A 72,089-nucleotide genomic window follows, 5' to 3' on the forward strand; every position below is an offset into this window, starting at 1 on the left:
CGCAAACCTCACAGACGTGACACCGTATTATAAAATATTCTGGATTATTGATTGGTCATAGAAACAAGTGGAGCGGTGTGCACGGAGAGCGTGTAGAAGTGCACGGAGTCTGTATGGCACCTTAGTATGGAAACGTACAGGATCCGTCAGGTGCGTTACGTACGGAGATCTTCTCCCCTAGTAATAATGCTTCTAGGGAAAAAGAGCTCCGCACATAGAGAATCCAATGGAGCATTTCATAATAATTATTGTTTTGGATTTATATGTAGTACACAGTTATTGATATGAACTTATGTGGAACATCAAAACCCAGAAATCAGCTCCTCAGATCTCCTCTGCTCAGGCATATGATGATTTGGGGACACAGTAAATGCAGATATAACAAAGAACACGATTTCAGCTCCGGCTCCTCGTGTCACTTCTTACCTCTCCTGCTTGTGATTCAGACAATTCCAGGAGGAAGGGAACTTCAGTCTCAAAGTTTGACAGGAAACCGCTCCACTGATGCTGAAAAGTTACTAAGTCCTACAACAAGAGGCAAAAGGGTTAATGTCCAGGGAACGTCAACAAATCTCCCGCCACTTGTTAGTTCAGAGTCTGCACAGAGCTTTCTGTAACGATTTGCATTCTGGGAAGTGTCATCTTTACACCAATCACTGTACAGTCATCTGATGTAGGAAAATATAACTGCCCCCCCCCCCCCCCCACTCATTATAGTAGCTGAAATAAACGACAGAATAGCGAATACAGCTCTGGAGTATAATACAGGATATATGGCAGAATAAGTACAGAATAAGTAATGTAATGTATGTATACCGTGACTCCACCAGCAGAATAGTGAGTGCAGCTCTGGAGTATAATACAGGATGTAACTCAGGATCAGTACAGAATAAGTAATGTAATATATGTACACAGTGACTCCACCAGCAGAATAGTGAGTGCAGCTCTGGAGTATAATACAGGATGTAACTCAGGATCAGTACAGGATAAGTAATGTAACGTATGTACACAGTGACTCCACCAGCAGAATAGTGAGTGCAGCTCTGGAGTATAATACAGGATGTAACTCAGGATCAGTACAGGATAAGTAATGTAATGTATGTACACAGTGACTCCACCAGCAGAATAGTGAGTGCAGCTCTGGAGTATAATACAGGATGTAACTCAGGATCAGTACAGGATAAGTAATGTATGTACACAGTGACTCCACCAGCAGAATAGTGAGTGCAGCTCTGGAGTATAATACAGGATGTAACTCAGGATCAGTACAGGATAAGTAATGTATGTACACAGTGACACCACCAGCAGAATAGTGAGTGCAGCTCTGGAGTATAATACAGGATGTAACTCAGGATCAGTACAGGATAAGTAATGTAATGTATGTACACAGTGACTCCACCAGCAGAATAGTGAGTGCAGCTCTGGAGTATAATACAGGATATAACTCAGGATCAGTACAGGATAAGTAATGTAATGTATGTACACAGTGACTCCACCAGCAGAATAGTGAGTGCAGCTCTGGAGTATAATACAGGATGTAACTCAGGATCAGTACAGGATAAGTAATGTAATGTATGTACACAGTGACACCACCAGCAGAATAGTGAGTGCAGCTCTGGAGTATAATACAGGATGTAACTCAGGATAAGTACAAGAGAAGTAATGAATATACAAAGTCAGGCCTCATGCACACGACCGTAAAAACTCCCGTTATTACGGGTCGTAATCACGACCCGTAATAACGGGCTCATAGACTTCTATTGGCGACGGGTGCCTTCCCGTTTTCTCACGGGAAGGTGCCCGTGCCGTTGAAAAAGATAGAACATGTCCTATTTCAGGCCGTAATAACGGCACGGACAGTCCATAGAAGTCTATGGAGCTCTCGTAATAACGGGTGGCTACATGTGTGCACCCGTCATTACGGCAGCGTTGCTAAGCGACGTCAGTAAATAGTCACTGTCCAGGGAGCTGAAAGAGTTAACTGATCGGCAGTAACTCTTTCAGCACCCTGGACAGTGACTACCGATCAGTATAAACCTGTAAAAAATAAAAATAAAAGACGTTCATACTTACCGAGAACTTCCTGCTTCCTCCAGTCCGGTCTCCCGCCCGTTGCCTTGGTGACGCGTCCCTCTCGACATCCGGCCCGACGTCCTGGACGACGTTTCAGGCCACGTGACTGCTGCAGCCAATCACAGGCCAATCACAGGCTGCAGCGGTCACATGGACTGCCGCGTCATCCAGGGATGTCGGGCTGGATGTGAAGAGAGGGACGCGTCACCAAGACAACGGCCGGGTAAGTATGAATTTCTTTAACTTTTATTACAGAAAAGGCTGTCCCTTCTCTCTATCCTGCACTGATAGAGAGAAGGGGCTGCCGATTAGTGCAGTGCTATTTTGCCGCCAAAAACGTGCTCGTAAATACGGGTGGAATACATGTGACACCGGACCCGTATTTACGCCAGTATTTACGGGTGGGAAAAAATACGGTCGTGTGCATGAGGCCTAAGGCAACTTTTTATGCAGATTCTATCCTTATACAGTACATAAAGGTGATAATACAATTTAAAGGGTTTGCATGGTTTAGATAATCTGATCTCCCATTGCAGGTCTCTCTTTCCCACGATAAAAATTTGGGTCCCACTAAAGTTGAATATAGAAGAACTGCAATGTTGGCCCTGATTTTTGGAGCGCCACTGCAAGGAAATGAAAACCTATACAGAGACATAGACTATACACTTTAACCCCTTAAAACATCCCCTCCAATGTTACTCTCCCGCCTGATCTGACAAGAGTGGAGCGCCGCAACTGCACGCTGGGTGGTACCATTGTACGACGCCCGGCGAGGATCGTGCACAGGTCCAATTCTAATTAATATTCAATGGGCATCGTACGGTTGTCTCAGCAATTGTAACACCAAGCGAGCAGTTGGGGCTCTGTGCGGAGAGTAACACTGGAGGGACACAAGGGAAGCCGCCAAATTTAGCATGAAGGGCGCAGGAATGTTTTTGTTTTTTGTCATGAAAAGACTCACATGACATCTCTCATTCTCCTGCTGCCACGTGGCACATCCGGACCTGCCCAGAGGTCATAGTACATAGAACTGGTACTTATATACTTATTGTGTGTGCGGATATTTGGTTAATGTATAGTGTAGACCACAAGCGTGCCTGGGACGGACGGTAATGGCGCATCACATAAATACAGCGGACATGAGGATTTATAAGACAGCCATAAATTGCTATGCTAATACCTCCCATTACTGTCACCGTCCGCACTGCGCCCTGTAATAAGCACGGACTGAATGGCAGGAACGTATCCCGACACTTTCAGAAGATCCGTGGGGCAATATTTTATGGGTTTTGGGGTCATGTCAGGTGACTAGGAGCTCCCGTATGAGCAATGTTGGAGAACAGGCAATGGTTTGGGTAGTAACTGCGATGTTTTGTTTTATTTTATTACCAGAATTTCTCCCTATAGGTGTGGCAGTAACCTGATAATAACAGGAAGGCTCGCTTAAAGGGATTCACATTTCATGTAGTTGCCTGGACAATCCAAACGGACCTCAGAAAGACGTTTATATTCTCGAAACGGGATGCAGAAAACAGGCTGACATAAAACAGCAGCAAAACCACAGGGCATTTGAATGGATGTCCGGATTAACACTTAAAGAGGCTCTGTCACCAGATTCTGAAACCCCTATCTCCTATTGCATGTGATCGGCGCTGCAATGTAGAGAACGGTAACGTGTTTTTTGTTTTTTTTTTAAAACGTTCATTTTTGCCAAGTTATGAGCAATTTTATATTTATGCAAATGAGCTTTGAAATGGACAATTGGGCGTGTTTTATTTTCGTTATGTCCAACTGGGCGTGTATTGTGTTTTTAACTGGGCGTGTTTATGTGTATGACGCTGACCAATCAGTGTCATACACTCCTCAACATCTACACGCTCCTCTCCTGAAATATTCTGTGCTGCTGTGAACTCTGCTCTTACCATTACGTAGCTCTCAGTCTGTTACCTCTCCTCCACTCCTGTCCTCAATAACACCTTCACATGATTGGCAAGTCACCACCCCGCACAAGATCCTACTGCACGGCTGGCAGCCGTCAGCTGTATAGCGAACAGCACGGTTGTGTTGGAAGCGCGCCCTGCTGTGTCTCACTTAGCAGCTGGGTGTGTTCCCCTCATCTAGCTGCTACGTTCTATCCTGACCGCCGGTGAATTTTCCGTGCGGTCTTCGCAGTGCTGCTACCCCGTTTACCTACGGGAGCAGAACGCGGCTCCTGAAATACTCTGTGCTGCCTTAAACTCTGTGGACAGGTCAGGATCCTGTTTTTTTTAAATGCTGCTGGGGAACCACTATATAAGGCTGCGCCTCCATCCTCTTCTGCCCCAGTCACTTATTCCCAAGCACTGTAAACTTTCAGATTGGTTGCGCTGTGAATATTCGGAGAACGTGATTGGTTTATGTGCAGGGTAATGAACATACAGACAAGCAGTAGAAGACTGACTAAGGGCTGAGCATTTCATTGAATTCAGTCTTCTACTGCTTGTCTGTATGTTCATTACCCTGCACATAAACCAATCACGTTCTCCGAAATATTCACAGCGCAACCAATCTGAAAGTTTACAGTGCTTGGGAATAAGTGACTGGGGCAGAAGAGGATGGAGGCACAGCCTTATATAGTGGATCGAGCGGGTTCCCCAGCAGCATATTAAAGAAACAGGATCCTGACCTGTCCACAGAGTTTAAGGCAGCACAGAGTATTTCAGGAGCCGCGTTCTGCTCCCGTAGGTAAACGGGGTAGCAGCACTGCGAAGACCGCACGGAGAATTCACCGGCGGTCAGGATAGAACGTAGCAGCTAGATGAGGGGAACACACCCAGCTGCTAAGTGAGACACAGCAGGGCGCGCTTCCAACACAACCGTGCTGTTAGCTATACAGCTGACGGCTGCCAGCCGTGCAGTAGGATCTTGTGCGGGGTGGTGACTTGCCAATCATGTGAAGGGGTTATTGAGGACAGGAGTGGAGGAGAGGTAACAGACTGAGAGCTACGTAATGGTAAGAGCAGAGTTCACAGCAGCACAGAATATTTCAGGAGGGGAGCGTGCAGATGTTGAGGAGTGTATGACGCTGACTGGTCACTGATTGGTCAGCGTCATACACATAAACACGCCCAGTTAAAAACACAACACACGCCCAGTTGTCCATTTCAAAGCTCATTTGCATAAATATAAAACAGCTCATAACTTGGCCAAAAATGAACGTTTTTTAAAAAAACAACCCGTGACTGTTCTCTACATTGCAGCGCCGATCACATACAATAGGAGATAGGGGTTTGAGAATCTGGTGACAGAGCCTCTTTAAAGGGTTTGTCCGGGACTTTTAATTGAGGGGATGCTCTATAAACGCAGAACACACGTACCTCCACCAGCAGCACCTCTAGAGACACGGGGTCCATGACGCTGTACACCTTCCACAGGGACTCGCTCACGTCCATCAGCTGTAAGACACATAATGATGGGGGGATGTGACATGAACGCTAGGACAAGGACACAGAATACAGTCTGGCTCATTCACAGCCTCCTCTCGGCATGTGTTGCATGCAATATTCCAGGTGGTGAACAGGCCACAACTTCTTACCCCCAACGGAGCAGGAGGCTGGGGACAGTAGTCTTCTGTCTCCTCCTGACATTGGTTCTAAAGCACCAAGTGTCCATGTTGCCCCCCCCACCCCCTGCCACACAAAGTAAACAGAGCAGGGTGGGAGAAGAGAGAAAGGAATAATGTATGAGGAAGAAAGACAGCGGCCGGTAATAGTAGATACACAAAGCACAGGACGAGCTGAACGAAGCCGCAACACCGCACAAAAGGGAACGGACGGCGCATTATATCACAAACCTCGTATTTCATGGTGAAGAAACCGCCGCCTCCAATGCCCTCTAATGCAAACGCCTGCACGATCGGCCACTTCTCCACTATGAACATGTCAAATGTCTGCAGGTGACCTGAGGAGGAGGAGAAGCAGGTAAATGGTTACTCCATGAATCACATGACGTATGCTATATAGGATATAGAAGATATATAGGACAGATGATAAATGGCTCAATCCAGGGGCAAGTCAACATCAACTATCATTTTTTTTTTGTCTATAGGACGTACTTATTAGCAATGCCCCCTGACTATGTTACCAATGATCGGGTTATGCCCCGTCATAGAGAGCGGTTCAGTCAGGGCCGCACAGTCGGCTGGGCCAGACACGGATCTGTGCAGGGCAAGAATGTCATGAGCACATTGGGTTTATCTTCCTGTGGGAGAATAAAAAAAAACACAGAAGACACCACTGGAGCCACGGAACGTGAAGAAAACCACTGGAGCCACGGAACGTGAAGAAAACCACTGGAGCCACGGAACGTGAAGAAAACCACTGGAGCCACGGAACGTGAAGAAAACCACTGGAGCCACGGAACGTGAAGAAAACCAGTGGAAGCGAAGTAGTAACCCTTCCACTACCAGAGATGACAAGGGAGAGGCAATAACCCCTCTACTACCCTAGACCATGAGGGAGGCAATAACCCTTCTACTACCATAGACCATGGGGGAGGCAATAACCCCTCTACTACACTAGACCATGAGGGAGGCAATAACCCCTCCACTACCCTAGACCATGAGGGAGGCAATAACCCCTCTACTACCCAAGACCATGAAGGAGGCAATAACCCCTCTACTACCCTAGACCATGAGGGAGGCAATAACCCCTCTACTACCCTAGACCATGAGGGAGGCAATAACCCCTCTACTACCCTAGACCATGAGGGAGGCAATAACCCCTCCACTACCCTAGACCATGGGGGAGGCAATAACCCCTCCACTACCCTAGACCATGAGGGAGGCAATAACCCCTCTACTACCCTAGACCATGAGGGAGGCATTAACCCCTCTACTACCCTAGACCATGAAGGAAGCAATAACCCCTCTACTACCCTAGACCATGAGGGAGGCAATAACCCCTCCACTACCCTAGACCATGAGGGAGGCAATAACCCCTCCACTACCCTAGACCATGAGGGAGGCAATAACCCCTCTACTACCCTAGACCATGGGGGAGGCAATAACCCCTCCACTACCCTAGACCATGAGGGAGGCAATAACCCCTCCACTACCCTAGACCATGAGGGAGGCAATAACCCCTCTACTACCCTAGACCATGAAGGAAGCAATAACCCCTCTACTACCCTAGACCATGAGGGAGGCAATAACCCCTCTACTACCCTAGACCATGAGGGAGGCAATAACCCCTCTACTAACCTAGACCACGGGGGAGGCAATAACCCCTCTACTACCCTAGACCATGAGGGAGGCAATAACCCCTCTACTACCCTAGACCATGAGGGAGGCAATAACCCCTCCACTACCCTAGACCATGAGGGAGGCAATAACCCCTCTACTACCCTAGACCATGGGGGAGGCAATAACCCCTCCACTACCCTAGACCATGGGGGAGGCAATAACCCCTCTACTACCAAAGACCATGAGGGAGGCAATAACCCCTCCACTACCCTAGACCATGAGGGAGGCAATAACCCCTCTACTGCCCTAGACCATGAGGGAGGCAACAACCCCTCCACTACCCTAGACCATGAGGGAGGCAATAACCCCTCCACTACCCTAGACCATGGGGGAGGGAATAACCCCTCTACTACCCTAGACCATGAGGGAGGCAATAACCCCTCTACTACCCTAGACCATGAGGGAGGCAATAACCCCTCCACTACCCTAGACCATGAGGGAGGCAATAACCCCTCCACTACCCTAGACCATGAGGGAGGCAATAACCCCTCTACTACCCTAGACCATGAGGGAGGCAATAACCCCTCCACTACCCTAGACCATGAGGGAGGCAATAACCCCTCCACTACCCTAGACCATGAGGGAGGCAATAACCCCTCTACTACCCTAGACCATGAGGGAGGCAATAACCCCTCTACTACCCTAGACCATGGGGGAGGCAATAACCCCTCTACTACCCTAGACCATGAGGGAGGCAATAACCCCTCTACTACCCTAGACCATGAGGGAGGCAATAACCCCTCCACTACCCTAGACCATGAGGGAGGCAATAACCCCTCTACTACCCTAGACCATGGGGGAGGCAATAACCCCTCCACTACCCTAGACCATGGGGGAGGCAATAACCCCTCCACTACCCTAGACCATGGGGGAGGCAATAACCCCTCCACTACCCTAGACCATGAGGGAGGCAATAACCCCTCTACTGCCCTAGACCATGAGGGAGGCAACAACCCCTCCACTACCCTAGACCATGAGGGAGGCAATAACCCCTCCACTACCCTAGACCATGGGGGAGGGAATAACCCCTCTACTACCCTAGACCATGAGGGAGGCAATAACCCCTCTACTACCCTAGACCATGAGGGAGGCAATAACCCCTCCACTACCCTAGACCATGAGGGAGGCAATAACCCCTCCACTACCCTAGACCATGAGGGAGGCAATAACCCCTCTACTACCCTAGACCATGAGGGAGGCAATAACCCCTCCACTACCCTAGACCATGAGGGAGGCAATAACCCCTCCACTACCCTAGACCATGAGGGAGGCAATAACCCCTCTACTACCCTAGACCATGAGGGAGGCAATAACCCCTCTACTACCCTAGACCATGGGGGAGGCAATAACCCCTCTACTACCCTAGACCATGAGGGAGGCAATAACCCCTCTACTACCCTAGACCATGAGGGAGGCAATAACCCCTCCACTACCCTAGACCATGAGGGAGGCATTAACGGCTATGGACATCTTTGCAGATTTCTTTCACTGCATTGTATGTATATTAAAAAATAAAACTTATTTACAATTGGTTTTAATAATAAATGTTGCACTGTTTGACTTCTGTTGCTGTTCTGTCAGACTGAGGAGTGAACGGTATCCGGGAACTTGTATTGTATTGTAAGGCGGGATTCACACGACCGGGTCGCGTCCGAGCCCGAGTGCCGGCCGGTAAAATCGGCCATTCTGCCCGGCCGGTTTGCATAAAGTTATGCATCCGTGCCGGGCCGGGCAGATCCGGACAGTGACATCAGCGGCAACTCCTGAAGGGGAATCCCCATGTGTTCGGGGATTCCGCTTCAGGAGTTTCCCCTGATGTCACTGCCCAGATATGGACAGAGACATCAAGCGCTCTGTCCAGGAGCGGAATCCCCGAACACACGGGGATTCCGCTCCTTCAAGGAGCTAAAGTGCGGCTAGCACATAGCAGAGCGGGGAGATAACTCCCCGCTCTGCTATAGTGGCGTCGCTACAGTAGTAGCAGCCGCAGCAGCTGCTGCTGCAGCTGCTAGCGGCGCCATCAAAGGTGTCGCCGAGACAGGGTGCTTTTAAAACAAGCAGGAGAAGGGAGCCAGCGCAGCGCTCCCTCCACCTGCTGTACACCCCGGCCCTGCCACACAGTGTACAGCGATGCCATTCGTCAGAATGGCATCAACTCCTCCTCCTCACATGCACTCTGCGCTGTGAGGAGGAGGAGATAGAGCGCAAGAGCCGGAAAACCCGGCCGTCACTCGGGACACATCCCGGTGATGGCCGGGTATTACCCGGCCCCATAGACTTCTATGGGAGCCGGGCGGCCGGGTACCCGGGCAAAAATAGAGCATGTCCTATTTTTTGACGGGCGGTTTTCCCGGCCGTTAAAAAAATCGGTCGTGTGAATAGCCCCATTAGGGGTCTATTATTCCTAATGCAGCCGGGTGCCGGCCGATTTATGAACGGCCGGCACCCGGCCGGGAAACCCTGTAGTGGGAATGAGGCCTTAGACATATAAGCTGCAGAAGACAATACAGTACAACATTTGTAATTAACACCAATTCTAAAACCAATTCTCAATAATATAAATTAAAAAAAAGTGAGCAAAAGGCGTCCACTACCCTACACCACCGAAGTAGAAAATATTTACCCCTCCACCACCCTAGATAAATGCTAATCCATGGGCCATGGGGGGCAGTATTATAGCAGTTATATTCTTGTATATAGGGGGCAGTATTATAGTAGTTATATTCTTGTATATAGGGGCAGTATTATAGTAGTTATATTCTTGTATATAGGAGCAGTATTATAGTAGTTATATTCTTGTATATAGGAGCAGTATTATAGTAGTTATATTCTTGTATATAGAGGCAGTATTATAGTAGTTATATTCTTGTATATAGGAGCAGTATTATAGTAGTTATATTCTTGTATATAGGGGGCAGTATTATAGTAGTTATATTCTTGTATATAGGGAGCAGTATTATAGTAGTTATATTCTTGTATATAGGGGCAGTATTATAGTAGTTATATTCTTGTATATAGGGGCAGTATTATAGTAGTTATATTCTTGTATATAGAGGCAGTATTATAGTAGTTATATTCTTGTATATAGGAGCAGTATTATAGTAGGTATATTCTTGTATATAGGGGGCAGTATTATAGTAGTTATATTCTTGTATATAGGGGCAGTATTATAGTAGTTATATTCTTGTATATAGGAGCAGTATTATAGCAGTTATATTCTTGTATATAGGGGCAGTATTATAGTAGTTATATTCTTGTATATAGGGGGCAGTATTATAGTAGTTATATTCTTGTATATAGGGGGCAGTATTATAGCAGTTATATTCTTGTATATAGGAGCATTATTATAGCAGTTATATTCTTGTATATAGGGAGCAGTATTATAGCAGTTATATTCTTGTATATAGGAAGCAGTATTATAGTAGTTATATTCTTGTATATAGGAGGCAGTATTGTAGTAGTTATATTCTTGTATATAGGAGCAGTATTATAGTAGTTATATTCTTGTATATAGGGGCAGTATTATAGTAGTTATATTCTTGTATATAGGGGGCAGTATTATAGCAGTTATATTCTTGTATATAGGAGCAGTATTATAGTAGTTATATTCTTGCATATAGGAGCAGTAGTATAATAGTTATATTCTTGTATATAGGAGCAGTAGTATAGTAGTTATATTGTTGTATATAGCGGGCAGTATTATAGTAGTTATATTGTTGTATATAGCGGGCAGTATTATAGTAGTGATATTCTTGTATATAGCGGGCAGTATTATAGTAGTGATATTCTTGTATATAGCGGGCAGTATTATAGTAGTTATATTCTTGTATATAGGGGCAGTATTATAGTAGTTATATTCTTGTATATAGAGGCAGTATTATAGTAGTTATATTCTTGTATCTAGAGGCAGTATTATAGTAGTTATATTCTTGTATATAGGTGCAGTATTATAGTAGTTATATTCTTGTATATAGGAGCAGTAGTATAGTAGTTATATTGTTGTATATAGCGGGCAGTATTATAGTAGTGATATTCTTGTATATAGCGGGCAGTATTATAGTAGTTATATTCTTGTATATAGGGGCAGTATTATAGTAGTTATATTCTTGTATATAGAGGCAGTATTATAGTAGTTATATTCTTGTATCTAGAGGCAGTATTATAGTAGTTATATTCTTGTATATAGGGGGCAGTATTATAGTAGTTATATTCTTGTATATAGGGGACAGTATTATAGTAGTCATATTCTTGTATATATGGAGCAGTATTATAGTAGTTATATTCTTGTATATAGGGGCAGTATTATAGTAGTTATATTCTTATATATAGGAGGCAGTATTATAGTAGATATATTCTTGTATATAGCGGGCAGTATTATAGTAGTTATATTCTTGTATATAGGGGCAGTATTATAGTAGTTATATTCTTGTATATAGGAGCAGTATTATAGTAGTTATATTCTTGTATATAGGGGCAGTATTATAGTAGTTATATTCTTGTATATAGGAGCAGTATTATAGTAGTTATATTCTTGTATATAGGAGCAGTATTGTAGTAGTTATATTCTTGTATATAGGAGCAGTAATATAGTAGTTATATTCTTGTATATAGGAGCAGTAATATAGTAGTTATATTCTTGTATATAGGGGCAGTATTATAGTAGCTATATTCTTTTATGTAGGGGGCAGTATTATAGTAGTTATATTCTTGTATATAGAGGCAGTATTATAGTAGTTATATTCTTGTATATAGGGGGTAGTATTATAGTAGTTATATTCTTGTATATAGGGGGCCGTATTATAGTAGTTATATTCTTGTATATAGGGGCAGTATTATAGTAGTTATATTCTTGTATATAGGAGCAGTATTATAGTAGTTATATTCTTGTATATAGGAGGCAGTATTATAGTAGTTATATTCTTGTATATAGGAGCAGTATTATAGTAGTTATATTCTTGTATATAGGAGGCAGTATTATAGTAGTTATATTCTTGTATATAGGGGGCAGTATTATAGTAGTTATATTCTTGTATATAGGAGCAGTATTATAGTAGTTATATTCTTGTGTATAGGGGGCAGCATTATAGTAGTTATATTCTTGTATATGGGAGCAGTATTATAGTAGATATATTCTTGTATATAGGGGCAGTATTATAGTAGTTATATTCTTGTATATAGGGGCAGTATTATAGTAGATATATTCTTGTATATAGGAGCAGTATTATAGTAGTTATATTCTTGTATATAGGGGCAGTATTATAGTAGTTATATTCTTGTATATAGGGGGCAGTATTATAGCAGTTATATTCTTGTATATAGGAGCAGTAGTATAGTAGTTATATTCTTGCATATAGGAGCAGTAGTATAATAGTTATATTCTTGTATATAGCGGGCAGTAGTATAGTAGTTATATTCTTGCATATAGGAGCAGTAGTATAGTAGTTATATTGTTGTATATAGCGGGCAGTATTATAGTAGTTATATTGTTGTATATAGCGGGCTGTATTATAGTAGTGATATTCTTGTATATAGCGGGCAGTATTATAGTAGTTATATTCTTGTATATAGCGGCAGTATTATAGTAGTTATATTCTTGTATATAGAGGCAGTATTATAGTAGTTATATTCTTGTATCTAGAGGCAGTATTATAGTAGTTATATTCTTGTATATAGGGGACAGTATTATAGTAGTTATATTCTTGTATATAGGGGCAGTATTATAGTAGTTATATTCTTATATATAGGAGCAGTATTATAGTAGTTATATTCTTGTATATAGGAGCAGTATTGTAGTAGTTATATTCTTGTATATAGGAGCAGTAATATAGTAGTTATATTCTTGTATATAGGAGCAGTAATATAGTAGTTATATTCTTGTATATAGGGGCAGTATTATAGTAGCTATATTCTTGTATGTAGGGGGCAGTATTATAGTAGTTATATTCTTGTATATAGAGGCAGTATTATAGTAGTTATATTCTTGTATATAGGGGGTAGTATTATAGTAGTTATATTCTTGTATACAGGGGGCAGTATTATAGTAGTTATATTCTTGTATATAGGGGCAGTATTATAGTAGTTATATTCTTGTATATAGGAGCAGTATTATAGTAGTTATATTCTTGTATATAGGAGGCAGTATTATAGTAGTTATATTCTTGTATATAGGAGCAGTATTATAGTAGTTATATTCTTGTATATAGGAGGCAGTATTATAGTAGTTATATTCTTGTATATAGGGGGCAGTATTATAGTAGTTATATTCTTGTATATAGGAGCAGTATTATAGTAGTTATATTCTTGTGTATAGGGGGCAGCATTATAGTAGTTATATTCTTGTATATGGGAGCAGTATTATAGTAGATATATTCTTGTATATAGGGGCAGTATTATAGTAGTTATATTCTTGTATATAGGGGCAGTATTATAGTAGATATATTCTTGTATATAGGAGCAGTATTATAGTAGTTATATTCTTGTATATAGGGGCAGTATTATAGTAGTTATATTCTTGTATATAGGGGGCAGTATTATAGCAGTTATATTCTTGTATATAGGAGCAGTAGTATAGTAGTTATATTCTTGCATATAGGAGCAGTAGTATAATAGTTATATTCTTGTATATAGGAGCAGTAGTATAGTAGTTATATTGTTGTATATAGCGGGCAGTATTATAGTAGTTATATTGTTGTATATAGCGGGCTGTATTATAGTAGTGATATTCTTGTATATAGCGGGCAGTATTATAGTAGTTATATTCTTGTATATAGCGGCAGTATTATAGTAGTTATATTCTTGTATCTAGAGGCAGTATTATAGTAGTTATATTCTTGTATATAGGGGACAGTATTATAGTAGTTATATTCTTATATATAGGAGGCAGTATTATAGTAGATATATTCTTGTATATAGCGGGCAGTATTATAGTAGTTATATTCTTGTATATAGGGGCAGTATTATAGTAGTTATATTCTTGTATATAGGAGCAGTATTATAGTAGTTATATTCTTGTATATAGGGGCAGTATTATAGTAGTTATATTCTTGTATATAGGAGCAGTATTATAGTAGTTATATTCTTGTATATAGGAGCAGTATTATAGTAGTTATATTCTTGTATATAGGAGCAGTATTATAGTAGTTATATTCTTGTATATAGGAGCAGTATTGTAGTAGTTATATTCTTGTATATAGTGAGCAGTATTATAGTAGTTATATTCTTGTATATAGGAGCAGTAATAGAGTAGTTATATTCTTGTATATAGGAGCAGTAATATAGTAGTTATATTCTTGTATATAGGGGCAGTATTATAGTAGTTATATTCTTGTATATAGGAGCAGTAATATAGTAGTTATATTCTTGTATATAGGGGCAGTATTATAGTAGTTATATTCTTGTATGTAGGGGGCAGTATTATAGTAGTTATATTCTTGTATATAGAGGCAGTATTATAGTAGTTATATTCTTGTATATAGGGGGTAGTATTATAGTAGTTATATTCTTGTATATAGGGGGCAGTATTATAGTAGTTATATTCTTGTATATAGGGGCAGTATTATAGTAGTTATATTCTTGTATATAGGAGCAGTATTATAGTAGTTATATTCTTGTATATAGGAGGCAGTATTATAGTAGTTATATTCTTGTATATAGGAGCAGTATTATAGTAGTTATATTCTTGTATATAGGAGCAGTATTATAGTAGTTATATTCTTGTATATAGGGGCAGTATTATAGTAGTTATATTCTTGTATATAGGGGGCAGCATTATAGTAGTTATATTCTTGTATATAGGAGCAGTATTATAGTAGTTATATTCTTGTATATAGGAGCAGTATTATAGTAGATATATCCTTGTATATAGGGGGTAGTATTATAGTAGTTATATTCTTGTATATAGGGGGCAGTATTATAGTAGTTATATTCTTGTATATAGGGGGCAGCACTATAGTAGTTATATTCTTGTATATAGGAGCAGTATTATAGTATTTATATTCTTGTATATAGGAGCAGTATTATAGTAGTTATATTCTTGTATATAGGAGGCAGTATTATAGTAGTTATATTCTTGTATATAGGAGCAGTATTATAGTAGTTATATTCTTGTATATAGGGGCAGCATTATAGTAGTTATATTCTTGTATATAGGGGCAGTATTATAGTAGTTATATTCTTGTATATAGGGGCAGTATAATAGTAGTTATATTCTTGTATATAGAGGCAGTATTATAGTAGTTATATTCTTGTATATAGGGGCAGTATTATAGTAGTTATATTCTTGTATATAGGGGGTAGTATTATAGTAGTTATATTCTTGTATATAGGGGCAGTATTATAGTAGTTATATTCTTGTATATAGGAGCAGTATTATAGTAGTTATATTCTTGTATATAGGAGGCAGTATTATAGTAGTTATATTCTTGTATATAGGAGCAGTATTATAGTAGTTATATTCTTGTATATAGGGGCAGCATTATAGTAGTTATATTCTTGTATATAGGAGCAGTATTATAGTAGTTATATTCTTGTATATAGGAGCAGTATTATAGTAGTTATATTCTTGTATATAGGAGGCAGTATTATAGTTGGTATATTCTTGTATATAGGGAGCAGTATTATAGTAGTTATATTCTTGTATATAGGGGGCAGTATTATAGTAGTTATATTCTTGTATATAGGGGCAGTATTATAGTAGTTATATTCTTGTATATAGGGAGCAGTATTATAGTAGTTATATTCTTGTATATAGGGAGCAGTATAGTAGTTATATTCTTGTATATAGGAGGCAGTATTATAGTAGTTATATTCTTGTATATAGGGGGCAGTATTATAGTAGTTATATTCTTGTATATAGGAGGCAGTGTTATAGTAGTTATATTCTTGTATATAGGGGCAGTATTATAGTAGTTATATTCTTGTATATAGGAGGCAGTATTATAGTAGTTATATTCTTGTATATAGGGAGCAGTATTATAGTAGTTATATTCTTGTATATAGGCGCAGTATTATAGTAGTTATATTCTTGTATATAGGAGGCAGTGTTATAGTAGTTATATTCTTGTATATAGGGAGCAGTATTATAGTAGTTATATTCTTGTATATAGGAGCAGTATTATAGTAGTTATATTCTTGTATATAGGGAGCAGTATTATAGTAGTTATATTCTTGTATATAGGAGCAGTATTATAGTAGTTATATTCTTGTATATAGGGGCAGTATTATAGTAGTTATATTCTTGTATATAGGGGCAGTATTATTGTAGTTATATTCTTGTATATAGGGGCAGTATTATTGTAGTTATATTCTTGTATATAGGGGCAGTATTATAGTAGTTATATTCTTGTATATAGAGGGCAGTATTATAGTAGTTATATTCTTGTACCTAGAAGGCAGTATTATAGTAGTTATATTCTTGTATATAGGAGCAGTATTATAGTAGTTATATTCTTGTATATAGGGGCAGTATTATAGTAGTTATATTCCTGTATATAGGAGCAGTATTATAGTAGTTATACTCCTGTATATAGGAGCAGTATTATAGTAGTTATATTCTTGTATATAGGGGGCAGTATTATAGTAGTTATATTCTTGTATATAGGAGCAGTATTATAGTAGTTATATTCTTGTATATAGGGGGCAGTATTATAGTAGTTATATTCTTGTATATAGGAGCAGTATTATAGTAGTTATATTCTTGTATATAGGGGGCAGTATTATAGTAATTATATTCCTGTACTTCGGGGCAGTTTTATAATAATTGGCTTGTTTAGATTATAGATATTCTATGTCTGACCTTGGGAGCTGTAAGGAATCCCGATGCGGCTGCAGTCTCGCACCATATTGACAAAACTTGCAATTTTAAACTCTTCCGCTGCCTCCTCATCTTCGTACTGTGGAGGATAAAGAACATAATAAGGACAAATAGCAAAACTCCCCCGTCTTGCCACCGACCTTCGGCTCTTCAGACGAGCACGCGTGTTTACTGTGGTCATGGTGATGTCAATGTAATTTTTTTTATCGTAGACAACAGCCTAAGTGTTACGTCCTGCTGTAGATTAGAGAAGCAATGCGGCCATGATGTTACTACGGCTGTAGCTGAATGATGGCACTTCGGGTGTACGGTTATTTTGTAAGGCCTGGGTTACACGACAATATTAGAGGGCTGGGAAAACGTAACCATAGAATGAATGGGCCACAAACATGCCAAGCACAGCCGGATTCAAATTATTCTACCTACCTCATTATGTGTCATACAGTGGACAAGAAGGTTCCTCCAGCAGCTGACGTACGGCAGCAGGAAGGAGTAGTTGACAGGGTTACAGTAGAGGTGGACACTGTCCGATTTTATCAGGATTATGACATCTGCAAGAAAACAATGACAAGGACACGGTCAGTACAAGCACCTGCAGGGAGACAAGACCTCCCGGGTCACCTCCCGCCGTCTCACCATCGAGAACTTCTTCTGGAAAGCCGGTCTTCTCAAACTCAATGCCTCTCTGGCCGTACAAGTCAAAGAGCAGGTAATTGGCCAGCTCCCGGCATCCCTCGTTGTAGCGGCTGTCGATTCCTGGAAACCAAAAGACAAACACGGCGTAGGATAACGAAGAGTCAGACTGAGGGGAACCCCACATAACCAGCTTGGGTATCCCACTCATCACAGCCATCCCATGTACCCCAGACCTCATAACCAACTTGGATGCCCCATTTATACCAGCCAGGCTGCATAGCCCACCAAATCATAGCCATGTACCCCAGTCACAACCCATGTACCCCTCTCATCACAGCCAGCCTGCATAGCCAACCAATCATAGCCATGTACCCCAGTCACAACCCATGTACCCCTCTCATCACAGCCAGCCTGCATAGCCAACCAATCATAGCCATGTACCCCAGTCACAACCCATGTACTCCTTTCATGACAGCCAGGCTGCATAGCCCACCAATCATAGCCATGTACCCCAGTCATAACCAATGTACCCCAGTCACAACCCATGTACCCCTCATCACAGCCAGCCTGCATAGCCCACCAATCATAGCCACGTACCCCAGTCACAACCCAGGTACCCCAGTCACAACCCAGGTACCCCAGTCACAACCCATGTACCCCAGTCACAACCCATGTACCTCAGTCACAACCCATGTACCCCTTTCATGACAGCCAGGCTGCATAGTCCACCAATCATAGCCATGTACCCCAGTCACAACCCAGGTACCCCTTTCTTCACAGCCAGCCTGCATAGCCCACGAATCAGTCACGTACCCCAGTCATTATAACCAGCCGGGGCCCCTCACTCACCAGGGTGCCCCTTTCATCACAGCCAGTCTGCATAGCGTAGCCCATGCGTACCCCACTTATTAGGACAAGACCATTTTTACAGCTGGTCCAATCTTCCTTTTAGCCCCTTACCCAGTATACACAAGATGCCGTCGGGAGTGGATTTGCTGGATTTTGTAAGGATTTCTTGTATTTTCCTCAGACGACTGCAGCTGAAGAATAAAAGAGAACTCAGAAATAAGAGCTAGAAGAAGATGTAGAGGAGCGTCACGTTATATTTATCCGATACGCAGAAGAACGGCAGAATATTCTGCAGCGAGAATCTACCAACACATCAAGAATATCACAGGCAAATAAAGTGTCCAGGGTCACCCGAAACATGCCGGCACCTCGCACCTGTGCGCCACATACATGTACTATATACACCCATCAGCCATGAAGACCACCAGCCGAATATTGTGGAGGAAACAGCTCGGACCCGTTGGGACGTGGACTCCACAAGACCGGCCGTTGTGGAGAAGTTCTGACCCAGCCGCCTGGACATCACAATTTGGCCCTTGTCAGTCGACAAGATCCTTATGGTATGTGCACATGTAGTGTTTTCAGGCGTATTTCGGGGTATTTACGCCTCGAAAAACGCCTGAAAAAGGAAGCAGAACAACTCCAAACATCTGCCCATTGATTTCAATGGGACATACGGCGCTCTGTTCCGACTGAGCGTTATTTTTACGCTTAGTTTTCCAAAAACGGTACGTAAAAAGATGCCCACAAAAAAGAAGTGCATGTCACTTCTTGTGACATTTTTGGAGCCATTTTTCATTGACTGTAGAAAAACAACTGCAAAAATGGCCGTAAAAAACGCAGCGAAAATCGTGAGTGGCTTAAAAAACGTCTGAAAATCAGGAGCTGTTTTCCCCTGAAAACAGCTCCGTATTTTCAGACGTTTTTGATTTTGTGTGCGCACAGAGCCTTAGAGATAATTCAGACGAGTGTGAATCGCGTCCGTGTGCGGTGCGTTGAAACAACACGCAGCACAGGGCCCTATTGATTTCAAGGGGCCGTTCACACATGCGTTGTTTTTCAAGCAGCGAGTGTCCGGGCAGCACAGGGACGCGGATCAAGGACGATGGGAAAAAAAAAAAAAGATTTAGAGTGTGAAAAATATATGCCACACGTAAAGCACACTGACGCAAAAACGAAATGCAATGGACAGATTTACGTGCGTAAATTTGTCACGCTTGTGTGAATGTGGCCTAAGGGCTCATCCAGGCTAACGCGTTTCACTATCACGTCACATGTGGCTGACCGGTGCATATAGAGTCTCACCGGCAAACACCACAGGAAAGCTGGGTGACAGGCAGCCATAAAGATCCCACAGTCCTGAGTGCCAGTCCGCTTAGTAATGCAGCATTATGGGAGATGTCACTAAGCGACTGCGCACATCCGACATTCAGGAATCTAAGAAAGCTGGGTGGCCATGAATGTGGGAGCGGTCGTGGCCGGCACACGGTTACCAAGCTTTCCCAGAAATAGATGCGTAAAATTTATAACCACATTCTCCGTGAATAATAAAGGAGTCTCAGCCACAGTCAGGAGACGGCCGTGTATCCGGAATATTCGCTGGTAATTCAGCGTGACCACACAGCGCCCACGTGACGCAATCGCCACAAACACAATATTGTTCTTCGGTACAATCCAGGATTGTCATCCCCAAGTATGGCGCTGACCGCGCTCCGCATGATTCACGATGCAGCGGTGGCGCCCGGGACAGCCTTATAAATAACCCCGTCAGCGCTATATAAAAGGATCCTCAGTAAATAACGGAAACAGCGACAAAGAGGCTGAAGATAAAGAACGTCCCGTGATACATTTCTGGGCGGATTTCAGGATTTCCTCCGTTTCTCACCGTCGCCTCTTGGCCCTGAGCACTTAAAGGGATATTCTCAAGAGTCATTTTTTTATTTTTTTTTAAAGGCATCCTAAACCTAAATAAAATTCTAAATCCGGTGCGAACATTTTTTTTAAAAATTCCTTCCCTAACTACCTTGTTTTCTAAGTTTATAACTCAGCTCGTGCTGGTTATCTTTTATAAAAAGGGGGTGTGAGCGGCACCGCGCGCGCTCCCGGCGTTATCAGATAATCTAGTTCTAGCAGCATCGGGAGAACGATCGTCTCAATCTGTGTGAACACCTGTAACAACTCCACTCGCAGCACCACCACCCCCCCCTCGCGATCAACTCCTTACACCCCCCCACCTTGCTGCAACCCCCTGTACCCCCTCACAGCACCAACGCCCCTCTCTCGATAAGCTGCATCCTCTCGCCCCTCGCGGCAACACATTCCCCCCCCACCTGTGTGAACACCTGTAACATCTCCACCAACCGGAGCCGACCACCGATGCATCCACCCGAGAGCACAACACCTGTGCATTACATGGACGGCCCACTGATCACCATGAGAACTGTGTAATGCTTCATTTAACCTGTGGTGGTGCTGTAGAGAAATCTAACATTTGCTGTCAGATTCCATTGTGGATTACAACTGATCACGATGGATCGCAGCAGCGGGGAGGGAGAGGGCTCAGTGATCGGCTTATTGTTGAGGGAACATTCTAATAAAAAGGATTCATCCAAAAAGGACAGCTTGTTAATAAAAAATTATTGTGTCTTTCAAGGATTTAGGACATAAATCAGACCAATCAGGAGGAAACATTGGAGTCAGGTAGCGGTAACATCTCCGGTGACAGGGAAAAGTCTAGGTCCAACAAACAGCTCCTCATGCCTCAGCTTCCAGGACCTCATCGCTTCTTAGGGTATGTTCACACGCTGTGTTTTAAGCCGTTTTTCGGGATGTAAACGCTTCGAAAAACAGCAGAAGAAACGGAAGCTGGACGCCTCCAAACATCTGCCCATTGATTTCAATGGGAAAAATGTTGTTTCGTTTAGACGGGGCTTTTTTTACGCGGCCGTTTGAAAAAACGCCCTGTAAAAAGTAGTAGCAGGTCACTTCTTGAGCCGTTTTTCATTGTGTCCATAGAAAAACGGCTCTAAAAAAAAACGCATCAAAAAACGTTTGATGCTTTAAAAACTTCTGAAAATCAGAGGCAGTTTTTCCCTTGAAAACGCTCCGTATTTTACAGCCGTTTTTACTTTAGCGTGTGAACAGAGCCTTAAACTTTGAGTTTAGTAGAGACAAGAGGCAACGAACCGGCCCCGAGGACGTCGACATCGCGATATAACGGCGTCAGTAAACAAAGATTACAACAGACCGCGGTGAATATTTCCTCCAGGGATTCATCAACGTGAGAAAAGTCCTGCGGGTAAATCTCCGCTCATCTCGTTCTGCAACTTATACTTTGTGTTTCAGTTTCTCAACAAGATCTATGCTTGCTGTCAGGGAATTTAAACATTGCGGTTTACATCCAGAGAAAAAAACTGTACATTTTACATTCACTGAGACATTGAAGCAAAAAGTCAGGACAGGAGAGAGATTTGTGCGGTTGAGGAGTTCAGCTCCCAGGGGACTGTGTAAACTGGATACAACTGTAACAAACCCTCAGCAGTGAGGAATATTAGGTCCGTACAAGTTTTTAGACTCTGGATTTAACTAAAATACTCCAAATCGCTGACAGCAAGCAGAGATGGTGAAAATGGTAAGGAATAGAAACAAAGTATATTATAAAGTTGTACAAGTGGATTCTGCGAGGATTAAAGGGGTTTTTCAGGAGTCGAATATTGATGGCTTATCCCGTTCTCCGGAGCGGGACTGATCCGCAGCGCCAGACACCGCGCCCGTGTAAGCAGCGAACCGCCTACTGCGCTCGCTGTAATGTAAAGTCCCGTTTATTTAAAATAATGCCCGCGGCCGTGTGCGCGGCCCGCGATTTGCGGGCGGCTCGCGGTTGTCACTCCGTTGCCGGCCGACCCTGAAAATGACGGCCGTGCACATGGCTACGGTCGTGTTCATGAGACCTCACGGTTTACCAACACTGTCAAAATGCATGGGCAAAACGGCACCATTTTGACACAATTTTCGCACCGTTTTGCCGCGATTCACAGAAGAAAATGCATTTGGACTGCGACGTGTGAACTCGGCCCGAACAGAGCAGCGATCAGCCAATAAACGAGCATTTGTTTGCTGATCACATGGTTTATGCGGCCTATAGAATCATCGATGCTGGCAGCGCGTCTCTCCGGGTAAACAGTGGAACTGCTGCTGACAAGATATAAACTGACGCGTTCCACCTCTGACCTCGCACTGAAATGGATGGGAGCAGAAAAAAACAGCGGCGCTTGTTTCCGAGCATAACCTCAATGGCCGCGGGTGAAAAACGCCACAAAAAAGCGCAGGCAGGTCAAAATCTGCATCAAACTTCCTGAAGGAATTTTGGGGCAGATTTTTTTCTGCCTGCAAAAAATGGTATGAACGAGGCCTTATATCATCGTTCAGCGCTTTTCTGCTCATGTACACCAGCCTATAGTCTGCTGAACGGTGGGGGTCCAACCCCTAACAGATCAAACATTGATAACCCGTCTTATAACACGGACCATCAACGTCTGACTCCCGGAAAAACTTTCAGGCCGGGATCACACACAGTTTTTGGTGCAGTTTTTTTTAGACACACAGAAGAGCCCACGAAATAAAGGAAGCGGCAGTCTATTCTTCATCTCTTTCCTTCCTTCTGCATCCGCTTCTGGCTTAAAAAAAAAACGGAGACAAAAGCTGCGCCGAAAAACTGCGTGTGATTTACATAAAACTAAAAACCCCCCTCGTATTTAGATAAAACTGTTCGGGTCAGAGGTTAATTTCACCGCACGTTACTATCTGTCTAACCGTCTCCGGGGTCTACATCGCGTTTCGGTTGTTTCTCAGGACCCCCCCAGTATTGAGGACCCCTCCCCCCTATGTGCAGCATTACCTGAAATTCTCACTGGCCATCTGCTTACATAAGACATCAGAATTCCCCTGTATTAAAGGGGGTGTCCAGTTAATAAATCCCATTTCCATATACACTATTAGGGAATTCTGGGTTAATAGAGGGGGGTCTGCTGCTCAGGACCCCCATCTCTTGGTCAGAGTGGAGAGCGGTTACATAGAGCGTCTCTCTCTCTCTGGAGGACCCGTCCTGTCCTGCATTACACAGAGAACACATTGATATGAATGGACACTGTGTAATACTTCATTTCTCCTGTGGTGGTGCTGCAGCGAAATTTAACACTTACTGCCAGGTTTTCCCACAGATCACAGCTGATCGCTGGGGGTCCAGCCGAGGGACACTTTGTGATCTGCTTATCATCAATGGACATTCCTAACAAGCAGGGATTGTTCAAAGCGGAGGACCCCTTTAACCTCAGCAGTGCAACTCGTGACAGTGAGGGTATGCTCAGGCGTATTTGGGTGCGTAAACGCGTAAGCGCCTTGAAACACGCCTGAAAAAAAATAGTAGCTAAACACCTACAAACATCTGTCTAACGAATTAAACGGGAAAAATGGTGTTTTGTTCAGACGGGGCGTTTTTTTACGGCATCATTTTAAAAACCGTCGCGTAAAAAAAAAATGCCTCGTAAAAAGAAGGAGCGCGTCACTTCTTCAGCCGTTTTTCATTATGTCAATACATAAACAGCGCCTAGAAAAAACGCCTGTCATTTTCAACAGTTTTTGATCTTGCGCGTGAACAGTCCCTAAATCTAGAGGACATCGTTACGCATTATTATTCACTTGACTGCGGTGGCTGCCGATCCCTGCGCATCGGGCGGCTGAGCGATGCTTTGCAGGCAAAAACAGTGAAGGGAACGCATCGCTAAATCAGCACTGCGACCCCTTTATTCTCAAGACTGATGGGGGTCCCAGAGCTCATAGGGTGATGCCGTATCCCAGCAATATGCCGTTCCTGTATAAAATTGGAATACCCCTTTAAGTTTATGGCCAGTCTTATCCGTGTTCTCATCCGTGAACGCGGCGGTTTTATTCAGCGGACCGAGTATTCCTACATGTGGCCGCGCTGTAAGAAGACTTCAGTGAGTCACAGCACAGGATACAGCTCTCCTCCAACTGCAGACAGTGAGACACAACAGCCGCCTGTACGTTACCTTATACAGCGGCCGGGGGAGGGGAGCCGAACACGAAGACCTCCAAAACCAGCACTCGCACTACATCACTATGTAAACAATTTGCAGCAGTAAAGTAAAGTGTTTCACTGGCGATGACGAAGCTCCACCCACAGAGCGGTCCGGTCGTGCGCCTATTATAGATGCCAGGGAGCCCCCCCCCCTAGTGGTGGCTGCAGGAAGACAGAATTGTATCACTTCTATGGCTGTGTAAAGCACAGCAGGGATTTGTTTTCATTGATACAACACAGGTACAGTGGTGCTTTTGAAGGGTACTGTCCCTTTAAGAGCTGACGGGCTTTCTGACTGCGGATTCCGGTCATTAGGTAATTACCGTAGATTAAGAGACGCCATAAAAGTAAAGAAGATGTAAAAACGCCTGTGATCCCATCGTCTCCGCACAACCTGCTGTAATCGCACACGGAGATGACAGGGCGCGGGTAATTACAGCACAGGTGAGGTGCTGGCGCAGTGCCACCTGGCAGAGGAACAGAGTCATTCACCAACACCCGTCAGATAATGACCTTCCAAAATACTCACCATTTTTAAGACATCTGCTTGCGGTCAGTGAACATTCTTGTTTACATCGAGAAGCTGAAAACCAGGACAGACCAAATACTCCTCACAGCTGAGGGTTTGTTACAATTGCATCCCGTCTGAACAGTCCTCTGTGAGCCAAGCGGGCTGGACTCCAGACTGATACATTTTACCTGCACTGGTACATTGTAGCAAACTATCAGGACAGGAGAGGGAGAGTTGCGGATTTTCTTGACTGATACATTGTAACAATTGCTCAGCTGTGAGAAGTATTAGGTTTGAACAGGTTTTACTCCTCTGGAAGTAAACAAGAATGTCTCCAGTCACTGACAGCAAACAGACGCCATTATGACAGTATGAGGGTCTTTTATTGGCCCACAGGCGCCATTGTAAGTGGTAATTTCCTCTGAGCAGTTATACGACTCACTCAGCTCTGCTACATCTGTATGCAGTCACATAGCCGTGCCATCTGTGTTGTTGTTTTTATCCCATGCCCCGGGAATGAATATCAGAACAATCAGCTTATTGTTACTGGTGGCAGAGATCACTGGAAATCCCCCTGTAACTCCTCCTGCCAGGGTGGGCTGCTGACCTGGTGCCAGCACGGCGACTCGCTGACCTCTCTATTCACCAAGTCACAGAAGGTGGAGAAATAATTATTCCAACCAATAGCGGTGACATGATCCGGCTTCAGTCCCTGAGATTTCTCCAGCAGCCGGGGGAGGGGAGAGGCGGTGATCTCAGCCAGAAAGAATCACATCCCGTTTATTGATGACTTCCTCCCCACCCCCGCCTGTATCTAAGCTTCCCCTCCACAACAAGCTGAGGAGCAGGACCAGGCCCTGAGATACACCATAGCCTACAGAGCAACATCACACAGCAGGACTGTCATAGGGACCAGAGAATACATCACATAGCAGGATTGTCATAGGGACCAGAGAATTCATCACATAGCAGGATTGTCATAGGGACCAGAGAATTCATCACATAGCAGGATTGTCATAGGGACCATAGAATACATCACATAGCAGGATTATCATAGGGACCGGAGAATACATCACATAGCAGGATTGTCATAGGGACCAGAGAATTCATCCCAGGATTATCATAGGGGCCAGGGAATTCATCACATAGCAGGATTGTCATAGGGACCAGAGAATTCATCCCATAGCAGGATTATCATAGGGACCAGAGAATACATCACGTAGCAGGATTGTCATAGGGACCAGAGAATTCATCCCATAGCAGGATTGTCATAGGGACCAGAGAATTCATCACATAGCAGGATTGTCATAGGGAACAGAGAATTCATCACATAGCAGGATTGTCATAGGGACCAGAGAATTCATCACACAGCAGGATTGTCATAGGGACCAGAGAATTCACCCAGGGTCATAGGGACCAGAGAATACATCCCATAGCAGGATTTTCATAGGGACCAGAGAATACATCCCATAGCAGGATTGTCATAGGGACCAGATAATTCATCCCATAGCAGGATTGTCATAGGGACCAGAGAATTCATCACATAGCAGGATTGTCATAGGGACCAGAGAATTCATCCCATAGTAGGATTGTCATAGGGACCAGAGAATTCATCCCATAGCAGGATTGTCATAGGGACCAGAGAAATTATCCCATAGCAGGATTGTCATAGGGACAGGAGAATTCATCCCATAGCAGGATTGTCATAGGGACCAGAGAATTCATCCCATAGCAGGATTGTCATAGGGACAGGAGAATTCATCCCATAGCAGGATTGTCATAGGGACCAGAGAATTCACCCAGGGTCATAGGGACCAGAGAATTCACCCCGTAGCAGGATTGTCATAGGTACCAGAGAATTCATCACGTAGCAGGATTGTCATAGGGACCAGAGAATTCATCCCATAGCAGGATTGTCATAGGGACCAGAGAATTCATCCCATAGCAGGATTGTCATAGGGACCAGAGAATTCATCCCGTAGCAGGATTGTCATAGGGACCAGAGAATTCATCACGTAGCAGGATTGTCATAGGGACCAGAGAATTCATCCCATAGCAGGATTGTCATAGGGACCAGAGAATTCATCCCATAGCAGGATTGTCATAGGGACCAGAGAATACATCCCATAGCAGGATTGTCATAGGGACCAGATAATTCATCCCGTAGTAGGATTGTCATAGGGACCAGAGAATTCATCCCATAGCAGGATTGTCATAGGGACCAGAACATTCATCCCATAGCAGGATTGTCATAGGGACCATAGAATACATCACATAGCAGGATTATCATAGGGACCGGAGAATACATCACATAGCAGGATTGTCATAGGGACCAGAGAATTCATCCCTATTACAGGATCCAGAGAATTCATCACATAGCAGGATTGTCATAGGGACCAGAGAATTCATCCCGTAGCAGGATTGTCATAGGGACCAGAGAATTCATCCCGTAGCAGGATTGTCATAGGGACCAGAGAATTCATCACGTAGCAGGATTGTCATAGGGACCAGAGAATTCATCCCAGGATTATCATAGGGACCAGGGAATTCATCCCATAGCAGGATTATCATAGGGACCGGAGAATACATCACATAGCAGGATTGTCATAGGGACCAGAGAATTCATCACATAGCAGGATTGTCATAGGGACCAGAGCATTTATCCCAGGATTGTCATAGGGACCAAGGCATTCATCCCAGCATTATCATAGGGACCAGAGCATTTATCCCAGGATTGTCATAGGGACCAGAGCATTTATCCCAGGATTGTCATAGGGACCAGAGCATTTATCCCAGGATTGTCATAGGGACCAGAGCATTTATCCCAGGATTGTCATAGGGACCAGAGCATTTATCCCAGGATTGTCATAGGGACCAGAGCATTTATCCCAGGATTGTCATAGGGACCAGAGAATTCATCACATAGCAGGATTGTCATAGGGACCAGAGAATTCATCCCATAGCAGGATTGTCATAGGGACCAGAGAATTCATCACACAGCAGGATTGTCATAGGGACCAGGGAATTCATCCCATAGCAGGATTGTCATAGGGACCAGGGAATTCATCACACAGCAGGATTGTCATAGGGACCAGGGAATTCATCCCATAGCAGGATTATCATAGGGACCTGAGCATTCATCCAAGGATTGTCATAGGGACCAGAGCATTTATCCCAGGATTGTCATAGGGACCAGAGTATTCATCCCAGGATTGTCATAGGGACCAGATCATTCATCCCAGGATTGTCATAGGGACCAGATCATTCATCTCAGGATTGTTATAGGGACCAGATCATTCATCCCAGGATTGTCATAGGGACCAGATCATTCATCCCAGGATTGTCATAGGGACCAGATCATTCATCCCAGGATTGTCATAGGGACCATATCATTCATCCCAGGATTGTCATAGGGACCAGATCATTCATCCCAGGATTGTCATAGGGACCAGCGCATTCATCCCAGGATTGTCATAGGGACCAGGGAATTCATCCCATGATTGTCATAGGGACCAGGGAATTCATCCCATAGCAGGATTATCATAGGGACCAGCACATTCATCCCAGGATTGCCATAGGGACCAGGGAATTCATCCCATAGCAGGATTGTCATAGGGTCCAGCGCATTCATCCCAGGATTGTCATAGGGACCAGAGTATGTATCCCAGGATTGTCATAGGGACCAGAGCAGTCATCCCAGGATTGTCATAGGGACCAGAGAATTTATCCCAGGATTGTCATAGGGACCAGTGTATTTATCCCAGGATTGTCATAGGGACCTGAGCTCATTTCCATGGTCTGACATCAGTGAGGAGTCCAGTGATCCCTACAGCCAGTCACACCGACAGAATACACGTCGCCTCTTAAAGTGGTATCCCCAGAATTGATATTAATCACCTATCCAGACTATTCTCTAAATACAAATCCGTCTCCTGTCCTGATAGTTTGCTACATTGTATCAGTGCAGGTGGAATGTATCAGACTAGAAAACAGATTCTTTCGCTCGCAGACACTGGATAGAATTGCAGCAAACTCTCAGCTAGTAAGAATGTTCGCATTCACTGACAGCAAGCACAGATCTTAAATATGGTGAATAATTTAAAGTTGTTTAATTTCCATAGGATAGCCCAATATTATCAGCCAATCCGGATCAGTCAATCTGATTGTTCAGAGATTGACAGGCAGTAGTGACATCGCCATAGCAACGTGACTGAAGCCAACACCCTACCTAGCAACAAACCAATCACAACACAGGCAGCAACGCAATCACACCACGGAGGAACGCGGCGCGGCAGATCTGTTAACCCAGACCAGCCAGAAACTGCGCCACATCTATCACATTGGCGCCTGCTGAATGATAGATTTGGCGCCTCTTACATCATTTCGTGGCGTATTTTGCACCAATATTTTGCGCCATGAATGAATCTGCCGCATTTTACGACTCCTCTCACCCGCGACCCTTTTCAAAAAGTGTCAAACATAAAAAATACATTTTGCCCGCGGCACGGACACCACTTTCTACCAGAACCATAGCGCATTTTCCTTAATAAACGCCCCCAATGTGCGCAAATGTATAAATCGCTGCATTACGTAATAAATACACGTAGGCTGTGTCATCTGCCCCGACACATTGTAACGATTTCACCTCTAGATCTGTAACCCATCAGCGACACCATTACTATAGTAACAATCTGCAGGGGGGGGGGCAATCGTTCCCTTTTTTCGACACCGCGGTTATATCAGGCTCATTCAGAATAATCGCTGTTACGAGACATAACGAGCAATTGAATACGTTCTCTTTCGCCGTCAATTGTCCTGGCGACATTTTTAGTTGACCGCTCATACATTAGGAATTTACGGTTTAAGGCCGGTTATCGGTCGCCATGGAGAAGTCGCTTCATGACACCGGGCCCTGACATTGGTAGTGAATACAAATCAGAAGCGGTCCTGGAGTCAATGAGGCATGCTGAGACCTGTAGTTCCCCACCCCACTGCTATTATTGTGTATATATATATACACACACACACAGACAATGCAGGGTGGCAGCGAGGCTGGCACATACCTGGCAGCAGGGGAGCAGCTCTGGTAGCGGGTACTTCTTCTCTGGGACATGATACCGCCGGGTGTAGCCTCTGATCACGCCGTATCTCCGTGTATACCGCTCGGCATGGCCCCGTTAACCCGCTCCTCCTGCCCGACCTTTCACTATGCGCGTTCCCGACGTCCGCGCGCGTCCACCGTTTCCTCCGTCTCGTTCGCGCATGCGCCGCAACGCTGCTTAGAACGGTGCGCGTTGGGGAATGAGTGGCAATGCGCGCCCCCGAGCGCCTCACAGGAAAATAACCGCCTCCGGGTAGTTTCTAGACAAGTCTGTGAGGTAAAATGTCGGGCAGACGATGCATAGATGGTGGTTTGTGGCTGCCTGTGTTGTCTGATGCCGTTTATGCCGAGGGTTTGCATATTGTGATCTTGCTGCCTATGGAAAGGTATTAACCCTGTGAGGATCCGGCTGCTGCTTAGCAACTGAAGGCACAGCCTGCGGGTGACAACGCCAAATCTCTGCGCACTTGTTGACGTCCATCATTGTCACATGGCGGCATATTTATTAGTACTGGATAATAACTGATGGGGTGTGTGACGCAGAACGCCCCGATACGTGACATCAGACAAGTATGGCGGTAATACTGCCCGCTGCAAAATGTATTTACACTATTTTCTCAGAATACTGCCATATAATGCTCAGGTAATAGAAAGTGAATAATACTCCCATACAGAGTCCACATAATAGCACCATATAGCGCCCAAATAATATGCTGTATCCAAATAATACTCCCGCCATATATCTAACACTCCCGCCATATATCTAACACTCCCGCCATATATCCAATACTCCCGCCATATATCTAATACTCCCGCCGTGTATCTAACACTCCCGCCATATATCTAATACTCCCGCCATATATCTAATACTCCCGCCATATATCTAATACTCCCGCCATATATCTAATACTCAGGCCATATATCCAATACTCCCGCCATATATCCAATACTCCCGCCGTATATCTAATACTCCCGCCATGTATCTAATACTCCTGCCATATATCTAATACTCCCGCCATATATCTAATACTCCCGCCATATATCCAATACTCCCGCCATATATCTAATACTCCCGCCATATATCTAATACTCCCGCCGTATATCTAATACTCCCGCCATATATCTAATACTCCCGCCATATATCCAATACTCCCGCCATATATCTAATACTCCCGCCATATATCTAATACTCCCGCCATATATCTAATACTCCCGCCATATATCTAACACTCCCGCCATATATCCAATACTCCCGCCATATATCTAACACTCCCGCCATATATCCAATGCTCCCGCCATATATCTAATACTCCCGCCGTATATCTAATACTCCCGCCATGTACCCAATACTCCCGCCATATATCTAACACTCCCGCCATATATCCAATGCTCCCGCCATATATCCAATACTCCCGCCATATATCTAATACTCCCGCCATATATCTGATACTCCCGCCATATATCTAATACTCCCGCCATATATCTAATACTCCCGCCATATATCTAATACTCCCGCCATATATCTAATACTCCCGCCATGTACCCAATACTCCCGCCATATATCTAATACTCCCGCCATATATCTAATACTCCCGCCATGTACCCAATACTCCCGCCATATATCTAATACTCCCGCCATATATCTAATACTCCCGCCATATATCCAATGCTCCCGCCATATATCTAATACTCCCGCCATATATCCAATGCTCCCGCCATATATCCAATACTCCCGCCATATATCTAATACTCCCGCCGTATATCTAATACTCCCGCCATGTACCCAATACTCCCGCCATATATCTAATACTCCCGCCATATATCTAACACTCCCGCCATATATCTAACACTCCCGCCATATATCTAATACTCCCGCCATATATCTAATACTCCCGCCGTATATCTAATACTCCCGCCGTATATCTAATACTCCCGCCATATATCCAATACTCCCGCCATATATCTAATACCCCCGCCATATATCTAATACTCCCGCCATATATCTAATACTCCCGCCATATATCTAACACTCCCGCCATATATCTAATACCCCCGCCATATATCTAATACTCCCGCCATATATCTAATACTCCCGCCATATATCTAACACTCCCGCCATATATCCAATACTCCCGCCATATATCTAATACTCCCGCCATATATCCAATACTCCCGCCATATATCTAATACTCCCGCCATATATCCGATACTCCCGCCATATATCCAATACTCCCGCCATATATCTAACACTCCCGCCATATATCCAATACTCCCGCCATATATCCAATACTCCCGCCATATATCTAATACTCCCGCCGTATATCTAATACTCCCGCCATATATCTAATACTCCCGCCATGTACCCAATACTCCCGCCATATATCTAATACTCCCGCCGTATATCTAATACTCCCGCCATATATCTAATACTCCCGCCATGTACCCAATACTCCCGCCATATATCTAATACTCCCGCCATATATCTAATACTCCCGCCATATATCCAATACTCCCGCCATATATCTAATACTCCCGCCATATATCTAATACTCCCGCCATATATCTAATACTCCCGCCATGTACCCAATACTCCTGCCATATAGCTAATACTCCCGCCATATATCCAATACTCCCGCCATATATCTAACACTCCCGCCATATATCCAATACTCCCGCCATATATCCAATACTCCCGCCATATATCTAATACTCCCGCCGTATATCTAATACTCCCGCCATATATCTAATACTCCCGCCATGTACCCAATACTCCCGCCATATATCTAATACTCCCGCCATATATCTAATACTCCCGCCATATATCTAATACTCCCGCCATATATCCAATACTCCCGCCGTGTATCCAATACTCCCGCCATGTATCCAATACTCCCGCCATATATCCAATACTCCCGCCATATATCTAATACTCCCGCCATATATCCAATACTCCCGCCGTGTATCCAATACTCCCGCCGTGTATCCAATACTCCCGCCATATATCTAATAGTCCCGCCATATATCTAATACTCCCGCCGTATATCTAATACTCCCGCCGTGTATCTAACACTCCCGCCATATATCTAATACTCCCGCCATATATCTAATACTCCCGCCGTATATCTAATACTCCCGCCGTATATCTAATACTCCCGCCGTATATCTAATACTCCCGCCGTATATCTAATACTCCCGCCATATATCCGATACTCCCGCCGTATATCCGATACTCCCGCCGTATATCCAATACTCCCGCCGTATATCCAATACTCCCGCCATATATCTAATACTCCCGCCATATATCTAATACTCCCGCCATATATCTAATACTCCTGCCGTATATCTAATACTCCCGCCATGTATCTAATACTCCCGCCGTATATCTAATACTCCCGCCGTATATCTAATACTCCCGCCTTATATCTAATACTCCCGCCATATATCTAATACTCCCGCCATATATCTAATACTCCCGCCGTATATCTAATACTCCCGCCATATATCTAATACTCCCGCCATATATCTAATACTCCTGCCGTATATCTAATACTCCCGCCATGTATCTAATACTCCCGCCGTATATCTAATACTCCCGCCATATATCTAATACTCCCGCCGTATATCTAATACTCCCGCCATATATCTAATACTCCTGCCGTATATCTAATACTCCCGCCATGTATCTAATACTCCCGCCGTATATCTAATACTCCCGCCATATATCTAATACTCCCGCCGTATATCTAATAGTCCTGCCATATATCTAATACTCCCGCCATATATCCAATACTCCCGCCATATATCTAATACACCCGCCATATATCCGATACTCCCGCCGTATATCTAATAGTCATGCCATATATCTAATACTCCCGCCATATATCCGATACTCCCGCCGTATATCTAATACTCCCGCCATATATCTAATACACCCGCCATATATCTAATACTCCCGCCATATATCCGATACTCCCGCCATATATCTAATACACCCGCCATATATCTAATACTCCCGCCATATATCCGATACTCCCGCCATATATCCAATACTCCCGCCATATATCTAATACTCCCGCCATATATCCGATACTCCCGCCATATATCTAATACACCCGCCATATATCTAATACTCCCGCCATATATCTAACACTCCCGCCATATATCTAATACTCCCGCCATATATCTAATACTCCCGCCATATATCCAATACTCCCGCCATATATCTAATACTCCCGCCATATATCTGATACTCCCGCCGTATATCCGATACTCCCGCCGTATATCCAATACTCCCGCCGTATATCTAATACTCCCGCCATATATCTTAATACTCCCGCCATATATCTAATACTCCTGCCGTATATCTAATACTCCCGCCATGTATCTAATACTCCCGCCGTATATCTAATACTCCCGCCGTATATCCAATACTCCCGCCATATATCCAATACTCCCGCCGTATATCTAATACTCCCGCCATATATCTTAATACTCCCGCCATATATCTAATACTCCCGCCATGTATCTAATACTCCCGCCGTATATCTAATACTCCCGCCGTATATCTAATACTCCCGCCATATATCTAATACTCCCGCCATATATCTAATACTCCCGCCGTATATCTAATACTCCCGCCATATATCTAATACTCCCGCCATATATCTAATACTCCTGCCGTATATCTAATACTCCCGCCATGTATCTAATACTCCCGCCGTATATCTAATACTCCCGCCATATATCTAATACTCCCGCCGTATATCTAATACTCCCGCCATATATCTAATACTCCTGCCGTATATCTAATACTCCCGCCATGTATCTAATACTCCCGCCGTATATCTAATACTCCCGCCATATATCTAATACTCCCGCCGTATATCTAATAGTCCTGCCATATATCTAATACTCCCGCCATATATCCAATACTCCCGCCATATATCTAATACACCCGCCATATATCCGATACTCCCGCCGTATATCTAATAGTCATGCCATATATCTAATACTCCCGCCATATATCCGATACTCCCGCCGTATATCTAATACTCCCGCCATATATCTAATACACCCGCCATATATCTAATACTCCCGCCATATATCTAATACTCCCGCCATATATCCGATACTCCCGCCATATATCTAATACACCCGCCATATATCTAATACTCCCGCCATATATCCGATACTCCCGCCATATATCCGATACTCCCGCCATATATCCAATACTCCCGCCATATATCTAATACTCCCGCCATATATCCGATACTCCCGCCATATATCTAATACACCCGCCATATATCTAATACTCCCGCCGTATATCTAATACTCCCGCCATATATCTAATACTCCCGCCATATATCTAATACTCCCGCCATATATCCGATACTCCCGCCGTATATCTAATAGTCCTGCCATATATCTAATACTCCCGCCGTATATCTAATACTCCCGCCATATATCTAATACTCCCGCCATATATCTAATACTCCCGCCATATATCCGATACTCCTGCCGTATATCTAATACTCCCGCCGTATATCTAATACACCCGCCATATATCTAATACTCCCGCCATATATCTAATACTCCCGCCATATATCCGATACTCCCGCCGTATATCTAATACTCCCGCCATGTATCTAATACTCCCGCCATATATCCGATACTCCCGCCGTATATCTAATAGTCCTGCCATATAGTTATCACATAATTCTGATATTTAAATCCCAAATAATACTGCCATAAACCTCTTAATTATTAGATTCATTTTAAAGGTGTTATCCGGGTTTATCCCTAGGGTCAGTTCACACAGAGTTTTTTGGCGCTGATTTTGACACGGAAACCGCAGCACCAAAAAAAGTCAGAAATCGCCTCCCATTGATTTCAATGGGAGGCGGAGGCGTTTTTTTCCGCTGTGACTATTAGCCACTCGCAGGGAGTGGATGCCGCGGTTCCGTCTCTGACCTCCCGTTGAAATTAATGGGAGGCAGAGACAACGCGGCAAGAAAATGCAGGCAGGTCAAGATCTGCCTGTAAAAAAACCTCTGTGTGAACAGGGCCTTTGGATAGTCCCTCAATATTACATCGGTGGGGATCCGACTCTCAGCACCCCTGTTAATCAGCTGTTCGGTGGGGGTCCTGAGAGTCGGACACCCACATTCTTATATTAAGGATAGGCCATCAATTTTAGAAACCTGAATGACCCCTTTCTATGTGGGGTAGACATTGGGGGGCCGCTGGTTACTGGGTGCCCCCCGCAGTTGTTTGCCACTCTCAGATGGGTGAATTTTCTATTCTGGAGATGTTTGTAAGATAATGGCGGCAGAAATTCCGACCCAAAATCTCACATTTCAGCCTCAGTTTACTTATATGCGTCAAATAGGTCTCCGGAAAATTTTATTTGGCCGCCAGTGAAACTACAATAAAGCGAATTTCCTAAAATTCGCTTATTAGATAAGTAGACATCCCCTTTAAGTCGTGGGGAAGCCCGATCCCACATCACTTCACCCCCATATAATTTTATAGGGTCTATTTATTATAGATTTAATGTATATATGTAATTTATTTTATATATGTAAATATCTGATTGTAGAAGGTCTGACCACTGCCACAGAAATCAGAGGGGATCCCTAAGACTACCCCTGCCAATCCCACATGGTATATCCTGCTGATATTACCCCTGTTCTTATTACCAGTATCATATTATTTAACCCTTTACTGGATTTATAAAGATGATGGGGTGTGGGGGTGTTTTTGGTTTGCTGGCAGGAATGAGTTAACTGTGAGGCGCGTACACGACACACTGCGCGCCCCGATCTCCCACCCATAACGGCCGCTGCGTGAACGCCAACAGCAGCAACCCAGGCGACGGCACGTACCATTTTTCCCAGAGGGGGAAAGCGCTCTCTGTAATGCTGCTGTTATACTCATCCCTTATTATTGTGTCGGTGATTGTTCTACTAGAAGTAACAATGCAGTGTGAGTGTTTATATCTGGTGTTCATGGCAGGAAACAATAGTCGTTTTTCAGTTCCTCCCCGCCGGTCACAGTGGTACGCTCTGACATAAACAAACCACTGCTAATGAGTTCAGTGTCATTGCCTCGGCTGCAGTACTGCTGGCGGCCACTAGAGCTCACGTTGTATTATTATAGGTTATTACTATTACTCAGCGCTTTGTATTATTATAGGTTATTACTATTACTCAGTACTTTGTATTATTATAGGTTATTACTATTACTCAGGGCTTTGTATTATTATTATAGGTTATTACTATTACTCAGTACTTTGTATTATTATAGGTTATTACTATTACTCAGTACTTTGTATTATTATAGGTTATTACTATTACTCAGGGCTTTGTATTATTATTATAGGTTATTACTATTACTCAGTTCTTTGTATTATTATTATAGGTTATTACTATTACTCAGGGCTTTGTATTATTATAGGTTATTACTATTACTCAGTACTTTGTATTATTATAGGTTATTACTATTACTCTGTACTTTGTATTATTATTATAGGTTATTACTATTACTCAGTACTTTGTATTATTATTATAGGTTATTACTATTACTCAGTACTTTGTATTATTATAGGTTATTACTATTACTCAGTGCTTTGTATTATTATAGGTTATTACTATTACTCAGTACTTTGTATTATTATAGGTTATTACTATTACTCAGGGCTTTGTATTATTATTATAGGTTATTACTATTACTCAGTACTTTGTATTATTATAGGTTATTACTATTACTCAGTACTTTGTATTATTATAGGTTATTACTATTACTCAGTGCTTTGTATTATTATAGGTTATTACTATTACTCTGTACTTTGTATTATTATTATAGGTTATTACTATTACTCAGTACTTTGTATTATTATAGGTTATTACTATTACTCAGTACTTTGTATTATTATAGGTTATTACTATTACTCAGGGCTTTGTATTATTATAGGTTATTACTATTACTCTGTACTTTGTATTATTATTATAGGTTATTACTATTACTCAGTACTTTGTATTATTATAGGTTATTACTATTACTCAGTACTTTGTATTATTATAGGTTATTACTATTACTCAGCACTTTGTATTATTATAGGTTATTACTATTACTCAGGGCTTTGTATTATAGGTTATTACTATTACTCAGGGCTTTGTATTATTATAGGTTATTACTATTACTCAGCGCTTTGTATTATTATAGGTTATTACTATTACTCAGGGCTTTGTATTATTATAGGTTATTACTATTACTCAGTACTTTGTATTATTATAGGTTATTACTATTACTCAGTACTTTGTATTATTATAGGTTATTACTATTACTCAGGGCTTTGTATTATTATAGGTTATTACTATTACTCTGTACTTTGTATTATTATTATAGGTTATTACTATTACTCAGTACTTTGTATTATTATAGGTTATTACTATTACTCAGTACTTTGTATTATTATAGGTTATTACTATTACTCAGCACTTTGTATTATTATAGGTTATTACTATTACTCAGGGCTTTGTATTATAGGTTATTACTATTACTCAGGGCTTTGTATTATTATAGGTTATTACTATTACTCAGGGCTTTGTATTATTATAGGTTATTACTATTACTCAGCGCTTTGTATTATTATAGGTTATTACTATTACTCAGTACTTTGTATTATAGGTTATTACTATTACTCAGGGCTTTGTATTATTATAGGTTATTACTATTACTCAGTACTTTGTATTATAGGTTATTACTATTACTCAGGGCTTTGTATTATTATAGGTTATTACTATTACTCAGGGCTTTGTATTATTATAGGTTATTACTATTACTCAGTACTTTGTATTATTATTATAGGTTATTACTATTACTCAGTACTTTGTATTATAGGTTATTACTATTACTCAGCGCTTTGTATTATTATTATAGGTTATTACTATTACTCAGCGCTTTGTATTATTATAGGTTATTACTATTACTCAGGGCTTTGTATTATTATAGGTTATTACTATTACTCAGTGCTTTGTATTATTATAGGTTATTACAATTACTCAGCTAGCACCGGACTTTTGGGGCCCAAGATCCAAATTTTTGGTCCGGTGCCCCGGACAACTGCCACATAATGACGTGGTTATAGGGGTTGCAGCAGTCGCAATTGTGACCGGGCCCCGAAGACAGAGGGCCCCACGGCCCCTCACACCACATCTATAAACAGTTACTATAGTAAATGGAGCCTATGTAATAAACTACATGGCCCCTGTTACTATAGTAACTGACAGTACTTACCCTCCTCATTCTGGAGCGCAGCGGAGGTCCTGACGTCTTCTCGCACCATGACCCTGTGTGCCACGCTTGACGTCACAATGGATGGTTTCAATGTAGCTCCACTGCGTCCGGAGTCGAAGAGGAGGGTAAGTATAACGTTACTGTCTGCTGGGGCCCTGTATCTAAGCCTACCTTGTGGTAGGCTTAGATACAGGGTCTAACAGACCGTATCATACATGGGCCAAGTATCCAAGCCTACCATGTGGTAGGCTTAGATACAGGGCCCAGCAGACAGGATCATACAAGGTGTGATCCTGTCTGCTAGGCCCTGTATCTAAACCTATCTCATGATAGGCTTGATACATGGCCCATGTGTGATCCTGTATGATGGGCCCTGTATCTAAGCCTACCACATGTCAGGCTTAGATACAGGGCCCCAGCAGACAGTAATCTTATACAGTATAAGATTACTGTCTGCTGGGTGCTTGTATCTAAGCCTACTATGTGGTAGGATTAGATACAGAGCCCATCAGACAGGATCACACCATGACGTGGGGGGGACCCTACGTCATTTAAAAATAAATAAAATAAATAGAATAAACGATGTGGGGTCCCCCCCCCATTTTTAATAAACATCAAGATACAACACAGCAGCAAACTAGCATTAGCAGAGTGGGATGACGCACTGTTTTTGGCCCTTCCCAGCCTAATAATACCGGGCTGCGGCCGCCCCCGTGCCTGCCGATCACTACAGATTGTCGGGTACTTCATCCTTAATTACGGACACATTAATTTCTGTGGGCTACGGACTCCTTTCCGTATTTTTACGGATGGGTGTCCGTGCCGTAGAAATGATAGAACATGTTTTTTTTTTGTCCGTAATTACGACACGGACTCCCCATAGAAGTATATGGGCGCTTCAGGAATTACGGACGGCTACGGATGTGCAGCGCCAGGGGATTACCCAAGATTCCTCCCTGTTTTTTTGTGGATCCATAAATATGGATGCATTACGAACCGTATTTATGGGCACACTTCTGTATATGCGGATGAATTACGGTTGACTACGGATCCGAATTTACGGATGGATGAAAAATATGGTTGTGTGTATGGGGCCTAACCATTTTATTGAGAATAAAAAAAAACGCTGTCATTGAAGTCGTCCTCAAATCCGACGTAGTCCAACATCCGAATCAGAAAAAAAACCACAAACACAAAAAAAAATTAGTAACACATAAAAAAGCAAAACAATTATTATTCTTACCTTTCCTGGGTCCAGCGCTGGAGCCGCAATGTCAGCGAGCTGAGTCCTGTATCTAAGCCTATCATGTGTGATACTGTCTGCTGAGCCACTGTATCTAAGCCTATCATGTGTGATACTGTCTTCTGAGCCACTGTATCTAAGCCTATCATGTGTGATACTGTCTGCTGAGACAATGCATCCAATTCTATCCAGCAGTGAAGCTATAGGAGGCTCAGTCTTAGGGTATGTGCACACACACTAATTACGTCCGTAATTGACGGACGTATTTCGGCTGCAAGTCCCGGACCGAACACAGTGCAGGGAGCCGGGCTCCTAGCATCATAGTTATATACCTCAGCTATTAACCAAGTCTAACTATATTGTTGTATGATAGTAGCATAAAAGACAAATTCTGTTCTTTAAGTGCAGGACAAGGGGTCCTCTGCACTGCGGAATAATTGACCTACATTGAGAAATAAACATTTTAGGAATATTTTAAATTAAATATATTAATAAAATTTATTATTTTTTTCAATTTTCAATAGGAACCACAACTCTTTTCCTTTCTCCCTACTTCCAAAATATATTAATGACATTATTTGGTGGTGTACACCTTGTGGTTCCCCATAACTCACTTTGTATATATAAATAAGTGAGGGTATCAGCAAAATCTATATTTTGACGATCTTCTTAGCTGGCACTGGGACCATTGGCCCCTGCCTTGGTGCAACAGCAACCTTTGCACGCCCTATAGCGGCACCCCTATAGCACTGAAAAAGATCCAACATATCTGATCCTTTGTTTCCTTCCGGATAAGCAGCACCAGATGTGTATGGTTCATACAGTGTGAAACCTGTCCTGGAAGCCCCCCCTCCTGGAAGCCCCCCTCCGAGTTCCTGCAGCCGCTGACCTGCCAATTCATCTTAGGATACTGATCCTTCTTGTGGTGATCTTGCAAAGTGGTGCAAAGACCATCATGCAATGCACCCTGGGAAAAGTCTTCGGAAGGAAGAAGACGTTCTCTCTAGTGCAGTTAGCATCTGATGTAAAAGTCTTTGCAGTGCTGTGATGGAGGGACCTCTAGTGGTCAGTTTTATAACTGCAGCTAGATAATGATTCACATTCAGAGATCTCTGACGGCCCTTTTTAACTCCACGGAGACCAATACTGCGCTCAAGCCGAGAACAACTGCATGGGTCCCAAAGATCGGACCCCCACCAATATTATATTTATAACCTTCCTGATAGGTGATGCTTGGAAAGACTTCCAACTTTTGAATTCGGAAAAGAGGGACATTTTAAGCCACGCCCCCTAACCACGCCCAATATCCCACATAAACACATCAAATCACGGCCAGATCCTTCTGTAAATAACGCGCGCACATTCTCACTGCGGATCTCTGGACTGTCTGGATATCACAGATATTATGGATCCGGTTATATCGTCTTTGTGTTACTTTTCCTATCTTGGGTATAACATCTTCTCATCACGGCGGCAGCAGCTGCAGGACAAACCAAAAGGCTGAGAACAATGAAAGTCAAGAGGGAGACCCTGTGGTGGATGACTTTTCAATTGACAGGTAGCAGAGTTACATGATGGGGATTTATTTTTTCCAGTTGTGTAACTCTGCTACCAGTCAATGGAAAAATCATCCACCAGAGCCCCCCTGTAGATAGCGCCACACACAGCCCCCCTGTAGATAGCTCCAGACACAGCCCCCCTGTAGATAGCTCCACACACAGCCCCCCTGTAGATAGCTCCACACACAGCCCCCCTGTAGATCGCTCCACACACAGCCCCCCTGTAGATAGCTCCAGACACAGCCCCCTGTAGATAGCTCCAGATACAGCCCTGCGCCACACACAGCCCCCCCCCCCTGTAGACAGCTCCAGATACAGCCCCCTGTAGATAGCGCCGGACGCAGCCCCCATGTAGATAGCGGCGGACGCAGCCCCCATGTAGATAGCGCCGGACGCAGCCCCCCTGTAGATAGCTCCGGACGCAGCCCCCCTGTAGATAGCTCCGGACGCAGCCCCCCTGTAGATAGCTCCAGATACAGCCCTGCGCCACACACAGCCCCCCCCCCCTGTAGACAGCTCCAGATACAGCCCCCTGTAGATAGCGCCGGACGCAGCCCCCATGTAGATAGCGGCGGACGCAGCCCCCATGTACATAGCTCCACACACAGCCCCCCTGTAGATCGCTCCACACACAGCCCCCCTGTAGGTAGCGCAACACAACCCCCCCCCCCATACTTTGTGCCACAATGCCACCAGAACGGAGAGCGGTAGAGGTAGCCGGTCCTACTGCTGCCACTCTCCGCTCTGCTTTGACGTCACTCACCATCAGAAGACGGCAGGAGTCTTGCAGCGGTGTTCTCACAGGTGTTGATGCCGGCCCGGGAGTGGACCAGTCCAGTCACCTGACCTGTCATCTGACCGGTGAGGTCAGATGACAGGTCAAGTGACTGGACTGGTCCACTCCCGTGCCGGCATTGATCCCAGTGAGAACACCGCTGCAAGACTCCTGCCTTCTTCTGATCGCTGCTGCAGTCGTCTGGCATGCAGGGCGCCTGTCAGCAGCTTTCAGCTGTTTTGATACAGCTGCAGCGCCCAGCGGGATATTTTGCAGACCGCCCGGGACGGCGGGACCCCTGTGAGAAACCAGGACTGTCCCGCCGGATCCGGGACGGTTGGGAGGTATGTATACGCCATCGTGCCAATAGACTTTAATGGGCAAACACGTATGCCAAAAGAGTGACCTTTTGGTATACGTTTGGCCCGAATACGTCAGGATCGCTGGACGCAGTTGAGTGCATTTTTCAATACCGTATTTTTCAGAACCCTTGCACAACTGAGAAAAACGGATTGGCACCAGATCCGTCACCATTGAAATCAATGGTGATGGAAACGAAACCTCTGGTTTCAGCTTTTTTCATTCTGACGGAAAGCTCAGATGGATCGTCAGAACGGGACCCAGACGCAGATGTGAACGAAACCTAAAAAAAGATAGAAAAAGATGCTCTGTTCTCTAGTAACCAGAATTCTGAATTTAGCTTTCTGTCTGAATGGAGAAGAAAACATCATCATCATAAAGGATTTGTAAAGTGCCCCCGCCACCGATGGTACAGACTTTGCCAACTTTCTACATATATGACATGATACACTTTTACATTTGGGGTTAGTGATAGCATGCCTGTCATACTCCTAGTGGTCTAGAGGGGTAAAGCGGTTAATATCTAATATATCTGGTGATCCAAGATGAACAAGGGGTTAATATATATTATAAATGGCGGTTATGGGTTAATATTCCTTGAGGTCTTTATGGTACTTTAGTGGTTAACACATTTATTGTAATTACATTATTATATCATATTATATTGTTTAGGCTGGTGCAGGGGTTAGTGGTGGTCTCGGGCAGGTAAATATAGCTAGAATTTACTTTAATATTTTATAAATAGGTTCAGATTCCAAATCCCTTTACACAGGCGTAGTGTAACATGATAAAATTCTGTCTTTCTGCAACCTCCACTAGGGGGAGCTCACTGCATAGGGAATTTTACATCTCTCATTGAACTGAATAAAAAATTCATATACAGTGAACTCCCCTAGTGGTGGTAGAAAGAATAACAACCTGCAACCTTCCCTTTTAAGGGGTTTACCCACAAACACATGTATCTCCTATCCACAGGATAGGACATATACTTGTGATCACAGGGGATCCGACCACTAGGGCCCCCAGTATTAAGAACGGGGGACCGAAAGTCCCCCGGAAGTGCTCCATGAGAACGTGCATGTTCGACCAGCGCTCCATTAATTTCTATGGAGCTGCCGGAGACAAGAACAGCACTTCATCGCTGCAGGAAAAGTTAACAAAGACCAACCAAATCATTGGCGCGGCAGCAGTGAAGGTTTTAAAAGGTGAATTTGGTTTGTTATTTCATCACATTTCTTGCAGCTAGTTTGTTTTAATTTAATTTCCTGAACTCAACCTCGCAGAGGCATCACCCAGCATCACCGTCCAGCCTCACTAATGCTGAGTGGCTAAATTGGCGCAAGTACCCACAGCCATGTCTCAATATGGTTTAGGAATAGCAAGAACACATGGATCCTTGCTTAGTCATTTAGAAAATGGCCACTAGGTGGCAGCAGATGAAAAAAATTAAAGCTGGTTTTATCACAATATTTTCAGTTAATCATTATACATAAAGGTGAAGTTTTTAGTCAACATTTATAACAGGCAGTGCCAATCTGAAGGCGTTCCTCCCGTACATAAGGGACTTTTTACAGCGATTTGTGCCAAGAATACTGATCTAAAACACATACCCAATTCGAAAAACATTGAATGGAAATGTATGCCGTTGTTGCGTACCATACATTTTTATATATATATATACACAAATATTCCTGCATTAAACCTGAACTTCACATTCTGCATGTGCTCTAGGGCAGGACTTCATCTATTTGATATAGAACAGTGGTACTAACACCACATGAGGCCCACACTCAGCACTAGTCAACATAAATGCATATTGGATGGTCTTCGAAAGCACCTTCTTAACAGTAAAAGATGGTACCAAGAGTAGTATCACATCAGAGCCCAACCTCTTACCTGGTTATGATGGTATTAATGCCCTATAGTAAATAGAAGATGTAAAATATAGTTGTTTTTGGTTTTGAGGTCACGTTAGAGAGAATGGGGCACATATAGAAAACGTGGTGCAGATGTTTTTTTGAATAGATGTGCATACCTCCCAACCATCCCGGATTCAGCGGGACAGTCCCGGCTTCCGGACGGTGTCCTGCTGTCCCGGGTGGCTGTTGTTATGTCCCGCTGTCAACTGTATCTGTGTCCCCAAGACGCAGATACAGTTGAACCCAATGCTGAAGCAGGGAACCGTCAGCTCCTTGCTTCAGCATTAGTTCAGAGTGGAGGAGCAGAGGGAGCTCCTCCGCTCACCAATGACTCCCCGGGCACAGCGCTACTTTAAGCACTGTGCCCACTGCCCGGGCAAGCCCTGGACGTTACTGTCCATCTACAGTGAAGGAAATAAGTATTTGATCCCTTGCTGATTTTGTAAGTTTGCCCACTGTCAAAGACATGAACAGTCTAGAATTTTTAGGCTAGGTTAATTTTACCAGCGAGAGATAGATTATATAAAAAAAAACAAAAAAAAACAGAAAATCACATAGTCAAAATGATATATATTTATTTGCATTGTGCACAGAGAAATAAGTATTTGATCCCTTTGGCAAACAAGACTTAATACTTGGTGGCAAAACCCTTGTTGACAAGCACAGCAGTCAGACGTTTTTTGTAGTTGATGATGAGGTTTGCACACATGTTAGATGGAATTTTGGCCCACTCCTCTTTGCAGATCATCTGTAAATCATTAAGATTTCGAGGCTGTCGCTTGGCAACTCGGATCTTCAGCTCCCTCCATAAGTTTTCGATGGGATTAAGGTCTGGAGACTGGCTAGGCTTCCATAATTACGGACGGCTAAGGATACACTTCCGTAGCAGTATGTAATTACGGAAGCGCCCATAGACGTCTATGGGGAGTCCGTGCCGTATTTCTGGACACAAAAAGGACATGTTCTATCATTTCTATGGCGCGGACAACCATCCATAAAAATACTGAAAGGAGTCGGTAGCCCGTAGAAATGAATGGGTCTGTAATTACGGATGAATTCTACGCTCGTGTGCACGGGGCCTTAGTTTGTGTTGACAGACCCCCGACAGACGTTTAATATCCCTGGGATCCCGCTCCATCCATCATCGCACCTTGTAGTCTCACAGACTCAGGAGATAATTGTCTATAGAAGTACTAAAGCTCCCGGTCCAAGAAAGAATGGCCGTCCTGGTACCTGAACCCATGTGAAAAACATTTGGTGTACTTCTTGTGCTGGGTTGTAGCGGTTCTTTAATCTTTGTGATTTCTATCAGAAAATTGCTCAGGATACGGGTAATGTCCAGACCCCCATAACACGTGGAAGTGGCAGTGAATGGAGGCTTCAGATCAGGGACCAATGCAGCAGACAAATGGATCAGACCAGTCTCGGGTGGCAGCCTGTGCTCAGCAGCCAAAGGTTATATTTGGTCTTTTATAACATGTCCAGGTAAAAGCTCAATAACAATGACATATTATGAACCCTTTGCTATCGGCTGTGGTGATTATGTTAATTTCTTAAAATTAAAAGTATAATGACAGGAAAGGTGTAGGCTTTGATTTCAGCCAATCATCTACAATATGATAATGACTCTGATTCAGCCAATGAGAATATTTCAATGCGTTATAATGATCCCCCCCCCCCCCCCCCCCAGGTCTCCAAGGTGGCCTGACTTTTGTTACATGGGGTAGACACACATTTCAGGTACACAAGTTAATGTGTCTCTACTTCTTATCTCACTAGACAATGGAGACTGCAGATAAGACGGCACAACATTAAAGGAACAGTGTCGCCCCAAAAATTTTTTTATATCAGTTTGAGGTTAGTGTTTTATAAAAAACGTTTGTATTTATTTGTGTGTTTGTGTGTTACTTTTTTTTTTTTTTTTACTTTTTCTTCCCTAATGGGGCTGCCATTTTTTTTTCCATTTCTGTATGTGTCGATTAACGACACATACAGACATGGAATACGGCAGCTACAGTCCCATAGTGAATGCGAACGGGGCCCGTTCCATCCACTATGGTGTACGCCGTCTGTGTGGGAACGGCGCATGCGCCGCTCCCACACAGTCCAAGTTGAACTGAGCGCCGTCCGGCGCCATTTTCCTGTGGACCGGAAGTCGCGGCCGGACAGTAAGATTACTACTTCCAGTCGCGGCTTCCGGACTTGTGCACATGGAGCAGCGGCAGCAGACGGAGCGGAGGGAGCGGCGGCGGCAGGAGCAGGTAAGTGATTTCTATGTATGTTCGTGTTTCAGTGTGTTTTACTACTGTATGTTAACCTTCTACACTGTGTGTTAGCTCAAAAAATGGCGACACACAGTGTAGGAGGTTAGACAGTTCAATCCCCTCGTTTCTCCCGGCACTAGCCAGGATAAAGGAGGGGGGATTCTGAGAGCTCACTAGAGCGAGGGATTTTTTCCCAATTTTGCAGCATAAAGCAATGTGGTTGCTTTACCACATGCAATGCTGCAATTTTTGGAATTGCTCCCTCTAGTGACCAGCAATGGGAAATATTATAAATTAGAATCTAATTTATAATATTTCCTGACTCGTGAAAAAAATAAAAAAAATTAGAACAATGTTTAATCACCCACACACTAATTGTTTAACTAAAAAAAAATGCATTTTTTGCTAGCAACACATTCCCTTAAAATCATTTAAGCAAAGCCCTTCTTCAAGGCTGACCCCCTCCCTTATGGTAAACAATGTCATTCTCCCAAAGACAATTGATCTGCTCCTTACAAGAATAATAAAAACATTCAACATTGAACACATAACATAGAATTGTTTCAAGACAGCTGCTGACTCAGATTAATATATTACTTTTTACTTATTAATCTCAAGATGGCTCCTTCAGGCCAAAAGATGGATTCCAACAAACCAAATTGGACGCCTACCATACAAGATGGAGTCCATGCAAAATGTCATCTTTTAAACATATTCTAATCACTTTCACAGCTCCCGATCTGGCGGACACGAGTCCTCCATGTATTACAGACATCTTAGTGGCTGTTAGTAATACTATATTTCCCCCGCAAGCACCACACAAGCAATAACAACTGTGACATTTGTGTCTCCGGCTATTATGGCGACCCGACCAATGGGGACTTTTGTCAGTGTACGTGGAGCCTTTTCATCAGGTTTTACCAAATCTCTTTATTTCTACCTTGACCAAGTCAATGGCCAAGTAAAAGCCACAAGGGTACAAACCAAAACATTCAAAGTTAATGACATGAGGCTCCTTCTTCCTTTCCTCACGTATGTTCTTAAGTATCTATGGCGTGTGCTATTAGGTACATTATTCCGGTAGGATAACTTATTATACACTCCCCGCTGCTGCAGAACCTCTTTGAGAAGAGTAATGGAGGACTTCATGTCTATCATCGTGAACATTTCTTGACTGATTCCCATAGACGTAGAGTGTTATTAATGTCTATAGTAGTCAAATCAATGGCTGCCGATTAGTTGTATTTTGTCCCATCAGTCGGAACACTTGTGGTGTTAGTGGTGCGATCATAGTGTTTACGTAACGATCGTCCGGGAAAAGTACAAAACATTTTCCTGATAAGAAAGACTTTCCATGAAAAAAACTTGTTCCTATCTCGGGAAGTGATCATGTGTAAGGTGGTAGAGGAAGGGAACGATGGCGGAAATACCCCACCAGGATGTCGCAGAGAAAGATGAAACTAAGCCAGAGTTTTAGCGAAGTGAAGTAGATTCTAATGTACTTTACTTCACTTCCAAATATATATATATATATATATATATATATATATATATATGATTTTGACTGGCGCTGATAGTGCACACGGACGTAGACAATATGTACAGTTATTCCCACTCTGGAAGGCTCAAACTGTATATACATTCTTCTCACTGCCGAGAGGCACAGACCTAGTTACGGTACAGACGGGCAAGGTGGCTAGCTTGTTCTGGTGGCCTGCAGATGTCAGGTCCAAGGACACCCCTCCTTGATACAAGGATTATCTCCTCTGGCCTAGTAGTCCTAATATCCGTTGCACACAACTAAGTGCCACTCGGGCCGTTTTTCATGTCATCCGAGTGGCACCCAATAGTTTTCACGGACCCATTCACTTTAGCGGGTGAATCGGGTATGAAAACGGACCCAACTTTCCGATCCGTGGAATGATAGGACGTGTCCTATCTGTCCGTGGATCATGGACGGGACCCAGATGGCACACCCGGTCGTGTGCATGAGGCATAAGATGGTGGCTGGTATTGCGTAATGCGGGCCTAGTGCCCCTTGAGCTGCTGGCTGCTTTATAAACAGGCCCTTTAGGCCTCCACATGGACCGACTCTCCCCTTAGTCTTGTACTATTGCCGGTCGCTGCCGGTACACCTCTCACTGACTGTCTTGGGTCACGTCTCTTTTACGTACCCTTCACCGCCCAGCTATCCGTACGGTGGGCCCTCACATACCACCCCCGCTCGCTCTTCAAGACCTGTCACCAGCCCAGGCCAAACGATGAATACTGACTAGGTTGGTCCTCACCAGTCCAACCCAGGCTCCTCACTTCCCCTACTTGCAACGACACCTCCCTTGTTTTTCTATGCAAAGCTCAGGTAACGTCAACTTCTTCCCAACACTGAACACAAATTGGGGGGCTCACCGTTGTTTGATTCTCTAAGTGCCACCCCCAGGCGAGATAACGCATGCACGCTCATGTGTCCGCCATCACCCTGTTACTGAACGGTAAAGGCAGCCTCAAAAGTAAACGTAGCCGAAATGCTTTAGTCCCAGCGACTATCCTGATCTGAAAAATATTGAAACAAACCCACTGCTACCTTGTTGCGTGGACCCAAGTTTTAGGCCCAATAGATCCTAGTTGTGGGAAGACAAAGTATTGAAATGCGTCTCCAACTCAGTGAATGACCCCGGCCTAATCTCTTGTATTGTATGGAAAAACACAGTCTGCTGTACTTCCCTACAGTCGTCCTCAGTTATTCCCAGTGTCAGGCTGCTGCTGCAACAGCTGACTCACTTTCATGCTGCTGCCTGCCCATGGTCTTCTTACATTTCTCTAATTTTCAGTTTTAGAAATAATGGGAAATGACATCAGTCAGCACAAGACCACCGCACAGTCTGGTTCACTGTAGACGTTGACTTTTCATAGGCCGGTCCGGCTGGTGGTAAACTGATTTATTCTCAGGAAAGAGAGTCGTGTTGAGTCTATTCCCTCTCAACCGTTATTGTTTTATTGACCCACAGGTATCAGGTGACTATAGCTGGATTTACTGCTGAAATGACCACGTTATGTTGTAACTCTAGTCCATAAGGTTTTGCCAGACCAGTCAGCCCTGGCACACCTATACTACCCCGCATCCATTACCCCTTGAAGGCTTAAGAATTGGGGCAATCCAACAGAAATTGGGAAAGCTATTAAGGTTACAGTGAACCCCAAATACCACCCATGGATGGTACCAGGGTTGTGTATCTAAAGGGACATGTGCCCTGGGTGCTGGGTGGCATTGGGGGCGCCGGCAGAGTTTGGAGACAGTGGTGCAGGACTGGTTAGAACTGAATCTTTTCATTGAGTAAAATAACACCTAGCTTCACCGCCTATGGGTGCCGTAGTACGTCTGCCAGACTGACTGATTGAGGGGTGGCTCCTAAGCCCTGATGCAGAATCGGTATCAGAAACCCCTAGCTATGTCTAGCTATGTGGCAGAGGCGCCACGGGGGCCCTCAGGCACCAGGGCTCGGGTACGACTGCTTCCTCTGCACCCCCTTACCTTATTTCTACCATAATAACGGCGCTTGTGGCTGAGACTTATCTTCCCATAACTGGCACAATACATTTGCAGACTTTGGTACGAACATTCATGATGCCAACCAATGACTGCAACAAGGGGCACAACATGCCAGGTAAGCACTCTGCAGTCTATGAACGCACCACTGGTTTCATTATTGCAGGAGTCTCGTGGAGGTCACTATTCCTCCTTAATGACACTTGGCGGTGACTCGATCTCATTTGTTTGGAAACTTTCTCATAAAGTTTTGCATTTTCCGCCCCCTCCTCGAACCTTCATGCACAATAAAATGCACAGCCAGGCAGTTAATGATCAATATAAAAGTCTATTCTACCGCCCGTTACATTCGCATCACGTTCCACGCACAATGCCATGAGCCCTGTCTTGTATCTGTAGCCTTCCAGCTATGCCCAGCGCTGCCACACTTATATTAACCCATTGTTGTGGCCCTAAAGGGAATTTCACCCTAAAGTGAATATCTCTTTCTGGAAAAGTTTGGTGACTACAGTGCAACATTACAGCACCCATAGGGGTGTCACCTAGTATTCCTATGGTCCTAAACAGTAAATATACCTGGTTGTGAGAGTTAAAGGAGCAGGGATGTATTACCGAAGCAGATTTTCCTTTTTGGACACTAGGAAAGCTGAGTGTCAACCCCTGTAGTATCTGTAATGGCGACCATATTGACTGTCACCCAGCTTTTCCAGGAACAGAATAGAATTTTTGACGACATAACAACTTGTCATTTTGCAGTCACCACTAGGGGGAGCTCATGGCATACTGCGTTATTATTGAGCGCAATGGGAGCTGTATGAATTAGTTTGTAGTTCGCTCCCCCTAGTGGTGGCTGCAGGCAGACAGAATTGTATCATGTAGCTCTATAAATGCATAAAGGAATCTAGATATGTGTTTTAGAAGAACAGAACTCTGACCCCTATAAATGTTTATTATGGAATTAATCAGCACAGAATACAAGACCTAAAAACAAAATAGTGTTCGTATATGGAAGTTCACTTTAAGTCCTCCTGAAAAACAGTGACGTAGCTTCCCTTGGTAGAGATAAAAAACAACCGGGGACTTGGTCTGCTTTGCAGGTGAGTGTTACGTACCTCATTGTTGGACTGTTGGGGGGGGGGGGGGACACAAAGGCTTCGGGAATGAGGCCGGTGAAATCAAGTGTAATGTCGGGGTAGGGAGACAGACAAGTGAGCCCTAATCTACCCGCCACTCAGTCCCTGCCTACTTGCAACGACCCGCCCTAGGCGACGGGGTACAACTGGGCAACGGTCCCTACACTCAATAGGTGCACGACACACAAACAGACAAGGGTACAAAGAAGCCAGGGAAATGGGGAAGTTGCTCACGGGGACACCGTGAGCAACAAGCAAGGTGAACGAGCCGAGTCAAACCAGGAGATGAGCGAGGTACAAAACGCAGAGCAGAAGAGTGGTCAGAAAAGCCAGGGTCAAATCACAAGCAGAGGATCAGTTGTTCAAGAAGCTGCAGCAGGGCCATGAAACCAGCAGAGAAGAACCACAAGCAAAGGAGGAACAGGAAAGGCAGGTATAAATAGACAGAGGGCGGGAGCTAGCTCCGTCTGGCCAGGCTGTGATAGGCTCTCCCACTCCTAAACCTGCCATCTTGGGTGGTGGAAGATGGAGTCAGTCTCACAGACATAGAAGCAGGTGCAGACTGATTACCTATGGGCGTCGACACAGAAGTTGTGTCTGGCAGATCCTATACAGTACCCCCCCTTTTATGAGGTGGCACCAGACCCTTTCTAGGTGGACCTGGTTTATTGGGGAAACTAAGGTGGAACCTCCTGAGCAATACCCCAGCGTGAACATCCCGGGCGGGTACCCAAGTCCTCTCCTCAGGCCCGTATCCCCTCCAATGGACCAGGTACTGGAGGGAGCCTTGGACCATCCTGCTGTCCACAATCTTGGCCACCTCGAATTCTACCCCTCAGGGGTGAGAACAGGGACCGGAGGTTTCCTCGAGGGAGCCAAGGACGGGGAGCAGCGTTTAAGGAGGTAGGCATGAAACACGTTGTGTACTCGAAAAGACGGGGGCAACTCCAGTCAGAAGGAGACATGGTTAAGGACTTCAATTACCTTGTACGGCCCTATAAACCGGTGAGAAAACTTCTTGAACGGGACTTTAAAGGCGCAAATTTTTTGACGATAGCCACACCAGATCCCCGACCACAAACAAGGGGTTAGCAAAACGTCTTCTATCTGCCTGAGTCTTTTGTATGCTCTGGGATGCCCCTAGGTTCTTCTGAACCTGGGCCCAGACTGTGCACAGTTCCCGATGAACGACATCTACCTCGGGATTGTTGGAACTACCAGGTGAAACAGAGGAGAACCGTGGATTAAACCCAAAATTACAGAAAAAGGGGGAGACCCCTGACGAGTTACTGACCCGGTTATTAAGGGAAAATTCGGCGAGGGGAATGAATGAGACCCAATCATATTGACAGTCAGAGATAAAACACCTTAAATATTGTTCTAGAGACTGATTAGTCCTCTCAGTTTGGCCATTGGTTTCAGGATGGAAGGAAGAGGAGAAGGACAGATCAATCTCCAACTTCTTACAGAAGGCTCTCCAAAACAATGAAACAAATTGTACCCCTCTGTCAGAAACAATATTGACAGGGACCCCATGGAGACGCAGGATGTGTTTGACAAACAAGGTAGCTAACATCTTAGCATTGGGTAGTTTCTTGAGGGGCACAAAGTGGCACATCTTACTGAAGGGGTCTACTACAACCTACACCACCGACTTGCCTTGAGATGGAGGTAAATCGGTGATGAAATCCATGGAGATATGGGTCCAAGGTCTCTGGGGAACGGGCAAAGGACATAGTAAGCTCGCTGGTCGGGTCCTGGGAGTCTTGGACCTAGCACAAACTTCACGTTCGGGACAAGAGAGATTAAATATCCTACCCTTAGGGAGCTTAGCTCTTGGTACCAAATCAATTACGCAATCATATTCTCTATGAGGTGGTAACACTTCGGAGGCCTCTTTAGAGAAAACATCAGCGAAGTACTGAACAAACTCAGGTAGCGTGTTCACCTCCTCAGGGGGAGAAATAGAATTAACAGAAAAACATGACGTCATGCATTCATTACCCCATTTGGTAAGATCCCCAGTATTCCAGTCAAACGTGGGATTATGCAACTGCAACCAGGGAAGGTCTAAAACCAAATCGGACGATAATCCCTGCATTAACAGTACAGAGCACTGCTCCAAATGCATGGAGCCAACAAGGAGTTCAAAAACAGGGGTATGCTGTGTAAAATAACCATTAGCAAGAGGAGTGGAGTCGATACCCACTACCGGGACAGGTTTAGGCAAATCAATCAATGGCATAGCTAGAAACATAGCAAATTCCACAGACATGATATTAGCAGAAGACCCTGAATCCACGAAGGCACTGCCGGTAGCAGACCTACCACCAAAAGAGACCTGAAAGGGAAGCAAGATTTTATTACGTTTCATATTTACGGGAAATACCTGTGCGCCCAAGTGACCTCCCCGATGGTCACTTAGGCGCGGAAGTTCTTCCGGCTGCTTATTCCCCACAATAGAAGCAGAGACAATTCTTCCTGCGGAACTCTCTACGTTGTTGGGGGGGACACGGAGGCCCCGAGTTGCATAGGTACCTCCGAGTCTTCCGTGGAAGAACGAAGCAACAGAACCTCGGGAGGCATCATGGGGGAGTCAGAGGAGAAGACACAAACATGTTCAAGTCGTCGTTCCCTGAGACGTCGGTCAAGTCGTACCCCTAAAGCCATAACCTGATCTAGGGAGTCAGAAGAGGGATAGCTAACTAGCAGGTCTTTCAGGGCGTTCAACAGACCCAATCTAAACTGGCACCTTAAGGCAGGGTCATTCCACCGAGAAGCTACGCACCACTTCCTAAAGTCAGAACAATACTCCTCAACAGGTCTCTTACCCTGACGTAAGGTCACCAGCTGACTCTCGGCAAAGGCAGTCTTGTCAGTCTCGTCATAAATGAGCCCGAGAGCAGAAAAGAAAAGATCAACGGAGGAAAGTTCAGGGGCGTCAGGAGCCAAGGAAAGGCCCATTCTTGGGACCCGTCCTGGAGCCGGGACATAATTATACCTACCCGCTGGCTCTCAGAACCAGAGGAGTGGGGCTTTAAGCGAAAATAGAGCCTACAACTCTCCCGAAAGGAGAAAAAAGTCTTCCGTTCCCCTGAGAACCGGTCAGGCAACTTGAGGTGGGGTTCAAGAGGTGAGGTGAGGGGCACTACCAGGGTAGCATCAGGCTGGTTGTCCCTCTGAGCCAGGGCCTGGACCTGTAGGGAGAGGCCCTGTATTTGCTGAGCCAGGGTCTCAAGGGGGTCCAAAGTAGTGACAGTGACCAGGGTAGACTAGGTATATGGGCTTGTGATTATGTAATGTCGGGGTAGGGAGACAGACAAGTGAGCCCTAATCTACCCGCCACTCAGTCCCTGCCTACTTGCAACGACCCGCCCTAGGCGACGGGGTACAACTGGGCGACGGTCCCTACACTCAATAGGTGCACGACAGACAAACAGACAAGGGTACAAAGAAGCCATGGAAATGGGGAAGTTGCCCACGGGGACACCGTGAGCAACAAGCGAAGTGAACGAGCCGAGTCAAATCAGGAGATGAGCGAGGTACAAAAACGCAGAGCAGAAGAGTGGTCAGTAAAGCCAAGGTCAATCACAAGCAGAGGGTCAGTAGTTCAAGAAGCTGCAGCAGGGCCAGGAAACCAGCAGAGAAGAATCACAAGCAAAGGAGGAACAGGAAAGGCAGGTATAAATAGACAGAGGGCGGGAGCTAGCTCCATCTGGCCAGACTGTGATAGGCTCTCCCACTCCTAAGCCTGCCATCCTGAGTGGTGGAAGATGGAGTCAGTCTCACAGACATAGAAGCAGGTGCAGACTGATTACCTATGGGCGTCGACACAGAAGTTGTGTCTGGCAGATCCTTTACATCAAGAGTTGGAAGTCACCTGGAGCAGGGAGGACGGAGTGCGGGCAGCATGGATGAGGACGGCGGAGGAGGTGAGGGCGCTCATTCCTCTAAGGTCTGGGCCGGGACCAGAATAATGCTGCAGCTTCCCCTTGTGTTTCCCCTCCTCCCCGCACTGGGATTAAAGGGTTTCCGCTGTTTTGACGGAAGCAATACTGCAATTGACTGAGCTATTCATTTTGTGAAAATGAAGGAACACTTTCACAATGGAGAGAAAACAGAAACCATTTGCACTGGATCCGTCACCATTGGTTTCCGTTTGTTTCACTCAGGGCTCCGTTCTGACGGAAAGCTCAGACGGAACGCCAAAATGGAGCTCCCCTCTGAGTCCTGTAAGGTGTGCGCGCTCGTTCCCGGCCACAAGGGGCCAGCGCGCGCACCAGTGCAAAGTTCTCCAACCAATCTCTATACACCCTGGACTTAAAAAAGGGCTCTGACCTTCCTCTCCTTGTCTGGGCATTGTTGTGTCTGCCCATGTTCGTTACTGCAGATGGTCTCTTAGTTGTATCCTGTGTTCCCGTATACCGTATCCAGTAATAGTGCTTGTTCCAGTGCAAAGCCAAGTGTCATCTGTGCCAAGTGTCATCTGTGCCAAGTGTCTGCTATCCCACGTGTTTGCTAGTCCTCATGTCTGCTATGCCTCGTGTCTGCTATGCCTCGTGTCTGCTACCCCACGTGGGTGTCTACTACTCCTTGTGTCAAATCATCTATCCAGGTACTTGTCCTAGGGAATGTTATTGACTATCCTTTGGCCAGCTACTACTCTGAAACGGTGGAGCGGCCTAGTGGGTCCACATACCCCATAGCCGTGACTATAGGTCACAATATGCCATAAATGTCCGGTAGACGCGGGTCCTACCCTTGGGACCTGACCCTGTTCCTACCTCGTCCTTCTCCCGCTGCTCTCTGGCCACTTTCTGACGAGGTGGTCGGAATTACGAAAACAGCCGAGCTCGGTGAGCAACGCTATTTCTGTAACTCCCACAGAAGTTAATGTGAGTTACGGAAACAGCAAAGTGCGGTGAGCTACGATGTTTCCGGAACTCGCCGTGCTACTTTATTTCTGTAGCTCCTATTAACTTCTTCGGGAGTTACAAAAACAGCTTAGCTCAGCAAGCCAGGTTGTTTCCGTACTCCCGACCCCTTCAGTGGGGAACAGTGGGAGCAAGAAGAGGTAGGATGGGGGCCAGGGGACCCCGTTATCGAGATAGGTGCGGACCTACATCTATTAGACATTTATGGCCTATCCCGTGGATATGCTACAAATATCTAATATGGGAAAACTCCTTTAAGTAATACATCATTAAGACAATGGAGAGCGAGTCGTGGGTGAGAGATTGTATAAGGCTATATATCTCTGCTCCAAATGTAGCTACGGTAGGACAATATCTGTCTCTTATTGTCCTGTACTGGAACCTGTTATGATGAACAAATCTATTTGCTACATGTTATAGACAGAGAGAGAGGGGCAAGCAGAGCCAAACTTGACAAATGTAGTTCTTTAGTAATAGGAGGCACTGGCGTAGCTATAGGGGTCGCAGCGGTCGCAATTGCGACCGGGCCCCGAAGCCAGGGGGGCCCACGGCCCCCCCCGCACCACATCAATAAAAAGTTACTATAGTAACTCGGGCCGCGGGCCCCTGTTACTATAGTAACATACTTTACTTACCTTCCTGGTTCCGGATCGCAGCGGAGGTCCTGACGTCAAGCGCTGTGCGCAGCGCATGACGTCACAGCGCTATGCCGCCGCGCACAGCATCGAGACTACAGAACTCCCGCCGCGGCCGAAGAGGAAGGTAAGGTTACCCTGACTGGCGGGGTCCGTCTCCCGGGACCCGCCAATCAGCTGTTTTGAAGGGGCCGCAGCACTCGTACGAGAGCTGCTCCCCTTCATTCCTGTCACTTCATTCCGGTCACACTGTGAATCCGTGTCGGCGATTCACAGTGTGGGCGAGTAGTGAAATGAAGGGGAAGCAGCTCTCGTACGAGTGCTGCGGCCCCTTCAAAACAGCTGATTTGCGGGTCCCGAGAGACACATCAGCTATTGCTGGCCTATCCTGAGGATAGGCCATCAATGTTTAGGGACTGCACAACCCCTAAACCTACGATGTAGCAGGCTTAGGGGGCCCATGAGACAGGATCACAGATTGTGTGATCCTGTCTGCTGGGCCCTGTATCTAAGCCAATCACATGGTAGGCTTAGATACATGGCCCATGCGTGATCCTGTCTGCTGGGCCCTGTATCTAAGCCTACCACACTGTAGGTTTAGATACAGGGCCCCAGCACACAGTAATCTTATACTGTATAAGATTACTGTCTGCTGGACCCTGTATCTAAGCCTACCTTGTGGTAGGCTTAGATACAGGGTCCCACAGACAGTATCACACATGGGCCCTGTATCTAAGCCTTCGGGTATGTGCACAGACACTAATTACGTCCGTAATTGACGGACGTATTTCGGCCGCAAGTACCGGACCGAACTCAGTGCAGGGATCCGGGCTCCTAGCATCATACTTATGTACGACGCTAGGAGTCCCTGCCTCGCTGCAGGACAACTGTCCCATACTGTAATCATGTTTTCAGTACGGGACAGTTGTCCTGCAGCGAGGCAGGGACTCCTAGCATCGTACATAAGTACGACGCTAGGAGCCCGGCTCCCTGCACTGTGTTCGGTCCGGTACTTGCGGCCGAAATACGTCCGTCAATTACGGACGTAATTAGTGTCTGTGCACATACCCTAACACGTGTTACTAATAATTTTTTGTGTGTGTTCTCTTACAGGTTCGGTCGTTGGACTACGGCGGATTCCAGGACTACTTCGATGACAGCTTTTTTTTAATTAATAAAATGGTTAATGAGGGTTGTGTGTTTTTTTTTTTTATTTCAATAAAATATTTTTTCTATGTCTTTGTGTTTTTTTTTAAAACTATATTACTACCGCCTTAGTAATGGCCGCCGGCTGATTGACAGCATCCATTGCTAAGGCGGGGCTTAGTGTTAGCTGCTGCAGAGGCTAACACTAACCCCCTTTATTACCCCGGTACCCACCGCCACCAGGGGTGCTGGGAAGAGCCGGGTACGATCCAGTACCTGACCATCTGTAGTGATGGTCGGCCACTGGGGTGGCCGCAGGCTGGTATTATCAGGAGGGGAAAGGCCAAAAACAGTGGCCCTTCCCATCCTGGTAATGCTGCCTGCTGCTGCTTTATTGTATCTGGCTGGTTATGAAAATGGGGGGGACCCCACGTCATTTAAAAAAAAAAAAAAAAAAAAATAATTGGAAAGAACGATGTCGGGTCCCCCCCAATTTTCATAACCAGCCAGATACAACACAGCAGCAGCAGGCAGCATTACAAGGGTGGGAAGGGCCACTGTTTTTGCCCTTCCCCAGCCTAATACTACCAGCCTGCGGCCACCCCGGTGCCTGCCGGTCACTACAGATGGTCGGGTACTGGTTTGTACCCGGCTCTTCCCAGTACCCCTGGTGGCGGTGGGTACCGGGGTAATAATGGGGGTTAGTGTAGCCTCTGCACCGGCTAACATTAAGCCTCACCTTAGTAATGGAGGTTGTCAATCAGCCAGCGGCCATTACTAAGGCGGTGATAATAAAGTTTAAAAAGATACAAGCACATAGAAAAAATATTTTATTGAAATAAAAAAACAACCCTCATTAACCATTTTATTGAGAATAAAAAAAACGCCGTCATTGAAGTCCTCGTATCCGAAGTCCAACAACCGAACCTGTAAAAAAAACACAAACACACAAAAATAATCAGTAACACATAACGAAGCAAAATTATTATTCTTACCTATCCTGGGTCCAGCGCTGGAGCCGCAATGTCAGCGAGCTGGGCCCTGTATCTAATCCTATCATGTGTGATACAGTCTGCTGAGCTGTGTATCTAATCCAATCATGTATGATACTGTCTGCTGGGCCCTATATCTAATCCGATCATGTGTGATACTGTCTGCTGAGCCACTGTATCTAATCCTATCATGTGTGATACTGTCTGCTGAGCCACTGTATCTAATCCTATCATGTGTGATACTGACTGCTGAGCCCTGTATCTAATCCTATCATGTGTGGTACTGTCTGCTGAGCCACTGTATCTAATCCTATCATGTGTGATACTGTCTGCTGAGCCACTGTATCTAATCCTATCATGTGTGGTACTGTCTGCTGGGCCACTGTATCTAATCCTATCATGTGTGATACTGTCTGCTGAGCTGTGTATCTAATCCTATCATGTGTGATACTGCCTTCTGAGCCACTGTATCTAATCCTATCATGTGTGATACTGTCTGCTCAGCCACTGTATCTAATCCTATCCATAGTTTATAGGGTCGTAGTGCTATAGATATGCTATGCTGTCTCATATACACACTTTTTTTTGGGGCGGACACATATGTATTGGGGCTATTTCCCGAACATTTTAAGCCCTGAGGGTATGTTCACACGGCAGCGTCCGTTACGGCTGAAATTACTGTGCTGTTTTCAGGAGAAAACAGCACCGTAATTTCAGCCGTAATGGCATGTGCAGGCGTCTTTTGCTGCGTCCATTACGGAAGTAATTGAAGCTGGTTTTCCATGGAGTCCATGGAAAACGGCTCCATTTACGTCTGAAGAAGTGACAGGCACTTTTTTACGCGCCGCCTTTTGACAGCGGCGCGTAAAAAAAAATGACCGTCGGCACAGAACATCGTAAGACCCATTCAAATGAATGGGCAGATGTTTGCCGACGCTTTTGAGCCGCATTTTCGGACGTAATTCAATGCTAAAACGCCCGATTTACGTCCGTAAATAGTGTGTGTGAACCCAGCCTTAGTGACGCCCCGGCTGCTAGTGCTGCATTGTTGGGTCACTTAGGAGACCCAGCGATGCAGCTGAAAGCGGACCGTCGGCCATGAGAAGTTTGCGGGGGGGGTGGGGGCCCAGTAAGAATTTTTGCATCGGGGCCCATGAGCCTCTAGCTACGCCCCTGAATAGGAGGAAGGTCCTGACATCTTTTAATTTAAACCCCATGCCTCCCATCCATACTGGAGCCAGTGGGACAGTCCTGGGAGGGGGCGTGTTCTGGTTTAAACTGTATCTGTATCCTCAGGACACAGATACAGTTGAATGCAATGGGGGAGCAGTCAGCCGTGATCTCGGCTTGGCGCAGGCAAACGCGATGCAGTGACGTCATTACTCCTGCCTACGCCGAGCCACACACAGCACAGACTTTAGAAGGCCTGCAGAGGGAACTCCTCCATTCATAGTGGAAACGGGGATAGTGGAGCATTTTTTTGTTTTTTGGAGGCACTATGGGGCCATTATATTGTGTAAGGGGGCATTATGGGGGGGGATTATACTGTGTAGGGAGGCACTATGTAACATTATACTGTGGGGGCACTATGGGGGCATTATATTGTGTAAGGGGGCATTATGGGGGGATTATACTGTGTAGGGAGGCACTATGGAACATTATACTGTGGGGGCACTATGGGGGCATTATACTGTGTATGGAGGATTTATGGAACATTATAGTGTGGGGGTACTATGGGGCATTATATTGTGTGAGGGAGCACTATGGGGCAATTATACTGTGTAGGGAGGCACTGTGCAACTTTATACTGTGGGGGCACTATGGGGGCATTATACTGTGTAGGGAGGATTTATGGAATATTTTACTCTGGGGGCACTATGTGGGCATTATACGATGTGTGGGGCACTATGGGGGCATTATTCTGTGTGGGGAGGCACTAAAGGGTCATTTTACTATGGGAAGACAGTATAGGGACATTATACTGTTTGAGGAGGCACTTTAGGACATTATACTGTGTGGAAGCACTATGGGGCATTGTACCGTGTGTACATGTGGGGAGCTCTATGGGGGCATTATTTTGTGTTGGGGAACACTATGGGGGCATTATACTATGTGGGAATGCACTATGGGGCAATATACTGTTTGAAGGGGCATTTTACGGGCACTATGGGGCATGACACTGTGCGGGGGGCACTATGGGACCATGATACTGTGTGGGGCACTACTGGCGCATGATACTGTGGGTGGCACAAAGGGAACCAGGTGTGTATGTACAGGGATTACCCGGGGTTATAGGCGTGGCTTAAAGTTAAAGAAAAATTGTCCTGGTCCCTTTGTGCGCCACATAATGTGTCGCTTTTTCCGATCATTGAAAGTTGGAAGGTATGTATGCCCTGTAACATATCCTGTGTTTTTTGTTTTACTCCCCGAGTGTCCACTTAAGGGTGCACTTTGTACTAGTATCATTTATTGTTATTAGTCTGTAGAGAAAGAAGTATAAAAACTTCCTGACATCAAGAAAGCAAATGACTTGGTGAAATCTTCTCCGTCTGGACTATGTTCATTCTGCATCTCTGACCACAACACAGAATATGAGGCTGATTTTGCAGCAACGGAGACATTTTTGAAAAACTGAAAATGAAATTCAAATAATAAAGCTGAAACATAAAACACTGAGCAGGTTTGTGACAGTAGGGACAGCTCTATGTTGAGACCTGGTGCTGCCCTAGTCCCCAGTATACCACCTTCTATACATATTAACATTGCTGTACAGGGACCAAATTATAGCAACATAAGGTGCCCAAATATCATTACCATGCAGTGCACAGGTAATGCCACCATAAATAATACTGCCATACAGTGCCCATATAATAGGGCCAAATAACACTGTATTAAAACGGTGCCAAACGTAGTGCTCCCATAACAGTGCCAGCCCCCAATGCCTTCCATTACCAACCACAATGCCCCTAAGAGTACAAGCACAGGACCCCATAACAGTACCAGCCACTGGGCCTCTATTACAATGCCCCATAACGGTAACCACAGTTCCAATACAGTGACAGCCACCACCAGACATAGTGCCCCCATAACACAGTCACAGTTTATGCCAGATCACTGGCAGTGATGTCTTAGATGAATGATCAAGTCCGCCAGGGCAAAAACTACTACTTGTTAGCACTGTGCTTGATAGAGGGTGGGGGGGGAGGAACTTGGGGGTTGACAACTTGACAGTAGAGGACGACTCAAGGTTGGAGGAAGTTTTGATTTTAGGAATACTTGTTCTTTAACTTCTCTCCCTTCACAATCACTGCCGGTCATAGCTGTATCATCTCCTCTCCCCTCCTCCGTTCTGGCCCCTTATAACAATGATTGTAGTTGTGTCACTGACAACCTTCACAAGAAGCCGATGTAAGAAGCCCGGCGGCCGTATCCCACGTTCGCAGCATGTCATCCAGCCCATCAAGAGCGCTGCGCCCAACAGGAGTCATTTTGATTCAGGATAAATGGCGGCCTTTGATCTGAACCCTTTGAATCTCTGCAAACATAAATGAGGAGCCACTTCAAACCGGACGCGTCAGTTCTCTGCAGCTATTAGACGTCTCAGAGTAAAAGGAGCCTTTATATGATGGAGAACCCAGGACGTACAGGCAGCGGAGAATATCAAGAGAGCCGAGACAGAGAGTAACCTCACCGTGAGGAGGAACAGAGGGACACGTGATCCATATGTGTGTGTTACATATATATCCATTCATACGTCTAATAAATCAGAGAACTGCAATCTGCGGATGTTGTGGGCATGCTCTGGTAACCTTACAGCTGCGCAGCCTCCAAATGATTAAAGACTATTGGGTCGGTAGGGAGGCCATAAGTAACCGGACAGTCCCTCAGCAGTCCATGTCTTATTGTAAGATCGGTCCTGACAAAACTGTACTGTTGGCACAGATGACTTAGGCTCTGTTCACATCTGCACTACAATATCCATTATTCTGTTCCACGAGAGGAGCAGAATACCGGGCATAAAAGGAAGCGCCAAATCCATTGCTTAATGATAACCAACTGCGCCTGATGGAAACGATTCACTTTAATGGGTTAATTCAGGTCTCTGCATACAGAACTATTTTTTCCAGCAGAAATGTCAGAATCTGTGTAATGGCGGGGTAGGGAGACAGACAGGTGAGCCCTAATCTACCCGCCACTCAGTCCCTGCCTACTTGCAACGGCCCGTCCCACGCGACGGCGTAAAACTGGGCGACGGTCCCTACGTTCACTAAGTGCACGACAGACAAACAGACAAGGGTACACAGAAGCTAAGGGAAATGGAGCTGTTGCCCACGGCAACCCCGTGAGCAACAAGAATAGTGAACGAGCCGAGTCAAACCAGGAGTGGACGAGGTACAAAACGCAGAGCAAGAGAATAGTCAGTCAAGCCAGGGTCAATATGAAGCAGAAGACAAGTAGTAAGCAGCAGCAGCAGAGCCAGGAAACAGACTGAAAGAATCACAGGCAAAGGAGGAGCAGGAAGAGAAGGTATAAATAGACAGAGGGCAGGAGCTAGCTCCGTCTGGCCAGGCTGTGATAGGCTCTCCCACTCCTCAGCCTCCCCGACTGATTGGTGGAAGAAGGGCTCACTCGACCAGACTTAGGAGCAGGTGCAGAGTGAGTAACCACGGGTGTCGACACAGAAGCTGTGTCAGGCAGATCCTTTACAATCTGTGATGGAGTCTCCTACGGAGATGTGCACAGGGCATTAAAGAAGCTGTCCACTTTTATAATCCCTTTTTGGTAGAAGGATTCCCTGACAAAAATGAATCACAGGGTGTACCATTGCATCCTCAGGGATCAGCTGTAATCTGCAAGGGAACATGGCAGCAAATGTTCCATTCTACTGCAGTGCCTCCGCAGGAAAAATTGAGCATTACACAGTTCCTATTGAAATCAATGGGTTGTCTGTGTCATTTTCAAATGTGCCATGAAACATATTTTCCACAGGATAGGTAAGAAATATATGATCGCTGGTGCCCCTCCTCACTGCAGTCGCGTGTTGAGCAGGTACGGAAGACTCGGGACCTCATTCTAGTGATCGTATGCGAAGCTTTCATACCTTTATCCCCTATCTTGTGTTTTGTGGGAAAACTCCTTTGAATGGATATTTCAAAATTGGTTTTCTAAACCAATTCCACAGGCAAAATGGAAATTAAAACATAGGCCTAGAAGACCACTAAAGAGGGATTTCAGTTCCTGCAGGTAAGGATGTGAGCTCCGAGGTCCCTTTTAAGAAAGTGATGTCACCAGAAATCCCATTGTCATTCACCCTATTAGGGCTTAGAGAGGTATTAGAGGCGGGTCCACTGTTCAGGATCCTAATTTCTCGTGGAGAGCGGTTACAAAGAGCGTCTCTCTTTTTGGAGGACCTGTCCTGTCCTGCATTACACAAACACCACATTAATATGAATGGACACCATGTACTGCTTAATTTCCCCTGTGGTGGCGCTGCAGGGAAACCACACTTATTGCCAGGTTTCCCCACAGATTATAACTGATCGCTGGGGGTCACAGCAGGGAGACATTTTGTGATCAGCTTATTGTAAAGAGATCCTTCTAACGAGTAGAGATTGTCCAAAGCGGAAAACATGGAGCAGTAGTGGAGCTTAGTCCTCTGAGAAAGGGCCATAAGGAGAGTCTGAGCAGAGATCCCAGAGGACCACCAAAGAAAAACTGAAGAGAGTGGATCAAAAAGTATGGGGGCACCCAGTCCGGAAGACTAGAGAGTCGAGCAGTCAACTCTTAAGGCCAGTTCACAAGTTGAGTAAATACTGCAGATTTTCTGAGATTGAACAAATCGCATCCACACGCTGCGGAAATACTGAGCGGAAATACAGCTGAGAAATTGACCTATACATTCCGCAGCATGTCAATTGTCTTTACGTAAACGCTGCTTATATGTTACGGGATTTCCCCATTGAAAAAACACAACTCAGAAAAAAAAATTCAACTTAACTAGGAGCCTGTGTTTCATCCTCCTGGCATGACGCTTCTTCTTATGTGACCGTCGCTGCAGCCAATCACAGGCTGCAGCGGTGTCCTGTGATGAGACGTCATCCCAGGAGGCTGGTCTGGTAGCCGGCCGGCTAAGTGCTGCAGTTTTACACAGCGGACATTTCGGTCGAAAAACTGCACCACAGTTTGGTGCGCTTTTTCGTCCGGAAGTCCCTGCGGCGCACAGGGCGGATGTGTTGCGTGCTATTACGCAGCGTATCCGCCACGTGTGAACTCAGCCTTATTGTCCTGATCTTACAGTGATAAAAACATATAGTACAACATTATAAGAGAGACCTCTCATCCCATATCCTAATATAGTCATCACCTCTGAATCTTCTCTAGCGCCCCTATGCCCTTTTCATAGTGTGAACCCAAAACTGCCCCCCATATTAAACGAGACCTTACATGGGGTTCATAGAGGGGGAATATTAGATTTTAATCATTTAAAAAAAAAAATGAACATGAACAAAGAAACATGGCTGCTTTCTTCTAGAAACAGCGCCACACTAATCCAATGGTTGTGTCTTCTATTGCAGCTTGGCTCCATTAAAGTGAATGGGACAGTACTGCAATACCACACACAACCTGTGGACAGGTGTGGCGCTGTTTCTAGAATAAATTTTGTGTTTATATGAAAACACGATGATATTTAAGTTGTTATTATGACCCAGTTTATCCCCTTGTCTCCATCTGGTCTATTATATCAGTGTTATTACTGAGCACCCTTGTCCTGGCATCTACAGGGTCACATGTGGCATCTGCTAAACACACAGTTAATGAGAATGTATTTTGCTGCAGGACAAGGCATTAAATCCGTCATAATCGATTGGTCAGAGCTCAGGACCGTATCATCTGTGTGATATTACAGCACGTCAGAGTTCTTACATGGGACTTCCCATTCCTCAGCCAGAGCCGTCGACCATAGAATCTCCATTAGAAAAAAAACCTTTCTTGAAATGAGCTCTCCCGGCGTTATTAATTCATAGACATCCCGCTCGGACCGCACAGTCACGGGAATAATCTGCTTAAGAAATCTCATTTTTGTAAGCCGGCCTGAGCTCTCCTTCGCTGCCATTGACTGAGCAGAGATAATGAGAAGCAGAACATAAGAATGCCCTGTCACCGGGTCCACGGTCATCTGCGCTCACACACGGACCGCTGTCAATGTCACATTCCTAGCAGGACATGAAGGTCGCAGGCTCTGAGCCCGCCATGCTAGCCCATTGCTGCCGGAGCGCGCTTAAAGGGTAACTCCACCCAAAGTCTAGAGCAGAATCCGAACCAAAAGTCTAGAACGAGATACAGTACAATGTATGTGAATGGGGTTGTACTGTAACAAATCCTATTCAATCACAGCATAAATAATCCGCAGCGGAATCTAGCCATGGTGCGGATTGTCAACTCCCCAGCAGGACCTACCGCAGATTTCATTCATTGCCATGCAAAGAGCGAAATTTATATCCACACCAAGATCCACAATGGTTTTAATTGCAGATTTTTAGTCTGGTTCCGTAGCTTTATTTTTAGATTTGTAAAGAATAATGTGAGGAGCCAGACAACTTGTGCTAATGACAGCAAAACTCACTTATGGGGGCACTGTGGTATTACAAAAACTTTTACTATGGGTGGGCAGCACGTGGTTAGAAATGTCGTCCTGCAGCGCTGGGATCCTGGATTCACATCTGACCAAGGACAACATATGCCTGGAGTTTGTTTCCACAGGGTTCTCCCATACCCCAAAATCCTACTTTAACCCAAATGTTTGTCTGAGATAAGGAAACTAGGGTGTAAGCCACACTGAAGACAAGAACCGAGGTAAGTGATGTCCACCTGTTTACAGCGCTGCAGAATATCTTGATGCTATATACACAACAAAAAGAAATTATAAATTAGGTGGCCATAGTCCCAAATTTGAGATTAGCACCATGCTACATGTCAGTCCTCTCTCAGGCACAATAATGTATCATCTATATTAATGATATATCATGTGACCGTCATAGTGACATCACTATAGATAAAATGACGTCATCAGTGTGGACGATACCGCAGAAAATAGAGGATCCAGAGATCAGTGGGGCCATGGGGAGGAATAACTACAGTATTTGGACCCCTTTTATCTGCATTCTGTAAAACTCGAATGTAAATATTTCTGCACAGCTTCCTCGCTACATTGTAACTACCAGATCTGGTTATAATACAGGGCACTGGTCTGAGAATGAGGTCACTGTTCCAGGATACAATGCAATGTAACGATAATTATCTTAAAGGAGAACACTAATAACAAAAAAAAACATTCCATTTATTCTACTCATTGTGAAAAGTTCTGCACTTCTCTAATGCACTTCGAGTTTCAGTTTCTCACATTTTAAATATCTCTGCTTTCTGACAATGAATGGAAGTATTATTGCTTTGTGAGTAACTAATACACAGTTGAGCATTTGTTAAAATTGTATCCAGTCTAGACAATCCTCTGTGAGCTAAATACATCATCAGCAAAAATCTTCCTACTGTCTGGATATTTGTTACATTGTATCAGTGTAGGGAAATTGTATCAGTCTGGAGTCCAGGTAGTTTAGCCCACAGAGGATTGTTTAGACTGGATACATTTGTAACAAACCCTCAGCAGTAAGATGTATTAGATCTTTACAGGTTTTCAGCTTCTGGATGTAAACAAGGATGTTTCCGTTCACTGAAAGCAAACATGGTTATTAAAAATGGTGAGGAATTGACACACAAAGTGTATAAGAAAGTTAGAGAATTTTTCATGATACAATTAAGCTTAATTGGAGATGTGTGTTGTATTCCAGGTCGATGCATGTAAAGTTTATTTTAAAGTGAACAAACAGAAAAAAAAGAAAAGATCTGAGATTTCGTGAGGATAATTGGGTTTCAAGCTGAGGCTGTAATTGACATGTGGATAAAGGAAGCAGACAAATCCAATAAGACGCCCTGTCCAGTATCAGCCTCCGCTGAGCATCAGAAGCAAGATGTGAAGTCAGTCACGATCTCATGAACACGTGACAGCTCCAAAGCGAGAGCGACGTTGGAGGAAATGTCAAGAATCGGAGGATATCCCGGAGCCAGCACACATTGTTCATACAACAATACCTGCTCCAAGAGCCCTGGCAGGAGAAATCAACATATATCTGCACGACAGCTGCCGTATAGGATAGACAGTCCCAGCAAAACACGCACTGAATGTGATGTTTTATACGGAGCAGCGAAGGAAGAAGTTATTATCTGTGTTTAGGAAATCCCGCTATGTACAAAAACAATAACTACTATAATACTGCCCCCTATGTACAAAAAATAACTACTATAATACTGCCCCTATAGACAAGAATATAACTACTATAATACTGCCCCCAATATACAAGAATATAACTACTATAATACTGCCCCCCTATATACAAGAATATAACTACTATAATACTGCCCCTATATACAAGAATATAACTACTATAATACTGCTCCTATATACAAGAATATAACTACTATAATACTGCCCCTATATACAAGAATATAACTACTATAATACTGCCCCTATATACAAGAATATAACTACTATAATACTACCCCCCAAATATACAAGAATATAAATACTATAATACTGCCTCCTATATACAAGAATATAACTACTATAATACTGCCCCTATATACAAGAATATAACTGCTATAATACTGCCCCCTATATACAAGAATATAACTACTATAATACTGCTCCCTATATACAAGACTATAACTACTATAATACTGCCCCTATATACAAGAATATAACTACTATAATACTGCCCCCTATATACAAGAATATAACTACTATAATACTGCCCCTATATACAAGAATATAACTACTATAATACTGCTCCTATATACAAGAATATAACTACTATAATACTGCCCCCTATATACAAGAATATAACTACTATAATACTGCCCCTATATACAAGAATATAACTACTATAATACTGCTCCTATATACAAGAATATAACTACTATAATACTGCCCCCTATATACAAGAATATAACTACTATAATACTGCTCCCTATATACAAGAATATAACTACTATAATACTGCTCCCTATATACAAGAATATAACTACTATAATACTGCCCCCTATATACAAGAATATAACTACTATAATACTGCCCCTATATACAAGAATATAACTACTATAATACTGCTCCTATATACAAGAATATAACTACTATAATACTGCCCCCCTATATACAAGAATATAACTACTATAATACTGCTCCCTATATACAAGAATATAACCACTATAATACTGCCCCTATATACAAGACTATAACTACTATAATACTGCTCCTATATACAAGAATATAACTACTATAATACTGCTCCTATATACAAGAATATAACTACTATAATACTGCCCACTATATACAAGAATATAACTACTATAATACTGCTCCTATATACAAGAATATAACTACTATAATACTGCTCCTATATACAAGAATATAACTACTATAATACTGCCCTCTATATACAAGAATATAACTGCTATAATACTGCTCCTATATACAAGACTATAACTACTATAATACTGCCCTCTATATGCAAGAATATAACTACTATAATACTGCTCCTCTATACAAGAATATAACTACTATAATACTGCCTCCTATATACAAGAATATAACTACTATAATACTGCCTCCTATATACAAGAATATAACTACTATAATACTGCCCCTTATATACAAGAATATAACTACTATAATACTACTCCTATATACAAGAATATAACTACTATAATACTGCCCCCTATATACAAGAATATAACTACTTAATACTGCCCCCTATATACAAGAATATAACTACTATAATACTGCCCATATATACAAGAATATAACTACTATAATACTGCCCCTATATATAAGAATATAACTACTATAATACTGCCCCCTATGTACAAAAAAATAACTACTATAATACTGCCCCCTATGTACAAAAAATAACTACTATAATCAGGGCCGGCTCGAGGTTTATGTGGGCCCTTGGGCGACACAGAATTAGTAGGCCTTTTTACGGGGGAACTCACGGCGGCAGTAAAATGCCAAGAATAGTCACTTTCTGCCCCCATTTAGAAGTTATGCTGTAATGATGGGGATAGGGAAACAGACAAGTGAGCCCTAATCTACCCGCCACTCAGTCCCTGCCTACTTGCAACGACCCGCCCTAGGCGACGGGGTACAACTGGGCGACGGTCCCTACACTCAATAAGTGCACGACAGACTAGGGAACACAGAACCTAAGGGAAACGGGGCAGTTGCCCACGGCAACACCGTGAGCAACAAGAGTAGTAAACGTGCCGAGTCAAACCATGAGTGTACGAGGTGCCAAACGCAGAGCAGTAGAGCAGTGAACAAGCCAAGTCAAACCAGGAGAGCACGAGGTACCAAACGCAGAGCAGGAGAGTAGTCAGCAAGCCAGGGTCAATACGAAGCAGGGACAAATAGTACAAGAAGCTGCAGCAGGGCCAGGAAACCAACAGAGAAGATTCACAAGCAAGGAGGAACAGGAAAGGCAGGTATAAATAGACAGGGGGCGGGAGCTAGCTCCGTCTTGCCAGGCTGCGATAGGCTATCCCACTCCTAAGCCTGCCATCCTGAGTGGTTGAAGATGGAGTCAGTCTCACAGACCTAGAAGCAGGTGCAGACTGATTACCTATGGGCGTTGATAAAGAAGCTGTGCCTGGCAGATCCTTTACAGTACCCCCCCTTTTATGAGGGGCCACCGGACTCTTTCTAAGTGGACCTGGTTTATTGGGGAAACGAAGGTGGAACCTCCTGACCAATATCCCAGCGTGAACATCCCGGGCGGGTACCCACGTCCTCTCCTCAGGCCCGTATCCTCTCCAATGG

General features: G+C 44.3%; 1 protein-coding gene across 1 annotated transcript; it reads right to left on the bottom strand.

Moving 5' to 3' along the window:
- Nucleotides 1–426: 426 nt before the first annotated feature.
- LOC142733580 (dynein axonemal assembly factor 9-like) lies at nucleotides 427–30,572 on the bottom strand (the record flags this gene model as incomplete). The annotated part of the gene is made up of 8 exons (XM_075849560.1): nucleotides 30,322–30,572; nucleotides 18,762–18,841; nucleotides 17,802–17,921; nucleotides 17,592–17,716; nucleotides 17,148–17,244; nucleotides 5,906–6,012; nucleotides 5,430–5,507; nucleotides 427–525 (listed from the first exon to the last, which is right to left on the bottom strand). Coding segments are annotated over exons 1-8 (756 nt in total), but the record flags the coding sequence as incomplete, so codon positions are not given.
- Nucleotides 30,573–72,089: the final 41,517 nt, after the last annotated feature.

The sequence above is a fragment of the Rhinoderma darwinii genome, unplaced genomic scaffold (assembly GCF_050947455.1).
Source record: "Rhinoderma darwinii isolate aRhiDar2 unplaced genomic scaffold, aRhiDar2.hap1 Scaffold_961, whole genome shotgun sequence".
In the NCBI taxonomy this organism is placed as follows: Eukaryota; Metazoa; Chordata; class Amphibia; order Anura; family Rhinodermatidae; genus Rhinoderma; species Rhinoderma darwinii.